This window comes from Rhineura floridana, chromosome 5, assembly GCF_030035675.1.
Source record: "Rhineura floridana isolate rRhiFlo1 chromosome 5, rRhiFlo1.hap2, whole genome shotgun sequence".
Classification (NCBI taxonomy): Eukaryota; Metazoa; Chordata; class Lepidosauria; order Squamata; family Rhineuridae; genus Rhineura; species Rhineura floridana.
Window position 1 is genome coordinate 96,017,062 of NC_084484.1, and position 51,584 is coordinate 96,068,645.

Genomic DNA, 51,584 nt, shown 5'->3' on the forward strand with positions numbered 1-51,584 from the left:
GGGATTCAAACCCTGATCTCACAGTCCAACACCTTAACCACTACACCACACTTTTGCCTAAACAGCCTGACTGATTTCAAATATTAAAACCTTGCACAGTTCTAGGATGGGGAATCATGTTCCTCTGAGAAATGCACCCAGATTAATTCTAGATCAACAAAGGATGAGTGGGATAAAATGCAATGTCACAGAACTGTTGGTTATTTACACATCCTTCCTACATCATTTCTTGGTCAGGAAGAGGGAGACTAATAGCCATCCATAATGACAGTACTTAATGCTGCGACAGTGCTGTTGAGTACTTGATACACTTTACATGTACATCAAGCCTGTAAGGTCAGTATTACTGTGTTGGGAGAGGCTAAGGCTAGCTGGTGCATTTATGACAGACAGAAAATTTAAAATTTCCCTGATGTGTAGCTCTGGCTATGTGCACACTAGTGGCTTAAAAATGCAGTGAGACGGTTTTGTCTGCAGTTTGAAACAAAACTGCACCTGGCTGTACACATCTCAGGCCCACAGCCAAATGTGGCCCTTCAAGTCTCTCTATCTGGGCCCTTCGGATTGTCTCCAGGCCAGTTCTTCCCAGCCATGCCCTCTCTCCATCCTTGCTTCAGAACATCCTTGGGTATTTTTGACCAGCTGGAATGTGCTTGAGTTCTGATATCTCATTTGCCTAGATGAAGGATAGAGGTGTGTGCAGACGCGTATAGAAACTAGTCTGCACAAAGGTAACATTTACATTCCTTGCTCCCTTCACTTTTGCTTCTGGCCCCACCAACTGACATGTGGTCCCTAGAAGGTTGCCTGAAAGGGAATGCAACTCTTGGGCTGGAAAAGGATCTCTGCCCCAATACAGATTGATATGACATTGTAATATTTGCTTTGTTTTCAATCCCTTTCCTAATACTCTAGTATGGAAATTGCCTTCTTTTACACACCATTGCACATTGAAATGATACTTCCTATGGGCTATCCATCACAGTGCAAAGATCTCTTTCCTGGCTAGTTAACATCAGTACAAATCCTATCAGACCCATCAAGTCCTACTACAGTGGGTTCATGGCTGAGCTTGTGGGAACCTGCATGGTGTAAATATGAGGGAGCAATTCATGGCCTGAATGTTATGGCAGGCCATGATGCAGCCTGGCTATAGATGCAGCTTGTTCAGAAGCCCACTAGGTATGGATCTCACAGATCCTTGCACTTAAAATCAGAGCTTGGAAGTGATTCATTACAAAAAACGAATTACTTGTAATTTATTACTTTTTTGAGGAACAAGTGGGTAATTCTTTTACATTTTGATTGTAATAGCAAGAGGAGTAATTTTATTACTTTTGAGGAGTAATTGTAATGTTTCCAGCATTACTTTTGGGCATTACTTGGGGGGGGGAGCAGGGGAAGTCTTCTGCTCCTCTGATCTGTGGCTGAAACTCATGTGCCTCAAACTGGGCTTTGGTTTAGCATCACTCTTCCCTTGTGCTCTATGGGTGGGTAGGAGGTGACAAAGGAGGAGGTGGAGAGTGAGATGGGAGTGGAGTGGAGAAAACAATTGTTTTAAAAAAATGGATAATGGTGGAGAAGAATGGAGTGGAGGGAGGAAGGAGCCGGAGGGCAAGAACATGAATAAAGGAGGAGAAGGAGGCAGGAGCAGAATGAAGATAAAGAACTGTGGAGGTGAAATATGACATGTACGCGCGCGTGTGTGTGTGTGTGTGTGTGTGTGTGTGTGAGAGAGAGAGAGAGAGAGAGAGAGAGAGAGACAGAGACAGAGAGACAGAGAATACTGTGTTTGCATTTGGCACACAAAGTGGCCGCTGCCGCCCTCCCTGGCTCCTTTGCTGCATTTGCAATCTTTTTTTTGCATCTCTGGAAAATATTTATTTGGGTTGGGGGCAGGGTCCAGGAGGTGGCTGAGTGAGAGAGATTATGCTTGCTGGCTGGGAGTGTGTGGGGGGGATGCACTTGGTTTGATGCGTAAACATCTGTGTAGTGACATCTGCCTCCCTCCCTTACCAGCAGAGAGACCACCACTGCTATCTTATGGATAAAAAGAATTATTCTGCTACCTCTGTGTGTGTGTTATTTTTGATGTTTTAGGCGACTTAATGTGCAGCAACCAAGGCCAACACTTTGTAAGCACTCTAGTTTTTTTAAAGTAACTTAAGTGTAATTGTAGTGATTACTTTTGAGTAATGGTAAAGTAATCAATTCCTTTCAGAACAATTGTAATTGTAATGGCAATTTATTCCTTTTTGGGGCCATGTAACAGTAATTCTAATTTATTCCTTTTTAAAAGTAATCTTCCAAGCTCTGCTTAAAATTCTGTAACTCACCTCTACATATGTGACATTTTGCCCTGCGGAATGCACTACAGATCCAATGTTTCATGGTCCCCAGTGGTGTAATAACCCCCTACCAGGGTATGTTTCATTTTTAAGAGACTTTTTATTATTAGTTTAAAACTACTTTCTAACCATGTGTGACACCTGCCCTTTCACAGTTTATAGCTTAGTAAGTACAATTGTATTGCATGGCCGTAACTTGACAGGCTGACATACACTTTTTCCTACTATGTATACATGCTTGCCACAGTTGACAGTAGGATACACAGAGTATTTTCAGAAAGCATTTTCCCCAGAGGACGCATGACAAGAAAAACTATACCATTTATTTTAAATATATATATTATTTTATATGATCTCAATGATCTAACAACAATAAACATAAAACATACAAATAATTAGAGGCATACTCTGTTGGTGGCTCTCTGTTGTTTTTCTTGTTAATGCTGTACATTTATCCAATTTGGTTTGAGCTTTAACCTGCTTCAACGTGTAAGTCAACTTTTTGACCAGTGCTATTTCCCAAACTTTTCCAAGCCAATAGTCTATTGTGGATCCCTTCAGGTCTTGCCAAAACCTGGCCACCAATTAACGGGCTGCCATCAATACAAGTTCTATCAATTATTTCTTTTTTGGTCTATATTTTGTCAAAACTATGCCATTTCTATTGGCCTTACATTGCTATGCAGTGTCAGACCACTTGTTTTAATTGCCAGTTAAACAGATGATCCAAATGCAAACATAAACATGGACTATGTGTGAATGTACAGACATACACTTAATTTAAGAAAATGCTCTTTTTTAAACGATTATGGATAGGTAGGGTCTTGGCTCAGATTTTTTTCTAAAACCAGTTCCACACACCAGTCAATCCCTCCGCGTGCTTTAATCAGTAGCGTAACTAGCTTTTCATGTGCCCTGTGCAAGCTTTTATTTTTGGGCCCCTTAATTTTTTATGGGGGGGGGGGAAATAATAATAAAACAAATACGATATAACAATTGTTTATAAATAATTTTCATTTCAGCAAATCCATTTCAGGGGGCCCTGTCCTGTGCCCTGTGCCTGTGCACCTGCCTAGTTACGGCATTCACTTTAATGATATATTTTTGCATTATTAAAGTAATATTTCAAGTGCATTAATTATCAAAGAATATATCCTAAACGATAAATTGCCCTGCCTTGAAACACTGATGGCACTAGGAAAGGAGTTAAGTAAGCCTAAAGAGCCACAGAGACGTACTAAAATGCTATTCAAAAAACGCATACTTGGGGAGCATTCTTGGGAGTTTAGTCTCATTGAAATCTGAGTAAAGTTCGTGTCTGAGATTGTTTTCTGTTCTCCAGACTGCTGGCCAGCCACTTCCGTACTTGGATGTTCGCTAGAGGAAATGTGGGGCCTTTAAGGACTGTGAGGTGCAGGCTGGGAAGGGCTGAAGAATACTGAGCGCGGGCTACCATGTCTGAGTTAAGAGGGCGGGATTTGGCAGAAGCGGCGGCGGCGAAGAAACGGGGTCGAGAATTCCTTTGGCTGCAGGGTGAAATATCGTCATGTGGAAACGTAGCTTGCTGCTATGCCCTGGGAAGCCCCCCACGTCGCGCCTTGTCCCACTGCCAGCCACCGCTTAGCCCCGTGACCCGCGTAGGGCCGCTCTGGAGGAGAGGAGTGGGTGGGTGTAGCGAGGTTACGATGCGACTGGCGGCAGCAGGAAGAACTCCCGCGCTGGCACCTCACGGGGAAGGGGCGCGAAAACCGCGTCGCTTCTTTGCTTTTCCTTTTCTAGGCTGAGAAGCTTGCTTGGTTTGCGACGCTGCTTCAGGCGCGCTTTGCTGCTGCTTCCCCTCTTCCCGGCCAGCGCCTGCGGTACATGCGTGAGCGTGTATCACTCGAAGGCACAGCGGGGCAGGTCTCGTCTTGTGACGTTGGCTTTTCCCTTCCTCGGCGCATCCCGCTGCCGGCTCCTTCGCCAAGTTCTCAGTTGCGCCCTTTTCCGTGTAGGGAGGTGAAAGTCCTTCCCGAGCCCTTTCGTCATCTCCGCGCCTCCGCTCGACCGGGTGTTTGCTGGCTTGCACTCGGATTATTCAGTCTAGGCTGGCAGCGCGGAGGAGCCAAATGCCTTGAGCCTCCTTCGGCGGAGGGGGGATCCTGACATGTGAAGAGGATTTCCTTGCTACCTGCCGAGGAGAGAGGGACGAGGCCATAATTATGGTCAGTCATGTCTTGGCTGGCTTACTGGCTGGGTGAGGTCCAGCGGCTCTCGCTGCTCTCCTTGTTTGCGGCTGCTTTGACCGTCGTAGCCGTCTATCTGGTGCAGTATGGCCTGAGCGCTCTGCGGCAAGGCGAGGGGAAGCCGTCGCCGCCTTCTGAACTTCTACAAGAAGACGAGGGCTCTCTTTTCGCTTGGTTGCTGTCTCTGAACAGCTGGAGGAGCGAGTGGCAGAAAGCCTGGATAGCAGCGCTGAACCGGGAAGCCAAATTACGGGAGGTAATGGATTCCCCGGTGGGTTGCGTGGACCGTTCTTACGCTATGTGTGTTTCATTACCCAAGGAGAGCTGGGTTCGCCACCCACTTTTCTGCATTTCATTTCTGTCTCACCTCGCTGTTTACAACCCTCTCTCCCCAAAACATGTATGTGTATATACCTACAACTCAGGATAATACTTCCTGCATCTGTTAGTCTTTAAGGTGCCAAGACTCTCTGTTTGCTCTTTTGCTGCAGCAAAGGAACAGGGTTACCCATGGTGAAAATTGATACAGAAAGGACTCTAGCCAGTTTAGCCAAGAAGCAATGCTTACTTGGAGGTAAACCAGGGAGCTTGCCCTCAAGTATGGGTGTTGTGGCAGTTGCACTGAAAAAGGTGCTTAATTCAGTTTTGTGGGGTACACAGGTTGCACTGCTTTGATAGCAGATGTTCTTTCTTGAAATACTCTGGCTTTGACCATACACTTGCAGCGTCTTCTTGATATGTAATCCCCAGCTTTACTTGGGAAGTGGGCTTTGTGGATTTCAACAGAGCATGCTAAATAAGCATGGAAGCATAAATGAATTGTGTCATTGTGCATTTCCTTAAAATCTGTGGGGCTTTCTACAGAATGATCAGTGTAACAAAAAATTTTAACCTGGTCAAAAAAGAAAAGTGATCTTCCCTCCCCCCACCAAAAAAACTTGCAACCATATTACCTATAGGCTGTCTAGGTTCTTCTAAATATATGGAAAGTAGCAGTGAATAAGATAGTTAAGGAATAATTTATCTTGTGTGGTTTTATTCACATCTTATTCCCTGAAACTTCTGTGCTGGTCAATAGCTGAGAGTTCATTTATTCAGCCGTCCTTGTTTCCCCCACCCCACCCCTCTTCATGCCTTGTGTGGTTATGTAGCCTACTTCTTCTCTGTGTTCCATTATATATTAATTTTTAAAAAATGGCAAACTGAACTGTAGATTATGAAGGGGTCAAAAGCTAGGAAGCAAGCATACTGTAGGAAAACTGATAGAAAAGGAACAATGCCTTGCATACGTACATCCTTTCCAAGAAAGCAACTGCATCCTTTTCTTTTGATGAGTTCACTGCCTGGCAGCGCAATGTGTTTTTACTCTCTCGCTGAGCTGTCCAACTCAAAACAATGCTGTCATTAGGAAGCCAGTGGGGCTCTGTTTTGCCTCTTCTGTTTCATCACAACAAACCAGATGTGGGAAGATTTTGAATTTAACAACCACACTGAGCATACACAATATAGAATAAGTAGCTTGTTAAAATGTGATTCCATTGTTACATGCATTATATTAATACACTGGCTTCAAATCCTGGTTTTTGACAGTATAGATGGCTACTAAATTCTTTGTCTTTCTGTGAAGGGGTATGCTAAATCATATTTGGCATATTTGTTATTTAGTAAACATGAACAAGTCATTAGAATCACTTCATACTTTTAAACATGATTGGAAGTGCAAGAAAAAGGAAAAGATTCCCAGTTTTAAGTGACAGTCACTGTTATATTTTTAGCACATTTAAAGGTCTTTTAAATTTTAGCAGTGCTTAAAGCTAAATAGGTCTTGTGTTCTTTCTTACTCCTTCCCCTGCCAATGATGTATCACTATCTGCATTTGAAACTCTTCCGAGTATACAGTGCAGAGCAAGGGACTGCTATTTGGAAGAGGGGCGAAGGCAAAGACCCTATTGTATGTGCAGGTCTAGCACTTTCTTCCTCGGTATTGTGGCCATTAGTGCAGTCTAAATACTGTATCACTAGCCATATATGTTTGAAGAGACTTGTAAACAGTGGCTTCAAGAACTTCATTGTCTTCTGGATTCTATATTTATTCATCTTACTTATTTAGAATAGTTTCTACCCTGCATGAGGCACATCTGAGCTGGAGACAAAACTTGCTTGCATTAAGGCAAGTGAAAATCTAGCTGGTATAAAACAATGAGCTACGAAATCCATAGAACAAACGTTATCTTCACCATGATTTTGTTAGATGAATACGGTTATGATTGGTTAGTAGTTCTTGGTTATTCCCATAAAAGTTCAAAACAGAGCCGATTGAACGGCATCAATAAGGAACTGAAGCTTATATGCCGCTGCACCCAAAAAGAAGCTTTGGCCAACCCCATCACTTCCATGATATGTGACTTAGGGATGCTCAAGAATTATCTCTAACCAAAACCAGTTGTGTTTTGCATGGCAGTATTTAATGGATGATGACTTCAGGAACACAAATAAGGAACTGGGTCTATGCATCCCAACCTCAGCTTTAGGCTATCCCAAATCATACATTTCAAATGCAAAGATGTATCACTGAACACCAAAGTCAGGATCTCTATGTATAGATGTGAAAGTTGGACAGTGAAAAAGGCGGATAAGAGAAAAATCAACTCATTTGAAATGTGCTGGAGGAGAGCTTTGCGCATACCATGGACTGCGAAAAAGACCAATAATTGGGTATTAGAACAAATTAAACCAGAACTGTCACTAGAAGCTAAAATGATGAAACTGAAGTTATCATATTGTGGATACATCATGAGAAGCCATGATTCACTAGAAAAGACAATAATGCTGGGAAAAACAGCAGGGAGTAGAAAAAGAGGAAGGCCAAACAAGAGATGGATTGATTCCATAAAGGAAGCCGCAGACCTGAACTTACAAGGGTGGTTCATGACAGATGCTCTTGGAGGTCGCTGATTCATAGGGTCGCCATAAGTCATAAGCAACTTGAAGGCACATAACAACAACAACAAAAATCATACATTTACATTTCCAGGGGAGTGTCTTGTATGAGATAACTCAAGCATCATATTTGGCTCACTGCTATGTGTTGTGCAAACAATTGGCAGTTATTGTTGTGGCCCAGCATGCTTGATGATGTATGTAGAAATGAATATGGAATTGGAGTGTGTGCCTCACAGCAATCTCTGGGCACTAAATCATACACTGACACAACCAAAAGAGTATCCTCTATGAGATGCAACCTCCTACTGGTTGGCCTTGGGCAAACTAGACTCAGTTGCCCTCAGCCCCTCATTTGTAATAGGGAAATAATACTGGTCTACCCTGAAGAGTCACTGTTGGGAAGACTGCGGGAGTTAATCTGAAGTCCTTTGAACAGTCTAAAGTGCGGTATAAATGCTAAATATTATTAACTTGTACAATTAGGTAGAATTATTAGGTAGAACTAGGTAGAATTATTCTGTTTTGCATTGTCATTATGGGCACTGACTGCTCATTGGGGTTAGTTCTTAAAATTAAACTTCCTCACAACACAGTATTAGCCTTTGCTTGGTGTTCTGTTTATACTGAAGTAACATTTAGGTGAAGATAATGTGGGCGCATGATTTATAACACACTTCACTAAGCAAGGTAAGTATAAGATGCTTCTTGGCTCTTCTAATATTAACAGTTGAGATTCTGTGAAAATTCAGGCACCGAATTTAGAGGAAATCAAGATACTGTGTAGCAAGCATATTTGCATGCATGTTGATGTGCATTGTTCTAAAACACAGTACAGTAATACCTCAGTTAACAAATCCTCCAGAAAAGAAGCTTCTTTTAACAAAAGACTTGGGGGGGATGCACACACTCTGACAGTCAGAATGTAGGTCCTTATTTACTTGCAGGCAGCTCTCTCACGTGTGGCTCGAATGGCACTCCTTGCCAGGTGGTGCAGGCGCTTCTGCAGTAAACAGTGCTTTGGGTGCTCTGGAAGCACTGTTTACTGCAAATGTGTCTGCCTGAGTCTAGGGGCGAATGGCAGAGAGAGACAAAGCACAGGGGGGTGGCAGCTGCCCCTTGCCTTCTGCCCCTTGCCTGCCTGCCTGAAAATATGGAGAGGAGAACTGTGCTCAAAGCTTTAGCTTGCTATATATAGCAAGATGCTACATGATAAAAGAAGAAAGGCAAGGTAGGCATGCCTGGATACTTTTGGAAGAAGCATGCAAGGGATCTGTATGCAAGGCTTACCTGACCTGACTGTTTCATTTCAGACATGCTTATTGTTAGTTTTTGAATAAAAAGTTTGCTGAAATATGTTGAACTGCTCTTCTTTTTTTATGGTGTAGGAACCTATCCCTATTCTTTCCATGTTATTCCTACCTCTGGTACCAAAGTTTCTGTTAAAGAAGTGATGTCCAGGAATGCATCTACTTCATTAACTGAGGTATTACGGTACTTTAATTACCCGATATTTCTTCCTGAATCTGCCTAGTCCTTCTCCAGCACTTGAAATTTAGCTTAGCATCCAGATGTTTGGGGTTGTTTGGAATAGCTTTGCGAACATCAGTGATAGCATATACTCAAAAACCAAAGCCAGACAGGTAACTGTTTCAAATAAATGTTACTTTTCTCCCCCAGGACTCCACCTTGTTTACGTTTGAAGAAGATGTAGCTCCTCAGCCTCTAGAGCTTGTGGTACAACATATTATAAATGTGGTAAAGTCTGCTGATGAAAAGGTGAGATTTGCTATTCCTGGTAGTTATTTAGTTTATGCGTCTTCATATCTCCCCCCGCCCCTCCATGTGTGTGTATAAATTTCTAAACAGGAATCTAGGAGAATTTCTGGGTCAGGAACAATTAAAAAATGATACATGTTTGTCAGTGTAGCAATTCCTATCTTCTTTATTTGTCTTGTGTGTACTTCCTCTTTTACTATCATGGCCTTAGCATACACAAATAAAATGGCTTGTACTCAAATGGAATATGCTCCTATGCAGCTGGTTAAATAGCTTGCCCTCTTATACATTGTATCCCCCAAAATATAAAATATACAAACATATGCCAGCCAGCTTGGTACTTAGGCTCCTGTTATGTAATAGAATCTACATGGTTTGGAATCTACATAGTGTTGAATTTAACTGGTACTACCAAATATTTTGGGATGGCTTTTCTCAAGACTTTTCTCACTGGTGTGTATGTGAAATCACTTCAGTAAAGAAGATGTCCTGAGTTGGTGCTTACTCACAAATAAGGCACAATTACGCTAGGAATTCTGGAAGTAAATTGGCATACCAATGTCTCACTGAGGAGCAGACAAGAGAACAAGTCCTTTTGGCATCAGAACTGAGTAAATTACAGAAGCGCTCATGTGAGCAAATATAATATCAAAAGGGCAATAAGGATTAAGGGTACAGTTTATTCCTTTGTAAACAACACTAGACTGAGGTATGTCTTCATTTTGTAGGCTGGTCTTTGTGTATGGGGTTGCAGTTTTATCACTCTGTTCTTGTTGTTCTTAGCTTAAGGCACACCCTGAACAAAGTTCAGATAATGTTTGTAATTCCCAACAGTTGTAAACTTCGGGAGTGATACCTTGTGTACTTTCACACCATTATGAAATACTGGCTTTTATCTAGCAGTGGGAGTGTCTGGTCAGTCACCTGCTTATACTAATACAGTGATTTCTGATTGGAGAAAATAATTCAGTAGTATAATTCTTTGTGTATATTTTTTGCTATAGCCAGGATATCTTGATACCCACAAAAAAAGTAGACTGGGAAATGCCCAATACACAACCTAAAGCCTTCTTAAGTACCTGCCTGGGGTATCATAGCTGTTCCTGTACATTGTGCCTTGCTAACCTGATTGTTAGTTGGAATAGTTGGAAGAAAAGACTACTGGAGCCCTCTTTGGGCATTTGGCTGGCACACCTAACCCTACTTGAGTTGGAAGGTGACCAGTACAGTGACAGGGATGGAGCTAATGATCTCATCCCTGCAGCTTCCCTTGCATGTTAACGTAAGCATCCGTTGAATGCCTGGTGAAGACTTTAAAGACCCACCCATGCTGCTCAGTACATATATGTTGAGTCCTCTCTCTGAGTCCCTTTGGTAGGTTCTATTCTAGGCCCTAGAAGAGTATAGAACTCTAAATTTGGCCCCCTGAAAACTTCATAGCTGGGGGAAATTAATTACTGCAATTTTACAAACTGTAATAACTTAAGTCATAAATCCTATATATGTTTGCTGGAGACCCACTGAGCTCAGTAGACTTGACTTCTGGATAGATGGTCACTTACAGTAATATGTCTTTTTATTAGCAACCACTGAATAATGAGGTCTTGGATGGAGTTGGAGCGTAGATCAGGTCGATGCTTGGTGATAAGTGTTTTAGCTTGTAAGATTTTACAATTTTAAATATCTTTAGTGTCAAGCCGATAGATAATGTCACTAGAATTTCAAGAACGGGCTCCCTGCTTGCTATTGGGTTCTGAACTGAGGATATTAGACATTTGTATACCATGTCAAATTAGCCATTCAGCAGAGGGTAGGATATTGGAGGTCTCTTCATTTTGTTTCAAGATACTTACTACCTGGCCTTTGAAGCACCTTGTTTTAGGTACTGATCCATGTTTAGCAGGTCTGTACAACTTGTGACCTACGAAGCAAAACTGTGACCTGTCAAGTGCTTGTCCCCTGTTTTATTGTCCAATAACAAATCCTTAAAATGGGTTATTGATCCTCCCTAGTGGCACATCTTATATGACAAGTGGGTTCCATTTACCTTGTTGATTCAAGTTATGCAGACCTGTTTTAGTGTGTAAAGACTAAGTAAGTGGTAAATCCCAATAAACTGATTTGTGTATAAATTTAGTACCAGTTGTGGGAACATGACTTCTCATTAGATGCACATTGGCTCCAATGAAAACTTGAGCTGCCTGACTCTGTTGTACTGGAGCACTCATCAGGCTGTTAGTAATTCAGACCACTTTATACCTAGAAAAAAGTGCTTACATAGCAAATGGTTTAAGTTGGTTCATGTATGTGAACTAAACCACAGGCTACTGGAGATGGCTGCCACTGTAACCAAGAAAGAAATCCCTTCCAATCCCAAATATGGTGATCAGCTAGAGCGTGAATATGAACAAAACCCTTTCACAGAGTCACTTCACAGGTTCAGAGTGATCTCTGTAAGTGAATTTTTAGTGTGTTTTTAAAATTAACTTATTTTTATATTTCATACTTTTTGTATTTATTCTTGCTGTTAGTAACTTTCTGACTCTTGTGTAGGAAGCAAAACAATGATTAATTGATTAATGATCATTCAAGGTAAATTTAATTGTTTAAAACTCTGTACGTTCCAAGATCCTGTTCCTAGTTGTGATAAATCCTCGTGCTGTGTTGTGTCTATTATGGCTACTTCAGTGAATGATGGTAATGTTTCACTGTTTCCTGTCCAAATGTCTTCAAAAATAAAATACTGGGATTCTTTCCCCCAAATCTTGTAAGGGTCATTTCAGGAAATGAAGAAAATTAAGGGTAAAAAGGCAATTTACTGCGGTATATGTAAATGGCAAACTGAAATTATGTTTGAGTAGAAAAATTGTTTTGCTGATTTCCATTCACCATATTGTTTGTAAAAATTCACAGACTATTATGAATTGCCATATTGAAATAGATTTTACTATAAATTCAACTTTGCAAAAACATAAAATTCAGATTAAGGCTGCAATCCAATACACATTTACCTGGGAGTAAGTCCCATTGAACACAATGGATCTTCTGAATAGACATGTATTGCAGCCTAAGTCTGCAGCTTTGTAAGGACTAGCAGTGTAACTATGGAAGTATTTACTTGGTATGTATAAGCTCATAATCTGTTTTCAGGGTCATACCCATATTAAATATATAGTGTTGACTAATAGATAACTTATTGCATAGGATTATATATTTATGGTTTTTGCTATATATATCTAACAAAAGCTTGACAACATTAGGCATCATGCTGGTAAATAAACAACCTATTGCTATCAAAGTAAAACAGATCTCTTAATGACAGAATTTGGACAGATTCTTACACTGATTTGAATACCTGGCCACAGGCTGCTTGCTGCCCTACTCCAATTTAGTGAGCGATGATGTTTTACAAAGTGATACCTGAAGAATAGTTGAGATACTATGCATGAAAGCCAGAGGGTCAGCCCTTCTGTGTTTTTTTTTAAAGTAAGCTGGCAAGAAATAGTTAATAGGAATCACTAGGCAAACCTGTTCTTGGGAAAGAGAATATCTTGAGAAAGCGAAGCAGAAGGATGTGTTTCGAATAACCTCTGCCATTATTATTTGCAAAGGTTGTGGGAAAGGAGTGGGGGAAATGAAATGCTCCTCATGCTTGTAGATAAGCCTAGAGGCTAGTAGTTGTTGTTCTTTGGTTTGGTCTTCAGCAGAAACAAGACTAATAATGGTAATAAGAGATGTTTTGTTTTAAAGCCTTTTGTTTTTAAGATGTTTTAAAGTGCTTTTTAGTGTTTGCTGCCCTGGGCTCCATTTGGGATGAAGGGTGGGATATAAATTTAATAAATAAATAAATAAATATGTTCTATGTTTGGTCTGGCCATCCTGGGCTAACGTTTGCAAATCTATGGCTGATAAGCCAGGAAGTAAAAGAATATATTTGGGTATTCTAATAGGGATGCTGAAAATCCCCCAGTCTGATAAATTGGAATCAGAAGCTATTGTATTTACAACTGAACTTGGAGCCCTGAACTGTCAGAAAGTGATTTACAAATGTGTAAATGTATTGATTTCAATTAAATGGCATGAAGGAGAAAGTGACGGGATTGTACTTCTATTTGTGAAAAGTTGTTTTTCACTAGTGAAGCTGAGCACCTGGTCTGTTAAAGGCACACTGCAGAAAATAACTGAGCTAGTTCTATAACTTAATCTCTATTCCTGTAAAACTTCATTTGCTGGTTATTTCATTTGCCTCCTCTCTCCCCTCCCCTCATGCACACATGTGTTCAAAGTTGCATAGAAAGATGAGGGTGTCAGTTGTGGAGGGAAGGAAAACAAAGAGGGGAGAGAGAAGGAACTTACCTGCTTGAGCCCCAAACAGCTTATATCTAGGTTGGTAGGGAGATGCACACTATGAGGAAAAACTCCCTGAACAATGCAGGACAGTTTCAGGAGGAAGGGAAGGAAAAACTTCCACCTTTTCAATTTCCCAATTTTTAGAAACCTCTGCAATCTCAGATACAGCAAAATGAATAAAGTTTAGGGCCGACAGCCAGCACTACAAAGCAGCTTAGCAGGGGAAGGCTTCAGGAATGTGGGAAAGGAAAAAAGTGTCTACTTTGTCTCTCTTCCTCCTCCCTGCCCCAGGTACCAAAAACTGCTACAGGGCTAGTGTTTCAAGCTGGCTGGAGCCCTGAACACTCCTGTCAGAAACTGGGGATGCAAGGTTACAGGTCCCCACTTGTTTGTTCTGTTTTCTTCTTTAGAAGATACTTTTGGTTCTAAAATTAGACTTATTGTTACAGTGGATAAGATTATATACTAGCTTTATTCAGATGGAGAGTGGGGGAAGACGTCATGTCTTAATTTTGGACCAAGTGCACTCTACTCTCAGTGAGGGTCAGTAATTTAAATAAATTCCTTTATAAATGTTTCTCTGTAGTCTCTAAAGCTGTTTTACTTTTATTGCAGGTGGTCTCTTGTAATGTAATTGGAAATGCCTTTCATTTTATTGTTAGTGTGTCCCAAACTTCTCCAGTTTCTTCATCTGTTGCTTCAAAATGTCAGTCTTACCGTGTAAAGCTGTCTCCACTTTATTTGCAGGTATTTTTTTTAATTTCTTTTGCTAAATCTTACATAAAGGTCCATGACAAAGAAGTTATACTTTGATTTATTTCCAGATATTCTTGTCAGTGGGGTTCTTAGAGAAGTCCTCCTCAAGTTTAGTATTGGCTGCATTCAAACAATTCTGCAAACCATGACTGGAGGATCTATTTGTAGGCTCAACCATTCCTCCTCCCCTTGCATGCAGGGCTTAATTCATTACTTCCTTCTCAAGTAAAACCATTATTTGTCAGTACATCTGAACAAACTGGTTTGACTGAACCCTCCAAACCAGGATAGAGACATTCTAAAATGTTGTGTTACTAGTATGTATTAGTGGCTGCTATGGCTCAGAATTTAGCAAGCCTGAAATCTAAATAATGGCAGGGTACGCTGACCTAATAGTTTATGGCTATAATCTAACTTAAAATGGCTGCAGTTCAGTTAAATGTGTAACACTGGGCTCCCTTTTTTTGGTTGTAGAGGGGAGCAGGGGAAACCCTATAAGCACAAAATATTCAGATTCTGATAAGGGAAAACTCCCAGTACTTACTGGATGAATTGCAACCAGTGTGAACTGGTATAAGAACTAGCAGAACTAATGTGTAAGATCTGTTTATTCACAAGACTGAAGTGGTAATCTTAGTTTATCATATTAACAGCTGAAACTTTCAGTGAAATCCCAAGAGGAAAACGTTCAGGTCGAATGGTCTTTCATCTATACTTCGGAAACGAAAACTGAAGTTAAGCCTACTGAAGTGCAAGAGGTAAACATTTAACACTTGCTTGTGTCTAGCTTGATTTCTATAAAAACTGCATGTTAAATTAATCATAAAGTTTGCAATAGTTTATACAAATTTGATCCTCTCTTTTTAAAATATCACTGATACTATGATGTTACATCTAGTGGGGCTTGCTTCCAAGGAAATATATTTAGGAGCAGGATGTATAGCTTCAATCTGTGGCATAATGATATGGAAGCATGACCCTTTGAAAGGATTAAAATTAAAGGTTCTGGTTTTGCATAAATAATTATAAGCCATTGCTTCCGATACTCAACTTGTAATAATAGTGTACAGATCTCTCTCCATATTTGCCACAGTATGGAGAACAGTGACTAACTCCACACACTCAACTAGACTTCTGTTACTTTTTTTCTCTTTGAAGATTTGTTCCCTTCACCACAAATCAAGCTTGGAAGTCTTAAAAGCAGTTTGTGGTGCAACAAAAAGGACCGCTGTTTTGTCTCAAATTGTGTATTGGGTGGGATCAAAACTGTTATAGATGGTGTCCTCATCTCACAAGCTCTCTCTTTTGAAAATCAAGGTTAAGGGACCCACCAGAGCAGTAGCACCCATGCATTTCACACTGCTGAAATATATAAGAGACGGAATTGTATTTAACTGCTGTATCTCCTTAATATTTTTATTAATGTTTATTGCGTTCAGTGGGATTTACTCCCATGCAATCATGCTTAGGATAGGTAAAACTGACCAGGGGGGAGGGAGAGAGGGAGTGGGCAGGGGAGGAAGAAGAAGGAAGGGGGGAGAGGAAGGGAGAGGAGAGGGGAAGGCAGGTCTCATCATTTGCATGCTTATTGAGTTCAATGGGATTTACTCCTATGCAATCATGGTTAAGATAGGTAAAACTGACCACGGGGGAGGAGGAGAGGGAGGGGGAAAGGGGAGGAACAGATTGGAGGGGGCAAAGGAAGGGGCAGGGGAGGGCAGGTTTGATCATTTGCATGCTTATAGATTTCAGTGGTATTTACACCCATGCAATCATGCTTAAGATAGGTAAAACTGACTATGGGGTGGAGGAGGGGAAGGGGATGGGAAGGGAGGGGCAAAGGAAGGGGGAGGGGAGGGTCAAGGGGGAGAGGATAGTAGGGAGTAGAAGGATGGGTTTGATCATTTGCATACTTTTTGAGTTCAATGGGATTTATTTCTGTGCAATCATGTTTGAAAATGGAAATGTACTGCCTTCAAGTCGATCCCGACTTATGGCGAGCCTATGAATACGGTTTTTATGGTAAACTGTATTCAGAGGTGGTTTTATCATTGCCTTCCTCTGAGGCTGAGAGGTAGTGACTGGCCCAAGGTCACACAGTGAGCTTCATGGCTGTGTGGGGATTCGAACCCCGGTCTCCCAGGTCATAGTCCAACACTGACCCGGGGGAGGGGCAGGGAGGGTAAGAGGAGGGGGAGAGGAGGAGAAAGGGTGAGTGGGCACTGGGCAGAGGGGAAGCCCCTTTCCTTTGCAAAAGGAAAACACTGTGAACTGTATAATTGCTTTTCAGGGTTTCTCCCACCTTTTTATTCTACAGCAGGCACATGTAGCCTCCCACCCAAATTTAAACCAAAGCTGTCCTTGGCCACATCCACACCAGGCCTTTATTTCACTTTGGATAGTCATGGTTTCTCTCAAAGAATCCTGGGAAGTATAGTTAGTGAAGGGTGCTGAGAGTTGCTAGGAAACGCCCTGTTGCCCTCACAGCACTTCAATCAGAGTGGTTGACTGTTAAACCAGTCTGGCCACTGGAGCTCTGTCAGTGGAGTAGGAGCCTCCTCTCAGCACCCTTCACAAACTACACTTCCCAGGATTCTTTCAGGAAAGCCATGACTGTCTAAAGTGAAATAAAGGTTGGGCGTGGGTGTGGCCCCTTGATTAGCCAAGCAGCTGTGAGTCTGGCTTTTAGAACACTGACAGTTGTTTCTTACTGAGCATGCCCAACACTATCATTCAGTTCAATGCAAAATTTATTAAATTAATTAAAACTCAGCCAGGCATTTTTTTAACTTTTAAACTGCAGAAGATGGTCAGAGTATGTGACAAGGTCAGTATTAGGATTAGAGGTACTCTGTGAACATGGCTGATTTTTAATGACTTTCAACAGATTATGAGAACCCTAACAGAAAAAAGTCCAAAAGGGCTCTGGGTTTTTTCCTCTCTTTTTAGACTTTGAACTCTGGATTCTCTCTGACTGTTTTGTGTATCGCCATGAAAATTGAGAGGGTTGTTAAGCAAGCGTTTCTGAGTTCAGGACTATACGTTTTGTAAGGTTTTGTTTTGAAATGAGCTTATGGGAAGCATCAGAATGGCATGCGGGGGTATTTTCAATTTAACATTGCGGAACCACCTCTGAATACCACTTACCATGAAAACCCTATTCATAAGGTTGCCATCAGTCAGAATTGACTTGAAGGCAGTCTATTTCCATTTTCACAATTGCTAGATGTGACTTGGGCATAAACAACTATTGATACAAATGCATGCTGTGGTCTACATAGATTCCAAAACTTCTACTTTGCTTTGTGTTATATCGGGGTGGGGAACCTTTGGTCCTCTAGATGCTGTTAGACTCCCAACTCCCATCAGCTCCAGCCATCACAGCCAGTGGTCAGGGATGATAGGAGATGTAGTTGAGCAACAACTGTAGGGCCACAGGTTCCCCATCCCTGTGTTATAGTGTACACCACAGGAAAGGACAGGATCTTGCATCTGCGCCTACTTCTGTTTTGCCACCACAACCTGGCCAATCTAAGCCCAATGTTACACAAGCAGAGAAGAGCAGCAAAAATGTGTTTTGCAGTACAGTGCATGGAGAGCATATAGTTGTGGTGTCTTGAGAAAATGAGCCAAGCTGAAAGAGAAGATGGCTTTTCTCTCATGTGACTCTTCTGAGTTTTACAAGCGATGCAATTTATTCTTTCTTGGGATCAGATAGCTGGGACATGTGCAGTATCAGACACACTTACAAGTGTGTTGCAGAATATCATCAATTCGGCATCTCCCTCTGTGATTCTGAGTACAAAATCTACAGATGTAAAGGCAATACAGGTACTTTTTTAATGTCTACTTTTATTTATCACTGCTGTGCCTCAGTTTTCATTACTTTTGTAGTAAGTTTCCATAATTCAGGGCTTTGGCTATGTCTACACGACCAATTCATACCTATGTGTATGACTGTTGGAAGTTAATTGATGTGAACAATGCAGAGTTTTTGGCATTTATCTATACTAGCCTTATTTATTTTGCTTCCTGTTAACAGAATGTACAAAATACAGGAGCTCTCCCTCAGGGTACCAGTCCTCCTAAACCTCCAAGGGCTCATGAACTTAAATTGCTAATGAAAAACATCAAAGCTTCACTGACCAATTTTACTGCAGGTAAAATAACTGTTTTCCTCCCCTTTGCCCCCATAGTTTCACTCTCCAAAAATCAGTAGCAGCAGATCACAAAAATATCCCATTATTTCAGAGAAGGCTTGGGTTCTGCCTCAGTGATACTTAATTTTTGTCTGGTTTTGACTTGGTTTATTTTCTTTTGAGCATCAGGATTCTGTATGTGGGAGTAGGGAAGTTCACAGGGAGGTGCATCCTATGGCATGTTAATACCTCAAACATTTGCAAAAGGTGTTCTTCTCTTTGAACTGTAGTTCTGTATGGAGACTTCAGTACCTTAGGAAACATTGATGAACACTCTTGCAAAATTAAAAGTTCCAGAGTTGCTATTGAGGGTGAAATAATATGCCTCCCACTTTGGTCACTGGATGGCTCAGCCTCCACTGATAAGCACCCCAGGGAGGTGCAATCTTTCTCTTTTGTAGAGTGTATCTGTAATATGGGCTTTCAATAATAAAAATAAAAAGTCTTTTAAAATATTATTTTGAACTTCAGTACAGAAAGATTTTTTCTAGCCCTATATTTCCATAGGGTCACAGAGTATGTGTTGATCTTCACTGATGACAAGAACGTAGTAACAAACACCATTTCCTCTATTGTATTGATAACTGGAAGTGCCATACACAGCTCACAGAATTTGAGCAGCCAAAAAAGTATGGGTGGCATAACACTGAGCGTGCTGTAATCTGTGCCTCATGTGTTTGAAGAGATGATTTTATAACTTGACCATCAGGTTTTGCAAGCTTATTTCCCTAACTTCAGGGCAGGCAAGTATTAAGGGTAGAGCGCTTTATGTGTGTAAACAAAAATATTCCATCTTGCTTTGCATACTGTTTTTAACTGTGTGTTAACCCTACTTTTCCAATTTTGGCCCATTTTGATTGTATTGATCTTGGAACAGTATACTCTTCAATAGTCTTGCTCTTGTTGTGATCTGAATCATGGTTTGGCCATATTCTCCCTAATATATCACTAGATGAATGGCTAATGAGAACTTTGAGTCTCCAAAGCAGGTTCCCAACATTAAAACTGTTGTTTCAGCATGCATCTGTAGCTGCATCTCTAGCTATTAAGGGCCTCATCCAAAAGGAAAATTGAGGTTTTTATTCTGAAAATGCTCTGTAGTTGACATTGTGCACACAGAACATTTCCCTGCCCATAAAAGGAATGATTAAGCTTCTGTACAGAGGAACCTACATGCATCCCAAGTTCCTAACTTTTTAACCACTTTGCTTCTATTTTGTCATCATGCAGATAATAAACCTTGCAGTGCTTACCATGTTGGTACAGGTATTCTTCCCACACAACTCCTGAAGAGTTTCTTGGACGAGCATAATAATATAAGTGTACGAAATGCATAAAGAGATACCTTAAGCAATTCTTACTTGAAACTAACTTCCCATCTTTTGCTTTCATTACAGGCAGTGTTCACCCAATATGCATAATTCAGCTCAATGACCCTTTGCAGAAGTTTTCCAGCTCTGTAACCAATAATCCCATGGACTTCTCTTGGAAGGATGAGTTCATCTTGTAAGTACTAATTTCAGTAACACGTTTATAAGCACAACAGAAAAAGCCTGATATCAGCCTATACTTGGCTGCCCACAAATTAGTGAGTTTTAAGAAGGGACCAGAATCATAATCACGTAAGCAGAGAAATTAGCTTATTGTGGCTGAAGACACAACTCCTTTGTGGGTTGGGAAGGAAAACACCAGTTGCTACAGTTTTCTTCTACAATATGCCTATAGTTGATCACTCAACTCAAAACAGTTCAATCCTATACATGTCTACTCAGAAGTAAGTCCCGTTGCTATCCAATGAAGAGCAATTAAATTAGAAGGGTTGCATTTTCTTAAGAGTTAGTCATAATATAGTTTCAATATCGCTGGAGGCAGTGTAATGATTTTCACAAATATGTTCCTTTACTTTTTGGTAGATTTGACTTAACTTCAGTAAGCAAGGTGTGGAGTTGCAAAGTATTTTTTTTCTTGCAAGATTCCTTTACCTTTTAACAGCTATACTGACAGACAGGAATCCAGCTTGTGAATATTTTCCCAGCATGCGGATAAGCTATAGTCAGCGGCTGGAATTGGAAAACTGAAATTATATGCCTGTCTGAACAGTTTTAAAATGCAGTTTTATTTGTTCACAGTGAATTAAGTGCCAAATCAAAAGAATTGCAAGTAAAGATTGTAGAAAATGGGGAACTGGATAGTAAGTATTTGCAGATAAATTCATATTACGCTGCTAATCTTTCATTTCTGCAAAACCTCCTAAAAGTGCTGATCTATTGGTGTATTCATGTATAGATAGATAATGACTTGATTTCAATGCATTCTTTCTGTTTTATTCAGGTGGTTTCTCAGCTTTTGCTACTGTACCTTTAGACTTGTTCAGGAAACAGCCTTCTGGATACAGAAGTTTTGCACTGAACCGCCAGCATGGCAGTAGTAGCTCTACAGTAGGATCTGTTGTCGCAGAGGTAGAACTTTAAGTTTATAAGCTGGCTTCGTGAACTGTTTTCTCCCTCCTGACTCAACCAGTTCTAATCAGTTACCAATTGAACTTAGACAAGCACCTAGTGTTTTTGCTTTTAGGCAGCTATTGAAAACGTATATTTTAACCGGGCTTTCCCTGAAATGTGACTCTGATCATAGAATCGTAGAGTTGGAAGGGGCCTATAAGGCCATCAAGTCCAACCCCCTGTGCAATGTAGGAATCCAGCTTAAAGCATACCTGACAGATGGCTGTCCAGCTGCCTCTTGAATTCCTCCAGATGTATATTAAATGTGCATAATTTTGGTGTTTTGTTTTTAAACTGTCACATATATATATATTCTGGGTGATATCCAACTCACTTGTTCCATCAATACAAGGATTTCCACTTGTGCAAGAGAACTTCCCACCTCTCCTCTCCCCATACGCATCCCATGCCCTTCCTAAATCTGCTTCAGAGGATTGGGAGGACCCCCAGAACATATTTAGGGGGACCACAGGTGGGGGAGATTGGGGGGAAAGTTCTATTGCACAAGTGGAAATCCTTGCGCTGATGGAATGAGTGACTTGGATACCTCCCTGTATTTTTAAAGTATGTCTATTGTACACTGCTTTGGACACATTTGTAGGAAAGCAGTTTATACATTCTTTAAATAAGTTGTAGATATGTTTGCCACTGCAAAGTAGCTAACAATAATACAAAATTACTCTTTTATGTACATCAGTTCAAAAAATCAGTGGGACTGTACTTGGATGTTACAGTTTTTTTCTTAAATGTGTCCTATCCTTTGCAGTTTTCCTACAAAACCAAACAAGCTGTCTTACTGATGTATCCCTAGTGAACTGTCCTTAATTGAATTTTAAAATCCTAATTGTTTGTTTCTCTAGTTCTTATATGTAGACCCTTCAGAGTCTAGATCCTTGCAAGCTCCTGCCAAGCTTCCGGTTGCAAAAGTAGAGAAAGATCGAACTGTGATGCCCTGTGGGACTGTAGTCACTACTGTTACTGCTGTGAAAGCCAAACATTTAATAGAAGGGAGAGCATCTATTCTGCATTCAGGTGAAAAAAATAGAAGACAATTTTGGATTGCTCCCAAAGCTTGATGTTTTAAAATTCTTTAGTTCATTTTAAGTTATATTCCTATGAAAGACAGGATACACATTGCCTAATTAGCTGTGGTCCTGGTACATGATGATTTCACACAGAGTTGATTCCTGTATCATGGTGGGCTAAAAAATTAGTTTGCCATCATTTTGCCAAACTAAGAATATATTTATGTATTATTTATATCCCGCCATTCCTCCAGCACTTGCCCCATGTGTGGTGTTAAATACTAAAATACTATTAAAAAAGGAGATCTTATTGGCAAACAAGTGCAGTATTTCTCATATTCTTTGCAAGATGACAGGCACAGCAGGAGAAAAACCTTTTAAAATGTTGTTAGAAGCTGCTCATGTGAGAATTTCCATAAGCTTTAACTTTTTATTTTGTGAATAGATAACTTTACAATGTTTACTAAGCACTTAGGAGATGCATTGTGAACCGTCCTTGAGAGTGAATGAGAGAAGGGAATGAATGAGAAGTTAGAAATGTATGGGTGACCAGAACAAATGATAGGATATCATTAGGGGGTCTTGGAAACATAAAGACAATCTGAAATACATTCTTTCTTTGGGTGTGGTTGTCAGTTACATTGTAGAATTGTCAAAAAAGCAGGGGAGAGAAGTCTGCAGCATGTGTTAAACTTTAGAACCATCTATTTCTTTAGTCTGGAGACTATATTCATATATACATACCACAATAATCTTCCAGTGTGGCGTGGTGGTTAGAGTGTTGGACTATGACCTGGGAGACCAGGGTTCAAATCCCCACACAGCCATAAAGCTCACTGGGTGGCCTTGGGCCAGTCACTGCCTCTCAGCCTCAGAGGAAGGCAATGGTAAACCACCTCTGAATACCGCTTACCATGAAAACCCTATTCATTGGGTCACCATAAGTCGGAATTGACTTGAAGGCTTTCCATTTCCATTTCACCACAATAATGATCAAATGTGCAAGTAATAAAGTTGTTCTTATATGCCTTCAAGTCAATTACGACTTATGGCGACTCCATGAATCAGTGACCTCCAAGAGCATCTGTCATGAACCACCCTGTTCAGATCTTGTAAGTTCAGGTCTGTGGCTTCCTTTATGAAATCAATCCACCTCTTGTTTGGCCTTCCCCTTCTACTTCCTTCTGTTTTTCCCAGCATTATTGTCTTTTCTAGTGAATCATGTCTTCTCGTTATGTGTCCAAAGTATGATAACCTCAGTTTCACCATTTTAGCTTCTAGTGACAGTTCTGGTTTAATATGTTCTAACACCCAAGTATTTTCTCTTTCGCAGTCCATGGTGTCTGCAAAGCTCTCCTTCCAGCACCACATTTCAAATGAGTTGATTTTTCTCTTATCCGCCTTTTTCACTGTCTAACTTTCACATCCATCCATAGAGATTGGGAATACTATGGTCTGAATGATCCTGACTTTAGTGTTCAGTGATACATCTTTGTATTTGAGGACCTTTTCTAGTTCTGTCATAGCTGCCCTCCCCAGTCCTAGCCTTCTTCTGATTTCTTGACTATGGTCTCCATTTTGGTTAATGACTGTGCCAAGGTGTTGATAATCCTTCACAAGTTCAATGTCCTCATTGTCAACTTTAAAGTTACATAAATCTTCTGTTGTCATTACTTTAGTCTTTTTGATGTTCAGCTGTAGCCTGCTTTTGTGCTTTCCTCTTTAACTTTCATCAGCATTCGTTTCAAATCATTACTGGTTTCTGCTAGTAGTATGGTATTGTCTGCATATCTTAAATTATTGATATTTCTCCCTCAAGTTTTCACACCTCCTTCATCTTGGTCCAATCCCACTTTCCGTATGATACGTTCTGTGTACAGAGTAAGCAAATAGGGTGATAAAATACACCCCTATCTCACACCCTTTTCTATTGGGAACCAATTGGTTTCTCCATATTCTATCCTTACAGTAGCCTCTTGTCCAGAGTATAGGTTGTGCATCAGGACAATTAGATGCTGTGCACCCCCATTTCTTTTAAAGCATTCCATAGTTTTTCATGATCTACACAGTCAAAGGCTTTGCTGTAATCTATAAAGCACAGGGTGATTTTCTTCTGAAATTACTTGTTCCTTTCCATTATCCAATGTATGTTTGCGATATGATCTCTGGTGTCTCTTCCCTTTCTAAATCCAGCTTGGACGTCTGGCATTTCTCGCTCCATATATGGTAAGAGCCTTTGTTGCAGAATCTTGAGCATTCCTTTACTTGCATGGGATATTAAGGCAATAGTTCGATAATTACTGCATTCCCTGGGATCCCATTTCTTTGGAATTGGGATATATATTGAACGCTTCCAGTCTGTGGGCCATTGTTTAGTTTTCCATATTTCTTGACAAATTTTTGTCAAAATGTGGACAGATTCAGTCTCAGTAGCTTGTAGCAACTATATTGGTATGCCATCTGTTCCTGGTGATTTGTTTCTTCCAAGTATTTTAAGAGCAGCTTTTATCTCACATTCCAAAATTTCTGGTTCTTCATCATATGGTTTTTCCATGAATAAATGTCATCCTTGCATCTCTTTTATAGAGTTCTTCAGTGTATTGCTTCCATCTTCCTTTTATTTCATCTCGGTCAGTCAGTGTGTTCCCCTGTTGATTATTCAACATCCCTACTCTTGGTTTAAATTTCCCTTTCATTTCTCTAATCTTTTGGAATAGGGCTCTTGTTCTTCCCTTTTTGTTGTCCTCTTCTATTTCTATACAATAACTATTGTAGTGGTTCTTTGTCCCTATGTACTAGTTGCTGTATTGTTGCATTTAGGGTTCTGACCGTGTTTGTATCTCCTTTTGCTTTTGCTTTCCTTCTCTCTTTAATAATTTCTGAAGAATTTCTTCAGTCATCCATTGAGGTCTTTCTCCCTTTTTAACTAGAGGTATTGTCTTTTTGCATTCTTCCCTGATAGTCCCTGACTTCACTCCATAGTTCTTCTGGTTCTCTGTCAACTAAGTTTAAAGCCTCAAATCTGTTCCTTATTTGATCTTTATATTCTTCTGGGATGTTATTTAAATTGTATTTTGGCATTATGATTGCTTAATTTTTGTTCTTTAGCTTTACTCTGATTTTCGATATGATCTGTAGCACATTCTGCTCCTGGTCTTGTTTTTGCAGAAAGTATGGAACTTCTCCATCTTCTGCTATCACTTATATAATCAATTTGATTCCTATATTGACCATCTGGTGATGTCTACATGTACAGTTGTCTTTTTGGTTGCTCAAAAAATGTGTTTGCAAGAAACAAATTATTGGCTTCACAGAATTCAATAAATCTTTCTCCTGCTTCATTTCTGTCTCCTAAGCCCCATTTCCCCACAATTCCTAGTTCTTCTCTGTTCCCTGCCTTTGCATTCCAGTCCCCCATGATTATCATCATATCTTGTTTTGGTGTGTGATCAATTTCTCCCTGTACTTCTGTGTTAAATCTCTCCAATTCCTCTTCTTCTGTGTTTGCCATTGGAGTGTAGACTTGGATGAAGGTTATGTTAATAGGTTTCCTGTTAAATCTCACTGATATCACTCGCTCAGACCTTGCGTTATAGTTCTTAATAGTTTTTGCTACATCACTTCTCACTATTAAAGCAAACTTGTTTCTTCTTAATTTCTCATTTCCTGCATAAAATATTTTGTAGTTGCCTGATTGAAAATGTCCCATTCCTGTCTATTTTAATTCACTCACGCCAAGTATTGTAATGTTGATAAGTTCCATTTCTTGCTTGACAATTTCTAACTTTCCCTTGTTCATGCTTCTCACATTCCATGTTCCTATTGTGTGCGTCGTACAACTCTGGACTCTCCTTTCACATCTGTGCGCATTAGCCTCTGGGCTTCCTTTTGGCTTTAACCCAGCTGCGTCATTAGTCATACGTACTTGTCCTTTGTTCTTCCCAGAGCTTGGAAAAGTTACTTTTTTGAACTACAACTCCCATCAGCCCTAGGCAACATGGCCACTGGATTAGGCTGATGGGAGCTGTAGTTCAAAAAAGTAACTTTTCCAAGCTCTGGTTCTTCCCCAGTAGCTCGGTGAGTGCCTTCTGACCTGGGGGTCTCATCTTCCAGCACTCTCTTGTGTTGCATTTTGGATACTCTGTTCATAGTTTTTCTGGTAAGAGGTATTCAGAGGTGGTTTACCATTGCCTTCCTCTGAGTTTGGATGCATCTTAGTCTGGTTGGTCTCAGCTTCAACACTCTCAAACCTCCTCACCACATTAAGGTGTGCATCCTAAAGGGGGAATAAAGTCATACTACAGCAATAAAGAAAATGGATTGTTCTTTTTCCTAATGTATGAGAAGTCTGTTTAAAGCCTGTCTTGTCAGTCCCTCAGCCCAAAAGTAAAGAGATCTGCCAGGCATGAATACTAAATTTGCTATGGTATATAACATCTACCATCTACATTACATCTGTGTAATGTAACTATCAGCTCACTTTCAAAGTAAGAGTGTAAATTTTGTACAGTGAGAGAAATTTCAAACACTAGCTGTGTGGCTATCGCAATAAAATAATCCTGACCTTCACAAATTGTCAAGAATGTCCAGTTCTGTACTTAAGTCTTGTCTAGCTCTTGCATTCATGACCTGGTGAAATACCTTTTTAAACTTGCCAAACAAAATATAGAAACTCCAGAAACAAAGACCAGTCTTAATACAGAATAGTGGTTAAGCTGTTGGTCTGTGAGCCCTTCCAATATGGGTACTTGTGTTTGCTTCCCCTACAAAGCCTGTTAAGTTTTGGAAAGAGGATTTTGATTACATAATTAAAACCCGTCTCCTCATGCTAAGACCCAGTTTGGAAATCCCCAGAGCTGCTTTTTAGCTTTTAAAAAGTTGTCAGGAGATCCGATCATGGAACTTGCATGTCTGGTCTAGTTGGCCTTTATTAAGGAAAATATTTTGAAATTTGTTAATGAGAAAATAACTAAGATACTCTATGCAGTAGATTCACCAATGCGAAGTCCTGCTAAAATGAAGATAATTGAAAAGGATTTGTCTATTCAGGCAATCCATTGCCAGAATGCTTCAGTAAGCAAGATTTTATCATCTTCAGATACAGGTAAGCTTTTTGTTTTTCTCTGTGATGTGTTGGGTGAAAGTTAAGTACAGAAACTATTACTAACCTTAAAAGATGACACAATGTATTTCACAAAAAATAGAATACAAAACAAATCTGCAGGAGCATATGGCATATTGTGGAGATACCTTCTGCAATATCCACAGCCCTACTGCTGCCTGCCTTGGGAGCCAGGTTTGGGTCATAATACCAGGCAAAGTAGGCCAGTTTCTGACTCATGAGTTTCTTTCCCAACCTCTGATTGTCTCCACTTACTATTCCTTTCCCCATAAACTGAGTGAATTTCCAGCTGCTGATATAACAAACATTGTGCTGCTCACAAACCACTCAGTGAGCAGGATATAAATGATGGAAATCTCCACTATGTTTGTGAGCCCAGCTTCTAATCACTAGTAGTTATAAGACTTTGGCCAATAGAATGGCAGAGCAGGTCTGCCCCAACACTGGTAAGCCATTGTCAGGTATTGAGAGGACTGGGCTATATAGACCATTGTTCTAATTTGGTATAAGCCATTTAAACCTTATGTGTTGTATTCAGTGTAGCACCAAGGATTTTTCCGTGCACAGCAGAATGTTTTTCCCTCCTCTCCCCTCATGCACCCCTTAAATCTATTCTGGAGCAGATTTGGGGATGGTGCAGGGTACGGGGGGGAATATCCTTGCACTAGTTAAAGTCATTCCATTAGTTCAAGGATTTAGCTGACTACCTCCTTATATCTTGTTTTAATTGTAGAATGCTCAGCATGACCTTTAAAAATATTAACGTGTAAATAAATTCTGTAGTTTGAACCTTGAGCTGTCTCTATAGCCACAATTCAAATATAAGGGTTAGAGATGAATCAATGTACTGACATATATGTTGGATTAGATGTAGGGTACCAAATAATGGTTTACATAAATAATTGTCTTTCTCCTTAAAACTGAAATATTTCTGCTTTGATTCTTTTCTGTGTCCTTAGTTGTTGCCTTCATCTAGTTACTCTCTTAAGCATGTTCTTTTCAGAGCTACTGGTGTTGAATGGCATAGATCCTGTGGCTGACATAGCCATTCGACAGCTAAGTGAGTCTGCAAAGCAAAAGCTCAAGTCTCCCAGGAAGAAAAGCACGATCATAATATCAGGGGTATCAAAGGTGAGATTAATCAGCATTCTGAACAGAGCACCCTTCATGTAATTTTCTTTTTTTACCTCCTAGAATTTCTGAAACACTGGTTTTTATATTGCAATTTAGTGTTTCATTCCTCTAAAACATATTGGTTTTTCTTGGCTATTTATCTTAACATTTACTGTAAAAGACAGTATTCCTGCTAAAAATATCAGAAATATCACATTGGCTGTTGCTATAGGTTTCTCAGATAAAGCAATAAAAACAAGAGTGCAGTCATCCATGCTTCACTGCATTACTATCAAAGTGAAAATTAGAATCCCCAGCATAGGTACTACTTGTTTTAATGCAAAAGGGTAAAGAGAAAATGCTGTTAGCTAAATTTTACAACTATATTAAATAAAATCTTCACTTTGTTCCTGAACTTGACGTATCTACTAATTTCTGTATTGGAATTTGTTGTCAAACCCTAGGAGGTTTTGTGGTAACAATTAAACCTCTGGCATTCACTCCTGTGATATCTTCTGTCGCTTAAGAGAATGAAGCTGTCATCCCCAGAATTATGTCAAACATACCTTCTATAAGGGAAATGAAAGAAGAGTTTGGCTGGGTAAAGCCTTCACAGTAGTAGTAATGTGGGCAGGGATCAGAAGGCTAAGTGAGAAAAGATCCAAAGAGACTAGATAGCTAAGGGAAGTGGGCGGTGAGCAAAAAACAGAATAATGATTTAAAATGATAGGTGGAGGAGATGGAAAGGGCTGTCTGTGTAGGGCCCAAGAGGCTAGAGGAGAGCCAGTGTGGGAATCTGCTTGAATTTCGAGGTGATTGAAGGAAGTGGAACAGAGTAAGCTGTGCACAAAATACTCTTGGGAGTGCACTTATTTTGGTTAAACCACATCATGAGGTTAAACTTGGAAAAATGTTTTGCTATAATTCTATAGGTGTTGTCTTCAACCCAATTTCACCTTCCTAACTAAAAAGTTGAATCTTTTACACTGTGCAAAAAGAGTCTGATCTGGAAGGCAGCAAATTCTTGGAGCTTTGTTTTAGTGCCCTAGCTTAAATCCTACAGATTCATATATAGGGCTGGTTCACACATTGTACTAATCCAGACATCCCCAGCTTGGTGACCTCCAGATATTGTTGAACTCCATTATCTGACCACTGGCCATGCTTGTTGGAACTAATGGGAGTTGTGGTCCAACAACATCTGGAAGGCACCACATAGGCTGCCCCTAAAAGAGCTCATGCTCCATTAAGGGTTCAATAGGAGAGAGTATTCTGCAACTTGTAATTACTTCTGCCACCCTAGTTAAGGGATTAGGACTTTCAAAAGCAGATTATGATGTGGTAGAAGGAATCTCTTGCTCAAAAGGACAAAATATGCAAAAGTCTTTGTATACTAGACACTTTTTTCAACCAGTTGTTGCTTTGCTCTCTCTGTGTATTACTATTCCAGACTAATTTATCTCAGGATAGCGAAGCTGTACTCATGATGGACTATGCAGCAGCCATGGATGGCTCATATAAACAAGATAACTCTTCCAGTGTGGAAGGATCTGTTGCACAGTCCCCTTCTAATGAGAAACTATCGCCGTATGTATCCCAAACAATATCTGCCAATGAAGACCCCCAGGAAAACAGCCATGATGCCTGGACCTTGGATGACAGTAGCCAGCAATGGCACAGCAATGCACTACTAGACCAAGACTGTGATAAGATGTCTGGGAACTCCATAAGCATCTCAGAATCTGGAACTGTGAAGAAACCCAAAGGTAGAGTAATTTCTCTGGAAGGTTTTCTACAATGAGCACACTTCTTAAGTAGTTTCATGACCTTTTCATAATTGCTACACACTAGTGCCCTCTACTGTTCTAGTTGCTATGATATCTGTATTTATTCATTTTTTTGCCTTAGTAAAATGGTGCTGCATTTCATTCAAAGGTAGTACACTTAAAGTACAGTTTTGGAAAAAGTACCTACATAAAAAGAATCATGTACTCTTCTAGCCAGATCTTTAGACCTGAACCTTTGAACAAATCTTTTTATAGTTTTCCATTATCTTCATGTTTTACCCTATAATGAGCAATTATTGTAAAACTTCTACATTTTTTTTTGGCTTCAGTTGTACTTTAATAATTCACTCAGGTTAAAGACCAGTCTAATTTATTTTCCTGATGTGAAAAACAAATCTTAATATGTCCTGAACATAGCTATTCAAGCACTTTTAGTAAGAGGTGCTTCATACTACAAAATTAGTACAATGTATATGCTGTGTGTAGTGGCAGCATACCCTATAACATGTGGGAAGTTTGTGTGTTACCTCTTTAAAATTATGTGGAACTTATGTACACTGTTGGGCTTCCATGAGCAGGGATACATCAACAGGTCTCACATTCATTCCTACAACTCTTCTTTTACACAGATGCCCACAATCACTAGGATATTGACTTCACAGCTTTTATTAAGGATTATGTTACAGCACACTCTGTTACCCTCCTTAATGCCAGTGATGCATCTCCTTAGGTATTAAGGCAGCCTCCCAGGATTAGGGTTTTAGACAGTCCTCCCTATAGTCAGCCAGTGGTTCCTCTCAAGAGCACTCTGGTATCTAGTAAATATAGTCAGCTTTACCTCTGTCTTCCCTGGTGCTAGCATGCAGAAAGAAAAGCCTCTTGCTCTTCGCTATCAGAACCATCCCACCTCCTGGGGGTTGAGGCAAAGGAGTCCACTGCATGAGGTCTGTGTCAGTGCTTACCTCCTTCAGGGATTCAGGATAGCTCCCTTCTTCAGGCATGCCCTGAAACTTACTAGGGCCCAGGTTTCTCATCTTCCTTCCAGTCAGCTTCCCAGGCAGGAAAGCTGTTAAGTGTAGCCTGCAGACTTACACCTCTCCCTGTTGCTAGCTGGCTACTCCAGCTTCCTCCATTCTTCCTGCTGGCCTATTACTCAGGCAGGACTCAAACCAGCCTCTCTGCTCCGCATGCCCTCCCTTCCACCTGAGGTATAAGGCGTTCTGAAGCCTCAAGGCCAAAAGATGCTTCTTACCTGCTTCATCAGGCCACTCCACAGGAGAAGCTGCCTGTCTTGTTTGTGGCAAACCCTGTTGACTAGATCCCTGAGTCTGCCTTTAAGCAGGTGGGAAACACAGGGTGCAGCAGGGTGGTCCCTAGCAGTCCTTCACACATACATGCTACTGTTACCCAGAACTAACTATGGCTCCTCACGATGCATACAAACAACCTCAGAAACATCCAGTGACAGTTTAATTGCACGTGGTGACTTAGTACAACTTGGTATGTGAAGCAGTGATAAGAGTTGGGCTGCTAAGTGCAAGAGGGCAACCTGTTACTCATATGAGGAAGAATTCATATAATGTTGATTTTGGAAGAAAAAATTAAAGTGTCAATGGATGCACTTTAAAGATATAATAGTGTGATAGCATTACAGTCTTAGTGATTCTTTGTTGCTCTTAGTTGGAGAAGGTCAACAGCAAGGAGTCTCTTAAAAAACTGGAAAGCCAGTCTTCTTATAAAGAGTAATCATTTGACAAATATGAAAAATGCAGCTTCAGGTTCTAAGCAGTTGCTACCACAGTATAATTTTCCATTTGTGCATTTTGAATCATTATTTTCACCTCCTACCTATATTTCTGACTTCATTTTCCTTATCCATTTTCTTTGTAAACATAAGTGGACCACTATTCCAACCAGAATTAATTGCCTACACAGTAAGCTATCTGTCTTACATTTTTGAGAGTGTGTAGCTTTACTGTGAGACACTTAATATAACAATGAATAACCTTTCCTTAAAAAAACCCCAAAACTTGCATCTGTTTCTTTAATTTCTATGCCTATTCTCCCCCCCCACAAAAAAAAGCATTCTTGGATATAGCTATTAATATAAGTTGTAATACTAGGATTGCTTAGTAGGTAAACTTGTGAGTCTATGCAAATGAATTTTCCATATAAAAATTGGAGAAACTGTCTTCCCTCAGCTTGCTGCTCTTCCTTTCTCCCCCAAAATCCTTTCTGATCTACCACTTCCCCCCCACTCCCTGGCCAGTTCACATGTCAGCTGTAGGCCCAGCTTAGAAGAAACTTCCGTTCAGGGACTGCTAAAGGAAAGATGGTCAGCGGGAAGAGAATTCAGCACCCTCTGCCTGCTTGCCCCTTTGAGATTCATATCTCACCCCACCAGAAGAAGCAAATGGGACAGACTTGCATCAGAAGACAAAGGGCTATCACTGTCACACACAGGAGTGAAACCTGCAAAGCATTTGTCATTCTGAGCTGCAATACTCAGAATCTGTGTAGTAGATTCAGTAGAATCTAGAATTCATTAACTCTGAGAATATGGCATATTCCAGAAGCCCATGCATGCAGGTACTCCCTGTTCTCATCTATGGAAGAGAGCATTTTCTCAAGGCCATGTCTTCTACTACATTTTACACTTGATTCTTGTATCAAGCGAACAAAATCTGTACACATTGTGTCAGAAAAGAGTTGTGTACATATAGTAATGGTTACTTCCCTGTTCAAAATATACAGATCTAAAAAAGAATTAGGCTGCCATGTGTGCTTTAAAAGGAAAGTGGATTTGATATATGTGTGTATGCCTTCATTTCTACAGCAATTCAAGTATATTTTGTACTCCGCAAATTTTAGCCTGTACTAAAGAACCCAAAAGTGATTCTGGGGTGGAGTTGTGAAGGCCTGGAAAGGTGAAGATGATCCTCCTTTTTTCTAGGGGGGGAATGTTCTTCCTGTTGGATAAGGCCATTTTCTCATTGTGCTTACAGAATTTTTCCTGGTATACGGTATACTTATTTGTAGCCAGTACTTAATTTATAAGAGGAAATGTGCATGGGCATAAGCTTGCTGGATGCTATACCCTTTGACCTAGAAGTTCATCTTTTCAGTCCCAGAAGTCTTTGGGTACGTTGTGACTGGTTAATGGCGAGGAGAAAATACTCTGCTCTGCATGTGATTCAGGTTCTGATGCTTTCATTATTGGTAGTTCATTATGTCTAGGCTCTAGAATTGGTATGATATAGGTTTCAAGATAGGGCCACCCCTACCAAGTTTCAAGCTGGGCCACCCCTAACTCCCATCCTGGGCTGGGTGGCAGTTATTCCCCCAGAGTCCCACCCCAGCTGTTTCTGTCCTTATGACATACATGCTTGTTGTCTGGGCCTGGCTGGCTGGATATTTTAAATGCAAATAGTACGTGACATACAATTGAGTAGGTGAAGCAGTTGCTTTCTTCCAATACACCACAAAACTGGTGCCACACACACCAGCAGGTATCATGTATGCGCATGCACAGCTGGGCTCCTGTGATGCATGCTGGCACCTCTGTATAGCAGCATTTGTTTGAATAGGCGGTAAGCAGATTCTAATTAGAGTGGGAAGCAAATGTTGAAGTGTGGACAGAGCATGTGTGCCATGCAGTTGCCCTGTGTCCCCTAAATTAGTCTACTAGTCTCTGGAAGGGAAGGATGGAGCATCAATTTGTCCTTTGCCTCTGATAGCAAATGCATTGGGCTGGTCCTGCCCAAGGCTAAACCCCAGTGGCTCAGAGTAAACCCTGTTTGTGGCTAGGAATCTGGCTAGGAATCTGGCTAGGTAGGATCATTAGTTATGATCCAATAAAATATAAAACGTAAAAACTCCAAAATATTATTTGATGGGACCAGCTATAATGTTACAAGAGTGTGGCAAGCTAGGATAAGATATAAACGAGTACAGAAACATGTGGGGGCCATAACTTCATTTTAAGACTTCCAAAAGGACTTCTAAAGCTGGTAGCTAGTTTCCAGAGCCTTAGTATTTAACATCTTAATAGTTTAATTCTGTTTTAATGCTGATTTTTACATGTTTTATATGTTCTTAATGATATGTACTTACTTTTATCTGGAAGCCGCCTTGAGTTCTAGTTTGGAAAAAGGGCGGGGTATAAATAAAGATGATGATGATGATAATAATAGTATTTAGGCCCTCATTACTGTTGATTAGTATGTGGATCATTGTGTTAGAATTTGAGAGTCAGAGGGAAGAATGGGAGTATAAATGATTATAAACTGATTTTTTCAATCCTGAGCCATCAGGACGCTTATAAAGGCTAGGCTAGAGTTGTCACCTGCCTGGCCTGAAATTGACCATTCGTTTCCCTAATCCTTGGTCATTTTTAGCATAGGTTTTGGTAAAAACAATTGCACATAGTTAACATGAATCAATGTGCAAATAAGCAATTACTCTGATGGGAGCTTTCTTCTGAGGTGGCAGCTGTAAACGTAGCTAGGCAGAGCTGCAAGGCATGATGATCTTGTATGTCCCTTGCAAAATATGAATAATGTATAATAATGAGCAGAATCTATTTGCAAAATTTAGCATTAACATACGAAGCTAAGGGAATCCTGCATTTAGAAACACAGCTTCATTTTGTGCTGGTTGCATATATGGGATTACATAATCCCATATAATAAAGCAAATACTCACTGTTGCCCTCCTACTTCCAACAGGATGATATCATGGCAGTGGTTTCAACTCTCATGTTGTACTTACTACTGTACCTAGAGAATTTATTTATTTATTACATTTATAGACTGCTCTCTGGGCAGTTTACAGCAATTAAAAACAATAAAAACAAATATACAAATTTTAAAATACAAAAAACAATTTAAAAACACAATTTTTAAAAAATTAAAAACAATTTAAGAACACATGCTAAAATGCCTGGCGGAAGAGGAAAGTCTTGACCTGGCGCTGAAAAGATAACACATTTGAATGCAATATAGAAGTAAAACCTGAAAATCTTGTTTTCAGAAATTATAATGAACTTGCGCCAGACACCCTTCCCTTAAAAAGAGCAATTAGTAAAACTGCCATCAAATGTGTTTTGCTGACTTCATGAACAACACTAGAGAAAGCAAAGTATCAGAGCTACATTTCTCTATAATAGCCATCCAATCCAAAACAGGTTTACTCTGGAGTAAGATTAAGAGTGGGTCTTGCTTTTTTGTTGAATATGTTTATCATTGCAGCTCTAGTTACTAATGGAGTGACCTCCCTAAAGCTAAACATTTAGAACTCTTTGCCTGATTTTCCTATTTGAAACAATGGTCCAGCAAGACGAGACATATGGGCAGTACTTTTTTGTGATAGAACTCAGCGTTATGGAATACTGTCACCTCTTGGTTTTTTGCTGCCCATGGCAGCCATTTTGTGCTGCCACTAGGGATGGAAAAAGTTGTCAATTTCAGTTCTCTCCATCTCTCATTTTTCAAATCTTAAGTTCAGTTCTCCACATTTCGACTGCAATTTGTGGATTTTTTAAAAAAAATGTCCTCATGAAAATTCTCCAGCTTTTTAGCGTGAATTTCTCCTAATGAACACATTTTTGTAGGCAGCTTTAACTAATGTACACTTTTTGCAAGCCATTTTTTGTCATATAGTGCATGTTATTGTCACTCATATATTCATTTTTATGCACATTTACCCTAATATATGCATTTTTAAAACATTGGTTGCTGAACTGCATTGCAAAATTCAAATATGTAGAAATGCTGAAGGATGGCTGTGGTTCAGTTCTCATATTGTTTCGGAAAGTGCAAAATGATAAATCTAGCTTGAAATGCAAACTAAATCAAAATTCTTGCCCATCCCTAGCTGGCACTCATGTCACTTTTTCAAGTTGGATGATACTCAACTAAGTCATATGTGGAGTGGGCACGTTGAAAATAATGGATTTCTATTTAAGTATTGTACATTTATTTCAGTAGGTCTGTTCTTGAGTATGACTTAGTGGTATACTGCTGTCTCTAAACACATATCTGAAGCATCCACACAATACCAAACCCTTTTCTTCACTGTCCTATTATGCTACTTATATGTATTGTTTATTAAATGAGTAACTTTTTACATGAAAGTTACACTAGAAGTGATTTTAAATGTGTACACTTCTCTGTTCTATCCTAAACCTTTTAAATAAGTGTACACTCTCTAATACTTTTTTATGGAAAATAACTGCATGTTGCATTTATGTTCTCTTTTTCAGGGATACTCCTAAAATGATCCTGCTGAATTAATACACTTTCAGATAATGGTCAGACAAATGGCAACTGAAATATTTGGGTAGTTTTGAGTAATGATGTAGTGTTAGAAGTTTGAACTGTGTGCCAGGTCTCAATTTTTCATGTCGGCTCTGAACCGGCCTTAGGAAAACAGCCATCTTTGCCTCAGCCCCTTCCCCTGAGATCTTAGTGACTTGCCTTATAGGGTTATTAAGAATTATTGAAATGAAGCACTTTAAACACTCAGAGAGCTATGTAAATACTAAGTACTACCATTGGTACTCTAGTACATCTACTAGAACTTAGAATTGGGTTGTTTCTGCTTCTGTAGTAAATAGAGATAACTAAAAAAAAGAGAGGAGAAAATTGGACAAGTGCTTTTTTTAATATTGCTATTTCAAATAAAGATGATTTAAAAGAGATTGTATCCCACTGAAATGTTTTATGCCTTCACCATTGCAGGTGGAATATTAAAAAAGAGTGCAAAGCTATTTTTCCTCCGACGGCACCATCAGAAAGACCCAGGAATGAGCCAGTCACATAATGACCTCATTTATCTACAGCAATCCCCATCAGATGGTACTCGAAAAAAGGGGGGAACTTTAACACGTATTCTGAACAAGAAAATTCTCTTCAAGAGCAAGAGCAAACTGAATGGCACATCAGTTGAACCATATGCATAGAGCTTAGTACATGCCAAACATATGTGACCTGCACAAGACCACTGTTTACAGAAATATAAATTATCATATGCTTTCTGAGATTCACTAATGCTGTGGTCTGTGGAAAAGGCTGGACAACAAAGCAGGGAAGTGGAATTGAAGACTTATGGCTATTTATGTTTCAAAGACTGAAGGCCTAACCATACTTTCTTGCAAGTAAGCTTATTAAAATCAGTGGGCTTTAATCCCAAACTCTATTTTTTAGAAATCAGGTTTAAAATGTATTTTTAACTTGGAACTGAACATAAGTGTACCAGGGAATGATCGTGGATGATTGTCTGCATGAATGTATGTTAACAGTGGCACATCATGGTTGCATTTTTTAAAAAATCAGTTCAAGAGCAGCAATACAAATTTTAAACGGTATTTATTAAGTTGGAAAAATGTAAAGAGTAAGAAATCATGATCCAGATGATCTGAACTGGACAACATTCATTTACAGTACAATATTATATAAGCAAATCTTGTACTATGCAGTGGGGCTTAATCCCGGGTGCATAGGATTACAGCCTCAAAATGTTTCTGGAAGGAAAAATGAAATGCTGAATGGGGCAGCCTGATGTAATAATAATTGCTAAAACTGTGTAAATTAGACTTGTTTTTGATAGATAGTAGCCATACAAACTGGTAACTTATGCAATTACCTATTACAAATCTAATTTTAATTTTCTGTGCATATACCATGATAAACCCCTTTTTTATATTTTAAGTTGATATGCTCACAAACTATTTAAAAACTCTCCATATTATCCCATAAGAGCAATTTACATTTGCAATGCAGCAATGTACCTTGGGAAGCCTACAACTTACTATATAAATGCAGTCCATCATAGCAAAACTAGCGAATAACATCAAGGACGGCATATTTAGTGTTTTCAAGACATTTCTTTCTCTGTTCAACTTTAGAACAGGCACAGCAATCCAAACTATAGGAAGCCAGTGTAATTTACGCCAGGGTAAATTATACCAGTGTAACTTACCCTTATTTCATACTCCATTCTGGGAGTTACTGCTGGCCTGAGCCTGGCACAGGGAGGACATGCCTTTGAAATAGTTTTTCACCACCCTTGCTGCCAGTGTTACTTCTGCTGGATTGCCAGGTCACATGACTTCACTGAAGAGAGTTTGGAACGGGCATCTCTCTTCCTGCTCTGTCCCATCCCAACACTCTCCCAGAACTCCCCTTTTTGGGGACTTACCTTGGCCTTGACTGAGCTGGAAAGCCTTATGCCAGCATATCTCCAGCTGAGCCAGGATGAGGGACTTCAGCCAGCATAGCCCTGGCTCATTTGGCGATCTATATATTCCAAACTCCACTCATCTGGGTGGCTCTTGAGTTTGGATTGCTCCCTAGATAGATCACAAGATGTGTACATTTAAGTTTTGATAGTTTGCTTCTTAAAATACCAACAAGGGGGGAAATGTTTCACCCCGTTTCCTTACTGACTAGACGGCAAGGAAAAAAGATTACATGCCTATAACTTCCAACTGACATTCTTGCTCTTTAATTCCTTAATTGAAATTGTAAACCTTACCCTTTTTTAATCATTCAGATTTCATTGGGGATTTACTTCAGAACATGTGGCTTGATTGGACAGCAGAATCATGCTTTGTTAACAATAGCATTGCTGTATTGAACCATTAAATGAAAAGACTTCATTGGAATAAGTGATGCTGCTCCTGATATGTACATTAGGGATTTACATAAGCTATATTGGTAGTTTTGGATGCAGCATTCTGAAGTCCAGTATACAAAAGAAGGTTGTTGAAGTTAAGCAACAATTTCCAGTATGTTAAGAAAGCCTATTAGACATTGACTGCTAGAAAGTTAACTTATAAAATGAAATATTTGTATATAAAGCACCATGTGATGCTAATTAAAGCTTTCTTGAAGGAAAGGCCCATTTTACAATCAATGGGGTTTCTTTCCATCTAAATGGATTAAGGATTGGGTTGCAAATGTGTTCTGTTACGAGTTTTCTTCATTGTATAGCTTGATGATGGCACATAAGTGGAATGAAATGCAAAAACACTTCAAAAAGAGGTCTCGTTGCTCTATCTTACAAATACTTGAACTCTGAAAAATTATTATTTGAAAATCTTAAAGCTCTGTTGCTGGATTTTAAATAAAAAATACCAAAGGTATTGTGTGGCTTGCTTGTTAATGTTGTGTTCAAATTGAAACCCCTGTGTTAATAAAACTATAATTCACTGGTCTTACCTAAACCAGCTTAGGCTTCATGAGAAATAGAACCAGAGTGGCATTTATCTGACTTTCGGTATAAAATGTAGATTTATTTCCTTGTGACCTGACCCTTACCGACATTCCAGTGGCTCACATAATAAAAGCCGGATTACGCTGGAGACTCCCCTACTATGCATTTCATACCGTATATATGCTTATGGCTTTGCTTATTACTGTCAAAATGTTTCACACAGAAATGTCAAAGGCTGCTTTATTGTCCCTCATAGCTCTCGAGTTGTATCCCTCCCTTTTGATATGCAAGACGAAATGATACCATGTCTGTGTTTAAGTTAGAGGGCGCCCGGTTGCAATTGAACCTCCTCTTCCCATGCGCCTTTGTCCGTTCCTGCATAGTGCTTATCTCAAGGACATGTGAAATATGTAGACAAGTTGACAGTGCAATGTTTCCACTTTTGTTCTTCTCCTGTACCCCTTTTTGTTTCTCACATACGTCCTAAAGCTAGGGCAGTTAGCAATTGTTTCTTTATGTTTTATGACGTGAACATGATACTGTAAACTTCGGGGTAAACCTATATAAACCCCCATCTATCAATAAACGCTGTTCCCATGCTCACCTGCTTTGGCTTGTAAGTATTGGGTCCCCTTTGCAAAGGCTTTGTTTTGTGTTGTTTGATCTCTGATAGTGGGTTCATTTTTACTCAGCTCCGCACTCTCCCGGGGTGTAACAAGTGAGCTGGGGTAACAGGACAGCTTGCGTGTTGGGTTTGGATCTAACAATTGGGGGCTCGTCCGGGATCCCTTGTGCGGACCCCCTTTTTGCCATTGCACCCCTTAAATTGATAACAGGCGCCACGAGGATTTCCTCGGTTATCAACGCGAGCGGGCGGCTTTGACAGTTCGGGGATAAAGCACAGTTGAGGAAAAACCCGCTATCAGACGTCATGGGAAATACAGAGGGTGTGCCGGTCAAGGACAGCCCTTTGGGAATTATGTGCATGCTGTGGCAAGAGGAAGAGTTGCCAGTGAGGAGGAGAGGTTTAAAAAAGAACCGCGGATGACTGCAGTATCGGTGCCGGGTGAACGGTGGCCGAGGGATGGGTCCTTTGAAACCGTTCCGTTGTTGGGATTGCGGAGACGGATTGGGGATACCCACCCAGACCAATTGGAATTCTGGCTCCTATGGAAAATAGGGTCACAAAAATGGGACAGTCTTACTTTGATGGCAATAAGAACTCTGTCCATTGAGGAACCCCCTCCTTCTTATTTTAATGACAATACGTCAAGTAAAAGAACGGTCCTGAGCCGATCTATAATACCTTCTGCTCCGGATCCGCTCCCAGCTCCCGGGAGCAGAAATCCCACTCCGGAGAAGAGGTTTCTTTCATGTGTGTCGGATGATGACACAGATGAAAGGGAAGAGGAGAAGGGTGCCTCAGGGGGTATGGACACGCGCCTGCGAACAAAAGAAAAGAAAAGGCAGGAGGCAGAAGCGTTAGAGATGCCATTACTTGTACATGATCAGCCGTACGTAGATGCCCGAGGGGGCATCCAGCGTACCAAAGTAGTTGAGCTAAAAAGCTGGTTGGAATGGGATTTAAAGGAATGGAGTAGGATGGCTGGAACTTTTGGTGAGCAGCCAAGGAGAATTAGAGAGTTGTTGGGCAGGTTGTTCGAAAGCCACAATCCGACATACTCGGATGTGGAACATTTGCTGAGAAGGGTTCTGACAGGTGAAGAACGTAGCAGGTTGTGGACGTTGGAGACTGCATGGGCTGCGGAGGCAGCGGGAAATAGAGCTTGGTCGGACCAAGCACGGGTGGCTGCAGCGTGGGTAGCGGGAGACTGGACGCAGCCTCGCCGCGCCCAGCTGCAGACCGACAGGGATAGGCTGTTGACACACTTGGAGCGGATGTCACAGAAACCCCCCAACCAAGCTAAATTCATGGCAATAAAACAAGAAGCCAGTGAACCTCCCAGAAAATTCTGGTCGCGCTTGTTAGAGGGAGCACGTAGCTATACAAATCTGAACCCAGAAAACGTGTTGGATCACCCAACCCTCATTGCCAATTTCGTTCATCAAGCGCAGCCAGCGGTGAGGGATTATTTTCTGAATTTCAGACCCGGATGGGGGGGGAAGCTGTGACAGTGATATTGGAAGTAGCGGATTTTGTGTGGGATAAGGACAAGGAGAAAAGTAGGAAGAAGGAGAAAAAAGAGGACTTTGAAATGCTGGCTCTTGCTATAAGAGGCCAGCCACTAAATAGAGGATTTCGAGGTAGAGGCAGAGGTTTTCCGAGGGGGCCGAGAGCCGGAAATCAGAGAGGAAGAGGACAAATAAGGAGTCCATGGCAAGGAGATAGGGCTTGTTTTCAGTGCGGAGAGTACACACATTTCAAGAAGGACTGTCCGTGGAGGACAGGGAACGTGCAACACATTTCTAACAACCCTTCTTACCCAGATTTCACAGGTGCGCAAGCGGATTACCCACCTCCACCCCCTCCCGTTGTCCAACAGACGCCGGCTTCATGGGATCAGTACGGAGGGCGCCCAGCAAACCAACAATGACTAACTGTGGAAAGGGAGGGGGCAGGATCCGGTCTGATGAATCTGATGTCTTTAGCAGGGATGTTTCTTTCTCTCTCTCTCCCAACTCAAGAACCCAGACTGTCCCTAAACGTGCAAGGACAAGTGGTGACCTTTCTGGTAGATACGGGAGCTACATACTCCCTGATTAATGTAGCGCCAGGAAACTGGTTGAGTAAAGAAGTAAAAATGACAATGGGGGTAGATGGAAACCCCACGCCCATGTGCACAACACTACCGTTGCAAGTTAAATACAATGATAAAATGTTTAACCACGTTTTTCTCTACTCTGTTTCTTGTCCCATTTCCTTAATGGGACGTGACATGTTGTGTAAACTGGAGGCTACCTTAACCTGCACCCCTGAAGGGGTGGGCTTGCTGATGAGTGTATTAGGGGTGCCTGCGGGTAATACACTTAAACACAAACATGCAGGAGACGGTTTACCGGGAGACCTTGCTGACCTGCCATCTGACTTGTGGGGCACGGAGGATACAGACGTGGGGCTATTGCGATCAGTAAGCCCCGTTCGAATTCAGGTAAAGCCATCCCTCCCGCCACCAAACGTTGCCCAGTACCCTCTGTCATTAGAAGCAAGAGAAGGCATACGCCCCATAATAGAAGGCTTCATTGCAAAAGGAGTTATCCGGCCGCAGCGGACCCCCTGCAACACGCCAATACTACCAATAAAGAAACCTCCAAAGAAACCCGGAGATCCAGTCCGGTGGAGGTTCTGCCAAGACTTGAGGGCGGTAAACAGGTATGTGATCCCTTTGCACACTGTTGTTCCAGATCCAGTAACGATTATCAGTCAGATTCCATGGGACGCGAAGTGGTTTACCGTGATTGATCTCAAAATGCCTTTTTTAGCATTGAAAGGGTACCACACAGGTGTTTTCAGCACAAAGACAGCAACAGCTGGAAGCAGAGCTGCTAGAGGATCCAAATGTCGGATTTGAACGCTGTGGACCATTAAATCCAGCCACACTCTTACCCGATTTACCCCTGCCCCTCCCGGAGCATGACTGTGTGCAAGTCTTACAATCTACCCTACAGATCAGACCAGACTTGTCTGATGAGCCATTGCCAGAATCGGATATTATACTGTTTACAGATGGCAGCTCCTATTACCAAAATGGGGTAAGATATACAGGATTTGCGATAACAACACAGTGGGAGGTGGTGGAGGCGACAGCCCTCCCAGGACGATGGGGAGCGCAAGCAGCAGAGATTTATGCGCTGGCCAGAGCATGTCAATTGTCAGCAGGTAAGAAAGTGACTATTTTTTTACCGACAGCAGGTATGCTTTTGGAGTTATACACTGTCACATTCATCTGTGGAAATACAGGGGGTTTACAACTGCAGGGGGCAAGCCTATCCAACACTTGGAGCTTGTGCAAAAACTGTTACAAACTATTCTTGATCCCTTACAGCTAGCAGTGGTGCATTGCAAGGCACATACTAAGGAACAGGACCCAGTGACTTTGGGAAATGCCCTGGCTGACCAGACTGCACGCCACGCAGCATTATTACCTATGAGTATGCCAACTCTGGCACTAGTGACCACTGCTTTTGTCCCGCCTGTATCTGTTTCAATACCCCCACAGGAAGTGAAGCAATGGACTGAACTAGGAGCGATCCTGAAACAACAACTATGTACCATGCCGGACGGCCGAGCGTGTCTACCCAGAGCGTTGTATCACGCAGCAGCAAAATGGTTCCATGACCATGGAGGCCATTACGGCATACTTGCCTTATCAGATTCGATCACACGTTTCTGGTATGCCCCTGGAATTCAACCCGTATGCGGCGCAATAGTGAAAGCATGCCACATTTGCCAAGCCAACGGACCAGCTTTACCAAACAGGGCCCCACAAGGGGGTAGACCCGTGCCGGCTGCACCTTTTACTCAGCTCCAAATCGACTTCGTTGATCTCCCTAAAGCGGAAGGAAAGAAACATCTTCTAGTCATGGTATGCCCTTTAACAGCATGGGTAGAGGCATTCCCAACCACAAACGCTACGGCAACAACGGTGGCCAAAATATTACTGAAAGAAGTAATACCGCGGCTCGGAATTCCAGAGGTAATAGACTCAGACCGAGGAACACACTTTACAGGACAGATTTTGAAAAAAATTGAAGAAGGTCTGGGAATTAAACATGTGTTCCATACCGCTTACCATCCACAATCATCCGGAGCGACGGAAAGACAGAACCGGGAAATTAAGACAGCGTTGGCTAAGTATACTCAGGAAACAGGCTTAAGGTGGCCTCAGGTACTCCCTCTCGTTCTTTTCCATTTGCGTACCCGCCCTACCCGGGCGTTAGGGCTTTCACCGTTCGAATTAGTGTATGGCAGGCCTCCCACAAAAGGGGGGTGCTTGCCAAATGTGGAGGTTTCACTATTGGGGGGGGATCACATAACTGTATCCCAGTATCTTTCTTTGCAGACCAGGCTCCGGGAACTGTGGAAAGCTGCCGGATCCACTAAGACGGTACCCCTTGAGGACCAGGTGCATCCATACAACCCCGGGGACTTTGTTTGGGCAAAGAAATTCGTGAGGGGCGATTCCTTGCAGCCAAGATACACGGGACCACATCAAGTCCTGTTGACTACACAAGCTGCTGTTTTCCTAGAAGGACGAAAGTCGTGGATACACCATTCCCACGTAAAGCCAGCTGTAGTAGCGGCACCGCCACCACCCCAGGTCCCCAAGATACGGTTGCAGAGGAACGAAGAAACCGGCCAGTGGCAGGCGGCACAATTCCCTTTCCAGAACGCGGACATTGAATAAGACATCAACACAGAAATGCTCCAACAAACAGAAAGGATGTCTATTTACTTATGGGGGATGGCTGTGTTAGCTCGATATGCCTTACCCCTTTGCTGCCCCCCCAAACGTGAAGATATGTAATGATAATGATTATTACTACCTGAAAGACTTTGGACGAACAATCCCAAAAACACGGGATTGCCCAGACCCTTTTCTTTACGATGTAAATCAGATAAAGGAAGGGATAGTGAAGGCTGACATAGCGGGACGGTTGTGTCATAAAACAGCCGTTATCTTGCAACATAATTATACTGGCCGCTGGGTAACGCATTGCACCCAGGCTGAAATCGAATGGCCTATTAGACTTGCACTTCGATGCTGGCAATATCGACATATGCCTAATTACGGCTGCCCTCCAGAGGTAGACATAACATCTATAAGTTCAGAATATAACATGCTTACTTTCCAGGTTAAATATGGAACAACCCAGCCCAAGATGACAGAAAGACCAAAGTTTTGTGTAGGTATTGGAGAACCATCATGTTATGCATGGCTAAAAGATAAACTGGGCGCTCAGAAACCCATACAAGACAAGGTGACACAAGCTACACAAACCAGGAAAACATGGGGCGGGTTCAAACATAGAAACACTAAAAGAGGCGATGGGTGGGACGGAAATACTTTTGTTGCCTTAATGGAAGAAACAGCTCCGGAAAAGGGCACCTGTTATGTTTGTGCACACACCCCACCGCACGGACAGGCGGGAGTCCCCTTGACGGGGGCCCCATTGCCGTTAAATGACTATCCTTCGCCTCACATTCCAGCTCACAGGAACTAGAAGGGGGGTTGGTTCTTAGTGGGCCCATCGCTAGATCAGTATGCGTAGGCAGCGGAAGCCAGCCAGCGGGAGGGATGTTATGCGATGGCTTAATTTACTCTACAAAACCAGGTAATTGGTCTTTTATAAATGAAACACGAAAAGCAGCGGGTTTAACGTGGCTTTCTATTTGGCAGCATTTGCTACACCTGACTTTTGCGGACCACCATTTAGTACCTTTCCTTGCAGATCTAGTGGATCATCAAACCCCAGCTGGACTCTGGTGGCTTTGTGGGCACTCAGCGGTAAGGAAATTACCAGTAACGGGCTCCTGGACCTGTACTTTGGGAAGGGTAGTTCCAGGACTCCGGGTTTCCTCCACATTGCCTACTCTGCGTCGCCGTAACAAAAGAAGCGCAGGGGAGGCAGTGCTGAGAGGTTTCTTTCCACAGTATGGCGCAGCCAAAACATACCAGGAGCTCATAGAATTGTCTCAAGCTTTTGAGCGTTTTATGAATGATTCGGCCATTGCCTTTTCGGATCTCACCAACGAACAAGGGCAAATTAGAACTGTAGTTCTCCTGAACCGACTCACAATGTCCCTTTTCAAAAAACCACAGCCAACTTACATGGAATTGGCTTTGAGACCGGCTTGGCAATCCAAACAAGGTGATGCAGCTACCTGAGAGACTAACTAGTCTCTCAGGGCTGAAAGGGGGGATTGTTGTGTTCAAATTGAAACCCCTGTGTTAATAAAACTATAATTCACTGGTCTTACCTAAACCAGCTTAGGCTTCATGAGAAATAGAACCAGAGTGGCATTTATCTGACTTTCGGTATAAAATGTAGATTTATTTCCTTGTGACCTGACCCTTACCGACATTCCAGTGGCTCACATAATAAAAGCCGGATTACGCTGGAGACTCCCCTACTATGCATTTCATACCGTATATATGCTTATGGCTTTGCTTATTACTGTCAAAATGTTTCACACAGAAATGTCAAAGGCTGCTTTATTGTCCCTCATAGCTCTCGAGTTGTATCCCTCCCTTTTGATATGCAAGACGAAATGATACCATGTCTGTGTTTAAGTTAGAGGGCGCCCGGTTGCAATTGAACCTCCTCTTCCCATGCGCCTTTGTCCGTTCCTGCATAGTGCTTATCTCAAGGACATGTGAAATATGTAGACAAGTTGACAGTGCAATGTTTCCACTTTTGTTCTTCTCCTGTACCCCTTTTTGTTTCTCACATACGTCCTAAAGCTAGGGCAGTTAGCAATTGTTTCTTTATGTTTTATGACGTGAACATGATACTGTAAACTTCGGGGTAAACCTATATAAACCCCCATCTATCAATAAACGCTGTTCCCATGCTCACCTGCTTTGGCTTGTAAGTATTGGGTCCCCTTTGCAAAGGCTTTGTTTTGTGTTGTTTGATCTCTGATAGTGGGTTCATTTTTACTCAGCTCCGCACTCTCCCGGGGTGTAACAAGTGAGCTGGGGTAACAGGACAGCTTGCGTGTTGGGTTTGGATCTAACATTAATATATAAAAGGAAGCATGCAGTATCATAGGAGGGAGTGGGGTAACATTCTGCCTAGAAATGTTAAAAGGAAAGTGTTACACAAGAATAAGGCCATTTGCTTCACTAGAGCTAAAAACCTCCAATTTGAGAGTACAAGAATACCCCGCATTAACGTATGCAATGGGTCCAGAGCGAGTACGTAAACCGAAAATGTACTTAAAGTGAAGCACTACCTTTTTTCACTTGTGCCACCACTGTGCCACCTGTCCTTCACGCGGATCCTCAAAGCCCCATGCTAAAGCCTCTGCTGCTGCGCTGTGGCGCCTCCCAGCTGATGCGTGCTCGTGCAGTCGCGTCTCTTTCCACCCCCCCCACGCACCGAAAGAACAGGCCACAACCAAAGGTTAAGTGTCCGTTCTTGTGAAGTGAGTGTACGTAAACAGGGAAATGGTGCTACTGTATGGCCGTACTTGCGAGTGTCCTTAAAGTGAAGGCCCGTATAGTGGGGTATTCCTGTACAGTTCTGTAGGGCTCATTGACACTTGAGTGCAATGTGGATTTTGTTGCAACAGAGTAACAGCAGATGTTGAAATGCGAGTGTGCCAGCATGTGTGTGCATTTGCCTAAGAAAGCAGGCTTTTACCCTGCATCAGCATCACTGAGACTTAGTAAAATAAGAAAAGCTACTTTATTTATAGAAATACATAGTAGATGGAAAAGGCAAACCTAGTTCTAACTAGCTAAGTTGGAGGCATAACGCCCAGGGGCTCATCCAAACGACTGTATAATGTGCGATATGATCTCTTTGTGTATTCATTCATTTTCAGTGGTCCATACGATGTCGTCTGTTTTTGCGCATTTTCGCATGGTTAAATCCGCTTTTGCAGTACCGCAAAAAATGTGATATGCTTTTTTAAATCGGGAATCATCCGCTGTACCTTAAGGCGCTCGGATGCAATACCGCGGACTTTAGAGCTGTGGGAGGTCCATGGGTGTTTCCCCATACCCCTTCTCTCGTTCCCAGCCAATCATATATTTCCACTTTTGCGCATGTGTGCGAATGTCCGGGGAAAGCCCGGGAAAACTGAACCAATCAGAGCAATGGTGTGGTGTTCGGGGGGGGGGTCTCTGCAACTTCTACTGCACAGCTACAGCCGTTTATTTTTAACCAGCCTGCGAACTGGGTAGCTGCTCCGGGTGAGATCTGCAATAGTGGTTGTTTGTAAAGCCCCCCTTTTCCTGACTGGTCTCACTCAAGGGCGGCTGGTTGGTGTAGGGAGCTCGCTTTGCTCTTTCCTCCTCACTCGGAGACAGACAGACATGTACAGGCACACACAGCGGAGAAAAGCGAGAGCCTGGTGCTTTGCAAATGGCCACTGGAAGGAAAGGGAGAAGGAGGGGGGAAGGCAATGGAGCATCAAGTTTTGCCCAAAGTGATTGGGAAGCTGCTGGGAAGCCTCTCTCGGTGGCTCTTCCCTGATGCTGACGCTGTCGCCGCCTACGCGGAGAGCAAGAGGCAAGCAGAGAGAGAGAGAACGGGGAGGAGCTGGGAGCCGCACCGAGCGCTGCACTCTAGAAAAGCTTGGGGGTCAGGAACCTTGCAGTGGAGCCAGAGGTCCCAGCTGGCATTCCTGCATGGTATTCAATTTATTGGACATTTGGGGTGGGGGAATGAAAGGTACAAGGACAATGTGAATCGAGAACGCGCCTGGACGGGTGTCCGCAAGTACGCAGAGTCACAAAGCTGCCATACCACCCCAGGAAAAGTTGGTTCTGTAAGAAGGGGGGTGCTCTCCATTAAATGCTCAGCTTTCCTGCCATTCTTTACAAAAGAAGCAAGCAGTTAGCAGCTCCTCAGTGCGCCAATACCTCCCCTTTCCGTTCTGGAGAAATAAGTGGAATTGCCAGCCGTGTGTATCTCCAGAAACCAATATGCATAAAGGCAGAAAAGCATAGTCGGTTTTGCGAAATAGCGCAAACGCAAGCAAACAAAAACACAGGAATTATTGGCATATAAGTGGTTTGCTAGAGCGTCTCGGATGCCCGCAACCATAGAGACTGGTGGTCTACCTTCCTAGACATGACACATCGTTGCTTGCAGTTCCATGAGAAATAAGTGGAATTGCCAGGCGTGTTTACCCCCAGAAAATTTAATATGCAAAAAGGCAAAACCACATATATTTGGTTTAGCAATATATCGCAAATACAAGCAACAACAATACTGTACTGGAAGTAATATCATAAGTGGTTTGCTAGAACGTCCCTGCCACCCACAACCATAGTGACTGGTAGTCTAGATTCCTAGACATGACACCTCCTTACTTGCTGTTCTGGAGAAATAAGTGGAATTGCCAGCCGTGTGTATCCAGAAAGTTCAATACGCAAAAAGACATACATTTGGTTTAGCGAAATATCGCAAATGCAAGCAAACAATACAGCAATTATTGTCAGATAAATGGTTTGCAGTTCTCTTTTATCAGAGGGAACACTTCAAAGTGGAGAAAGAGGAAAGGATGTTTAGCAGCTCTAACCTCATTCTCCCTGCATGCATTCCTATTACAAATTGTTCCTGAAAAATATGTCCAGCGTGCGCATGTGTGTGCAAAAGGGGGGAGGGGAGGCCCTGGACTCAGCACCACCACCAGCAGCCCCCAAGAATCAAGGGATCCAGCAGCCACGTGGGGTTCCTTAGCTAGGAAAGGCTGCTGGGGGCTGGGTGGGAGGGGGGGAAATGGAGATTCCCCCTCCCCCAAGCCTTGGCTTGTGAACAATGTTGCCAGAAGGGAGGAAAATGTAGCTGCCGCTGCCACCTCCCACCGCGCTGAGCTCGCTACATCGCAGCGCTTCCTATCACGAAGTTTCGCCGGTGCAGCTGCTGTGAAGTAGCCTCCTCCTCCTCCACCACCACCCCTGCATGAGCCGAGGAAGCTCAGCATGGCTCCGGTGCTGCTGGGGCTCCTGCTGTTCCTGGGCTCCAGGGTGACACACGACCCTGTCCAGGTGCCCGTTGGGATCCGGCTGCCCTCAACTGCACAAGGCAGAAATTTAATAGCTGTAAGTGGAGCTGTACAAGAGCCAAAAACTTGGTGAACTCCATTACAGCCACTACTACCAAACCAACAGGAAATTCAAACTTTTGTGCTCTTACGCTCAAGCGCATGTGCGTCATTGTGCTTCGGTGCAAAGCGGGAGAGGAGCGTATGTTATATTTTGCGGAACAATTGGCTGATAGGGGGTGGTGTTACAGGCGGAGCTGGGAAAAGGCAAAAAGAATGTACGGGTCTTCCCGCTGCGTGTGCAGGTGCAAAAAAAGCGTATTTTTCAGATCGGAAAAGAGCGAATTTCAGGCAAAGTGGGGACTGTCACATGACAAAGCGAATATGGAAAACGTGGATTATCCAGGTCAGTTTGGACGAGCCCTAGGAGAGAGAGCAGAGACAAAGGAATGTCTCCTCTCTCAAGGACAGTCGGAGGACAAAGGAGCGGAAAGGGCAGGAGGAGGGGCAGGTATGCTTCCCTAAAGACGTCACAGTCTAGTGAGAGAAGGAAGTCAGTCAGAGCATCGCAGGTAAAAGGTAAACAAGCCTATTCATCTGGAGGATCCTAGCTCTATCTTCCCTCTGGAGCACAAACAAAAAGAACAAAACAGGAGTTGCTCTTGCTCCACTTCCAACAGATTTGAAATTGCTTGTATTTTTTTAAAAAAATTGCGGCATTCACACAATGGCCTCATCAAAGGAGCAGCCCACTTTCCCCTGCTAAATTTGAATTTTCCTAGTCTGTGAGTAATCAGATAGGGGAAGAAAATCCCATATAAAATGACGTTACTCACCTGTGGATGCATTGAAGCACACTGTGTGGGCAGATTTTTGTACATGTATGGTGACATTTTGCTGGGTAGTTATCTTGAACTGGGTGCAGTCTATTGCCACATCCCCTCCTTCCATTTTGTTTCCATCAGCCCAAAAGAAAGAATAGTTTCACTGCTTGTTGCTAAAGCCACATTCGTGGTACTTATTTTTAAAGTGGCTCTTACGTATAAAACTGCTATTCCACAAAACAGCTGTATCAAAAACAAAATTTGCCCTTGCAGGTACAGGAGGAAGGAATAATCTTGTGACAGCTTCATAATTTGTTTTGTATACCTGTTTAGCAGAGCTTCATAAGAGGAGATGAATTGTAGCGTTCCTTTTACCTATTAATGGGGCATTTAGTGTTCACAGTTGATAGTCTTTAGCAGATGCTGTTACTGGTAAACCCTCATGCATGCTTGACTCAAACCACCGCTGTGGCCTGTGGTGGTAATGGGAAATGTCTCACCTGTATTGCTCAGGGGCCACCTGGCAAGGCTGTCACGACTGTGTGGCAGCACAAATGATAAAGGTAGCTGCATCCACTTCTCTCTGATTTTACTCTCCTCCACCAACCATGCAGATATAGGATTACATTTCATGCATCTGAGGAAGTGGACTGTGGTCCACAAAAACATATACCATAACAAATTGTTAACTTTTAAAATATTACAAGTCTCTTGCTTT

The 51,584-nt window shown here is 41.7% G+C and overlaps 1 protein-coding gene across 6 annotated transcripts; it reads left to right on the forward strand.

The window, feature by feature from the left end:
• Positions 1-3,796: 3,796 nt before the first annotated feature.
• On the forward strand, positions 3,797-40,002 carry C2CD2 (C2 calcium dependent domain containing 2). Of its 6 annotated transcripts, none has more exons than XM_061627583.1 (14): positions 3,798-4,844; positions 9,194-9,292; positions 14,258-14,389; positions 15,052-15,156; positions 18,113-18,229; positions 18,441-18,558; positions 19,995-20,103; positions 20,727-20,788; positions 20,929-21,056; positions 21,959-22,130; positions 27,111-27,227; positions 28,249-28,376; positions 29,809-30,124; positions 36,886-40,002. In XM_061627583.1, the coding sequence occupies exons 1-14, from the start codon at positions 4,560-4,562 to the stop codon at positions 37,104-37,106; spliced, it is 2,109 nt and encodes a 702-aa protein (XP_061483567.1). In that variant the 5' UTR covers positions 3,798-4,559; the 3' UTR covers positions 37,107-40,002. The 6 variants fall into 6 exon arrangements, with proteins under 6 accessions (XP_061483571.1, XP_061483567.1, XP_061483568.1 ...); XM_061627584.1 differs by having other exon boundaries at positions 27,114-27,227; XM_061627586.1 differs by having other exon boundaries at positions 3,799-4,829.
• Positions 40,003-51,584: the final 11,582 nt, after the last annotated feature.

Coding starts and splice junctions, on each gene's coding strand:
- C2CD2 (XM_061627583.1), top strand. CDS start 4,560: ATGTCTTGGCTGGCTTACTGGCTGGGTGAGGTCCAGCGGCTCTCGCTG. Junction 18,559..19,994: donor ACTGACCAATTTTACTGCAG/GTAAAATAACTG, acceptor CTTTCATTACAG/GCAGTGTTCACCCAATATGC. Junction 20,104..20,726: donor TGGAAGGATGAGTTCATCTT/GTAAGTACTAAT, acceptor ATTTGTTCACAG/TGAATTAAGTGCCAAATCAA.